Source organism: Amblyomma mixtum, chromosome 4 (genome assembly GCF_055824585.1).
Source record: "Amblyomma mixtum isolate Tamu chromosome 4, ASM5582458v1, whole genome shotgun sequence".
Taxonomy (NCBI): Eukaryota; Metazoa; Arthropoda; class Arachnida; order Ixodida; family Ixodidae; genus Amblyomma; species Amblyomma mixtum.
Window position 1 is genome coordinate 147987161 of NC_143015.1, and position 72089 is coordinate 148059249.

The 72089-nt window shown below is 45.6% G+C and overlaps 2 protein-coding genes across 2 annotated transcripts in view; both read right to left on the reverse strand.

Moving 5' to 3' along the window:
- The window catches only part of LOC149348693 (dermonecrotic toxin StSicTox-betaIB1i-like), a 12400-nt gene extending 7827 nt beyond the window's left edge, over window positions 1-4573 (reverse strand). Inside the window, exons 1-2 of the mRNA XM_089541826.1 lie at window positions 4505-4573; window positions 2332-2566 (exon numbers count right to left, since the gene is read on the reverse strand). Coding sequence (XP_089397952.1) covers window positions 2332-2566; window positions 4505-4573 — 304 coding nt within the window. The remainder of the gene's footprint in view (window positions 1-2331; window positions 2567-4504) is intronic.
- A 25193-nt stretch (window positions 4574-29766) lies between these two features.
- On the reverse strand, window positions 29767-57700 carry LOC149348694 (dermonecrotic toxin SPH-like). The gene is made up of 7 exons (XM_089541827.1): window positions 57657-57700; window positions 53864-53908; window positions 47696-47913; window positions 45166-45297; window positions 36541-36660; window positions 32091-32328; window positions 29767-30877 (listed from the first exon to the last, which is right to left on the reverse strand). Exons 1-7 carry the CDS (start codon window positions 57698-57700, stop codon window positions 30697-30699), a joined length of 978 nt encoding a protein of 325 aa, XP_089397953.1. The 3' UTR covers window positions 29767-30696.
- Window positions 57701-72089: the final 14389 nt, after the last annotated feature.

Consider the following 72089-nt stretch of genomic DNA (forward strand, 5'->3'; position numbering starts at 1 on the left):
TTTTTTCCCTTCTCCTCTTTTTTTCTTTCACGGCTGTTGCGCTCTGCGGTCTATTCCTCCGGCGAGTCTGCCTCCGCGCACCGCCGCCGCGAATCTGCGCGTCTTCTGGACCACGCGGTCTGTGTTCTTTAATTTTTTTCATGTTTTATAGTTTAATTTCTTTATCATTTTGTTTCTTTTCATATTTGAATTTTTTTATTTGTTTTATTTCACTCACGAAACCCGTGCGTTCACTAGATGTGCCTTTTCTCTAATATTTTTCGTGTTTTATGATGTAATTTCTTATATTTTTGTTTCTTTTCATACTCGCAATTTTTTCATTTGTTTTATTTCACTCACGAAACCCGCGCGTTCACTAGATCTGCCTTTATTCTTGCTCATACCGTGTTCGTGGCGGAATGGCAGCGACTACCCTTGAAGTGCCAAACGCCCTGGTTCGATTCCCAGTCTCAATAAAGTGTTTTTTTTTCTTCGCCGGAACTCGAACACACTTGCTAGCATTCCCTGCTCACGACAGTATAAGAGGCATTAAAGGCTTTCGCCTTAATAAAGCGATTCTGCTCGTATTTTCTTTCACAGCTGTTCTGCTCCTGGCGAGCTTCTGGGGCGGCCGGCTCGCGATTTTCGCATTGCCCTTCGAGCCATTTGTGTGGCCGGCACGTTCCTCGCGCAAAGAAGGCGACTGCGCATGTACTTAAAATGGCGTTAAAGGGCGATTCACACGACGGTCCGTTCGCCCGCGGCCCGCGCACTACCTGGTCTCTTTCCGTGATATTCTCTCGTATTACCGAGACAAACGAAGGGAATACGCACCCCCCGCTCCGTCCCTCACCATAGCGCTGCACATTGGCGACAACTACAAGCCCGGACTGCTCAATACCCAATACTGCTGCATGCCCGATACCCAGACCAATTCTCGTCATCATGCAAACTTTTGCGGCAAACCAGGCGCCCCTACGATTTACATCATTTGCAATGAACGTTTCCACCACCACCTACGTGTTCATGCGTCAGCACATTGAGAGGCGCGCTGATCAGGCCGCGGTCCAGAAGACGCGCAGATTCGCGGCGGCGGTGCGCGGAGGCAGACTCGCCGGAGGAATAGACCGAAGAGCGCAACAGCCGTGAAAGAAAAAAAGAGGTGAAGGGAGAAAAAGAAGAGGGGAGCGGAGGAGGAGGGGCGGCGCTGCGAGGATCGTTCTGGGACGCCAGCGAGGAAATTGCCGCGTTTATGCTGACATTGTCGTCATATTTACCCGTTTAATAATCACCACTATTAGCCACGCTACATGCACTGCGGAACAAGGTGCTCTTCTACTGATCTGCACTTAACTGTCATGCGCAAGCTTAGAACTCTTTATTGTCATTAAGGATGGCTTCTGAATTATGCGTCTACATTAACTAATCGCGCATGCCTACTCTGAAAACAAAACTCGCTGTATGAGCGAATATCTTTTAGGAACAATTCTACTAGGTTAATGTGCTAGGCTTTAGTGAAGTGCTTCTTATCTACGTAGTCTTTGGTCGGGCGATCGCTTCGCCTTGTAGCGGTTAATACATTTTGTTCCCACTGTTAATGTCAGCTACATTTTTCACTTTTCCATCGCACTTCTTTCACAGCACTTTGTCGCAGAGATATCTTCACTTATCATGCCTGGCCTCAGATGTTTCCTTCAACACATCTTAACTCTAATCACTGTCACTGTTCCATACATTAATATACCCCATACCCCAACGCACCACCGCACCCAGATGCCGTTTAGTGGTGCCCTTTCTATTAATTGATTACTGGCTGGCAGGCTGGCAATGCCAAAGGTGCAGCTTGATGACTAGGACATTGTGCACGGTTTCCACATGTAACGCATTACGACATCGTCCTGACGGCTGCGTAAACTAATGTTTTCCTGTAACGCTTATTATCTTGACTACAAGAAGTGAGAAAAGATAGTTTCAAAAACCTCTATAAGTTATTCTCCTCTTCAAGTGCCGTGCCGGCTTTGAATTGCTCAGACAAGAAAAGAGACACAAATAAAGTGTCATTACATTACGCATTTTCACTACATGAGCGATATTGTCACCTCGGTGGCTCAGGAACCACAATTCAGCCCCTGCTGTCCTTTCTTGTCGCACACAACAGTTTATTCGTGGTTACCATATGTGTTGACATTCATCATTCCTCGAACAATGCAGGTTTCCCATCTGTTCAACAAGACTTCAGGAAGTGATGCGCCTCTCTTGATGGTTGTGTAGCATAAGTCGCGGAGCGACCAGGACAGGCATTTCCGTTACGCGCAAATAACTAAGAATGTGACAGCTGCTCCTTATCCTTACTGGTGTGCTGCCGGACGTACTCTAGAAATTTCGACACCCGTTCCTGGTTCTCGCACTTCCTGAAGCAGTCGCAGGGCACTCCGTGGAAGAACTTGGTCGCGACGCCATTTCGGCTGAACGTGACGTCACACTCGACGGAGTTGGCTCCCTGTTTCATGGCATGGTCCAGCTCATGGATGGAATTCACCATGTGTCCGATGATGTAGACAGGTCTCCGCAGGTCGACGGCGCTTATCTTCGGTAGCAGTATATGGGGAAAGAGAAGACGATGCAATGTAGAAGGCGGATATCAATATTATAGGAAAAAGAAAGAGAAAAGGCAAGCTTTGGATATGACTGTTTAACTAGCACTGCTAATATGTCACCAATAACAAACCAGCAATTAGATTTCTCCCGAGTATTCTTAGTTGTAACAGTAGCACCATGCACGGCAGGGGATGAAAAAACAAGACTGATGCTACCAATTAGCTGTAGACACAAGAATACGAACATATATATAAAAAGTAGAAAACGTTAAAACCATAATAAAATGATGTGATAACTCAGAAAGGTTTATGGTTTATGGGGTGTAACATCCCAAAGCGACTCAGGCTATAAGAGACACCGTAGTGAAGAGGTCCGGAAATTTCGACCGCCTGGGGTTATTTAACGTGCACTGACAACGTAAAGTACACGGGCCTCTAGAATTTCGCCTCCATCGAAATTCTAACGCCGCGGCCGGGCTCGAACCAGCGTCTTTCGGGTCAGCAGCCGAGCGCCATAACCGCTGAGCCACCGCGGCGGCTTAACTCAGAAATCCAGACTTAGCTAGTCATAGCAAATGCAACAATGACTACTCCGTAAAAAAAGACCCCTGCATTTTTTTTTTTGCGGCCTGAAAAGCTTAGACGTCAGGCTTCCAACTAAGACGCCTCCCTTAATGTAACTATGGTAGCTAATGATGCTTTCTATTATGATGCTGATAGTGAATGATTTCAGTTTAAGACTCTAAGTTCAAAAAAATTTGTAGTGTTCAGCGGTTAGTTGAGGCAGCCTGAAATGCGAAGTACGTGAAGAATATGCCTGCACGAAAGTAAGGCGTTGTGATACGGGCCGTGAAAAAATGCGAAATTTCTTCCCCATCAAAAAAGCGGCCGGCGTTAAAGCGCTTCCTTCAGAGCTGAAGCACTTTCTTAATTTGAGTATTATACTTTGTGAATGTTGCGAGTAAAGGTTATGTGCATAAAGCCTGACGTTGCAGTTTAAAAGGCTCAAGAGCTTTTTAAGAACAAAGTATTTGAGTACAATAATAGTAACGCCTTTAGTATGGCTGAACAGCACTTAGATCAGAGAAGAAAACTACATCTTACTACTTAAGGGCTGGATCTAATTTATTGTACACTAGTTCATAAATATATTGGAAGTGAAAAAATCTTTTAGGTGCGGTTTTTCTGCCCTATTTTCGCTTGCCACATGCAGAGTAATTTTGCCACCTCTTCTAAATTCATGTTTCGAGTTGCTATGTCCGACTTATGAGATGTTTCCTTTAAAGTAAGAAAATCATTTTTAGAGAAGCAAACTGAAGATTAAGAGCAGGAGTGTTTTTTATATCGAGACTTGAAATACCACTGAGGTAGCGCTAGTTTTTAAAGAGGAAAGCATCTGTTTTTAACGACTGGGCTCTGTCTGTGAGAAACACCGCAATCAATCCATGGCAATCGTTATGGAGATGAAGACGATAATGATGTTACGTAGATCGTTATCGAACTGAAGATGAGGAGCTTTCTCAGAGAGCCTTTGAGTGGCGTGTGGTCATAAGCCTTAAGAATTTAATGAAAACGGCGACAACGGCAAGCGATAGAGTTGTAAAGTGCAGGTCTGAAATAACTTCGCAGAATGGTATTTTACCTCTTCGGCTTCGTAAGAAAATCTGCTGATTGTCATGAAGAGGGCTATTATACAGTACGGTTAGTAGTTATGCACGTGAAAACCGTACACACTAGTAAGTTGCAAGTAAGTTTTTATATGTCAGCAACAAGGATAAAGTTCCGATACGCCACCACACCAAAGTTCAAATTTTTCGCTTCACCCTTCGACGACAACCGTTCATCCTAGTGACAGCACAAAATACGGCTATTTTAGAGAGCTAGGCATAAGATAAATGGGAGGTGACCTCATATCTGAAAAGACTTACGGCAGAAGGAATGCTCAGGAGTCCGATAAGGGTAGCCAGTGCCAGTGCAGTGTTGTAGTTGGGAGGCATCACTCGAGGATTCTATGGCAGTAGATTGTCCTGGTAATGCGGCTAACTTCTGCAGCAAAAGATACTGAAAAGCAATTGATTGCAGGTTCTGAAATAGCAGCTTGAATTGCCTTGTTATGTCCGCCGCGGTGGCTCAGTGTTTATGGTGCTCGGCTGCTGACCTGAGAGACGCGGGTTTGATCCCGGCCGCGGCGGTCGAATTTCTATGAAGGCGAAATTCTAGAGGCCCGTGTACTGTGCGATGTCAGTGCATGTTAAAGAACCCCAGGTGGTCGAAATTTCCGGAGCCCTCCACTACGGCGTCCCTCATAGCCTGAGTCGCTTTTGGACGTTAAACCCCATAAACCAAACCGAATTGCCTTGTTATGAATCACACCTTGTTGCGACATACTAGGTGCTCCTGTGCGAGCCGATTATTGCAAAGATGAATAAACTGGGAAACAATTTTTGGCTGAAATTAACAGCAGTTTTCACGCTCGCCTTGGGAAGATAGTTGGGGCATTGCTTTGTTTTATTGCATACTGGACACTTTGTTAAAGCACTTTGTTAAAGACCAAAAACAGGGAGATGTTGACTGATTGGAGTAACGGAAACATTATTCAGAAATATGGCTGCTTTAAATAAAGTGCCCAAGATGCAATACCTTCGGATAATGGACCATGCATGCTGTTGCATTATTCCATCGTAGCGGAACATAATTGCCTTTAGAGAAGCCCACACAGCTCAACGTTCGACACAGTCGGTGGTCAAACTGACTGAAAATGACACTCAGCATGTGAACTGTTCATACTGAAAAACTTGCATTTAGAAACATGTGTTGCTGCGTTTAAAACCAGCAAGACTGCAATCCGTCACTTTGTGACCAGTCCGATTCTTGTTCTCGGACTGACCGCCCAGTTAATTTCAGTGGTCATAGTCAATTATTCACTTGGAAGTAGGTTCTCCGAGAAGTGTGTTTTTCTTACATGACGTATCCACTGTCGTGACATGCGCAAAGCAAAGCTTCGAAGAGGATGCCTCTGCCAGACGTGCGCATACGTTTTGTGCAGTTTTAATGAATGCACCAGCCCCACAGGAATGGCTATTGCAGTGCTGCTCCATTGATGTGTGTGGAACAATCGTGTCAAAAACGAGATCAGGCTTGTTTCTGTTTTGCTTCATGTGATTATGAACTGTAGTGGTATTCAGCTCTTAAGGAGAGTCTCAGCGGAGTGACTCCGCGACAAAAGAGCTTCTCTTGCACCACGGCACTATGCACTAAGAGAGAATTTCTGCTCCGTTGGGAATGTTTACTCTCCCGATTTACACTGGCTAAGCAGGAGTTTTTAAAAACAGGACTTAAATATAGAGCTCACAGTTTAATCTCTAGCAAATGTTAAAACTTCTATTCTTTAACGGATGCACTACCAAGCCGGCGCCAATTACTCACATGAAAGTGACCAGTACAGCCATGGTTGTAAATGTGCGGGCGACTGAACCCACCTCCATTAACGCGGCAGATTGCTAGCTCCATATGTATTTTCTTACTATTCATTACTTATTGTATGAAGTGAATATTTACCACTGAGAGACTACGATTGCTCATTCTTGTTACCAATTGCTGGTCAAGTTTGAACATTTCTCTCCTTAGTTTTGCGTTTACAATGTAGTGTATTGTGGGTTGCAGCTGTGTTTTGCAGCACATTCTGTTATCTGTTATCGTCTAATGTCCTCCACTATAACAATAAGAGAGACCGACGCAAGTATCGGGGAAAAAAAAGCCTCACTTTGCATGTCTAGGCAAACAAAAAAAAAAAACACATGCACCGCTATTCATCTTTTCAGTATTGTTTTGCACTTGACACCAACAATTTCGGCGTGCGGTTGCCGACAGAAGTATTTTTAACAGTGAAACAGAGAAAAGTCTGAACTTCATATTAGCTAGATTTATTGCCCGGAATTAAGTCAAGTACGCAGCGGGTGCAGGTAAAGGCAGAGCACAGCGTTAAATTCGTGGCCTCAAAATTATATGTCAAGAACGAAAGTTTCTTATTTAGCTTCCGAGTTCCGAATACTTGTGCGAGCACCTGTGCGGTGGTCTGCGTGTGCACTTTCTTTGATTAATTTCTTCAGAAAACGTATGTGCACATGAGAGCCACGGAGACGAGAGTATGTTATAATGGATGCAGGCCGCTTCTGTAGCGGACAACACAGCTGTTCTGACAGTACAATAGCGTAGGAGGAGTAAAAGTTTTTTCGACGTCTATGAATACTGGAAACAAAGATTGCGGTGAGCGAGGACCCAAACGCTGCAGTTAGAAGTCAGAAAGGTCACAGTAGCAATGCAAATAATTATACATTATACATGAAGCCGAGCTTTTGTATAAGTAAAAGTTGACTGCGAGGAGGGTAACTTAGCCGGAGGTTTGTTTGCGATATTAAGTTTATGATCTAGTGGCGTACAGTATGCGTCAATTGCGAGCATTTCGGTTTTCTACACTTTCAGTGGCGAAGGAATTGTGACGGAAATATGTGGATCCATAAAGTAGACCCATGACTTTAAATTATATCGTCCCAATATTGCTGTAGTGTTAACAAAAAGATTTTAAACACTTTATTAAGACCACTGGAAGGACAAAGATTGATGCGAGGATAGACATGCAGGTTAGCCTAAAGTCTAAGACTGGTACTGTCCGGAGAATGGAAAAATTGAAGAAAAGTTATGAGCTTCCAGAATTTAGTCGTTAAGATGCCTTACGTTATTAAAATCTTGAAAAACTGGTGCATATCTTCGGCTCAATATATTTGTACATATTTTAATTACCATATTAAAATTTTTCTCAACATCTGAAAGAAATCTCCGCACCCGTACGCCGTATGGCATGCATAAATAACAATGCCAGCTTGCATTGAAGCAGTACGAACATTAATGTTGCGGTTTATTTCACCTGCAAGACATTAGGTTTTGCAATGAGTAATTGTGCAGCGGCCCTTAAGCCTTTCCGGCAGATGACAGTGTGACAGTTTGTTTTGATATATATTTTGGGTAATGATGTTTCTGTAATACTGTGAAAAATTATTAAAGTATACGAGGAGTAAACAAAAACCTTACACATTTTTGGTCTTTATCATACGTGACGCGCATGGCTTTAAAAGATAAAAGAAGAAAAAAAAAAACAAGAACCGCACACATGACTGGAGTGAAAGTTGAAGTACTGATGACAGTTTCTGGGATTAAGCTAGAATTTTTTTTTTACCTCGCAGCAATTCCGAAATCAGTTCTGAATAAGGTATCAACACAATGAGATATTAGTATACAACCTTCAGTAAGCAATTCGTCGAGTGTCATAAGGAAACGGCAAATAGCGCTGTTTCATCAACCATAGGTTCATTCTGAGCATATTCTTTTACTCTGAAAGAAATGAGCGCAACTTTGGTTGGTAGAAAGATTGCGAGTGGTCATGCACGCGCCGACAATGAGTTGCAGTCACCTAAGCTGGGCTTATCTTGTGAATGATCGATAAAGTGTGATAAGCTGGCTTAACGCATATTGCGATACCGCGGAAAGATTAGTTCCAAAGGCTTAAATCTCTGTTCAGTGCAAACAACTTTATAATATATATATATACAGGGTGTCCCAGCTAACTTGGACCAAAAAAACTAAGCGTTCTTCAGAACTGATATCGCGTGGATGTTATTGAGGTTTATCTAAAATTACAGTACCATTTTTTCCCTCCTCCTATTTGAATAATTAGTCGAGATAAATAAATTAACTTTTTAAATATAGCTTGAAACGTTCAGGCGTCAATACGAAGGTTGTGGAGCTCCGCAAATATCGTCCAACCCAGGCATTTCCATCGAGATAGACCTAGCGTGGTCATTTTTATTCGGGAAAAACGAGAGCCCGCGGAATTTAAAATATACCACGTGACAGCGAGCTCTGTGCGCCCGGATGCGCCGCGATTACAGCGCTCTCATCCGTGCTTCGTAAGAAACATCACCCGCTTCGGGCCTTTTGTCCTGCCCAAGACAGGGCTTCGCGATGTGCTTGGTTCCAAGATAAGCGCCAGTGGGTACGGGCGGCGGAAGAAAGCGCGGCTCCTGTTTTTCAGCGTAATTCACACGACGTTATCAGGCTTGTTATATGCGTCTTTGCTTGTTGGGATCTTGCTCCCAAATTCAAACTCATGAGATTGTCATCGTTCTTCCGCAAGCATTCTGCTAACGTGAGTGTGCAGTTATTGCACTCAGAAACGGGAGCCACGCTTTCTTTCAACTCCCGCCCGAACCCTCTGGCGCTTATCTTGGAACCAAGCACATCGCGAAGCCCTGTCTCGGGCAGCACGAAAGGGCCGAAGCGGGTGATGTTTCTTACAAAGCACTGATGAGAGCGCTGTAATCGCGGCGCATCCGGGCGCACGGGGCGCTCTGTCACGTGGTATTTTTTAAACTCCGCGGGCTTTAATTTTTCCTGAATAAAAACGGCCACGCTGAGTCTATCTCGTTGGAAGTGCCTGGGTTGGTCGATATTTGTGGAGCTCCACAACCTTCCTATTGACGCCTGAACGTTTCAAGCTATATTTAAAAAGTTAATTTATTTATCTCGACTAATTATTCAAATAGGAGAACCGAAAAAATGGTACTGTAACTTTAGATAAACATCAACAACATCCACGCGATTTCAGTTCTGAAGAACGCTTAGTTTTTTTTTATAAACCTTGGTCCAAGTTAGCTGGGACACCCTGTATATATAGTTACCCAGAAGATATCTATTGCAGATTTTCTTTTCGACAGAATTTGGAATTCATTTTGCTTTAGACTTTAAGCCTGACTGCCGTTAAGCGTAAGTCCCGGCCCCTTGGAAAAAACAGCAGCCGCCAAAGCAGCCCGTGTCAAAACACCGCACACAAAACTGACAAGAGTCAGATTAGCATGCTTTGCGGACAAGATACAAGCACAACAAGGGAACAGCGTTTTTTTGGCGTGCAATGTGTAGTCGCAGCAACGCTAAAACGTAATGCAGTTCCGGTTTCAGTATTAATGCGTGCAACTTACAGCAGTGGTCCGAGTCACAGGAACGCTCAAGCCTTGCAATTGAAAGAACAAGCGGTGCTTGCATGAAGGAATTCTGCGTTCATAATGCACAGACCACCTCCCTGCGTGAGTCATAGTCGTTGCGTGAATCAGAGTAGTCGGCCACTACCCTATGGGATGCGGCCCAAGTATTTTTCAGTGCACGCAATTGCCTACCTAGAGCGAACGAGGATGTTTCTTTAAAGCGTTTCAAAGTATTTTTCTTGAATAAATTATGGACCCTCAAAAAGGCGCCCGCGGTTGCGTAAGAGCCGAATGCGAAGTGACGCGCATACATACGTAAATCGGTCTCGAAAAGGAGTGCGTTCAGGTACATAAAAAAAAAAAAAACTGTGAACAATAGGCGATCAGTGGCAGGTGAAAAACGTCGGAAAACAAGCTCCGACAGGAACACCGCTGGCTCTTAAGGAATGTTCATAGTGCTCGCGTAACACAATAACTCCTCTACGCACTTACTAGCTGTGCGCGCCGCGTAAAGAATTTGCATGCAGTAGGATGGAGGCCACGCCATGCGTGCTGTATGACACATGCAGTGCGCGAGTAGATACAATTCGCCTCGCCTCCATACAGTGCTGTGTAAAAGAGCTATTTGTTATTGTATTGCAGTGTTCGCGGTTGATACTTGCATATGGGCTCAAAGACCCCACCTTTTTACGTCTGTGGTGACGTTTCTGTTGCTCACCGAAGACAAGAAGACAATATCTTAGATCTGTGGTAAGCCTGCAGTTTTCTTGCCCAGGCTATTGACTATCGAACTCGGCCACAATCCAACCTTTTTGAATGTACAGTCGGGGACAAAAGTCTCCGAACCACGTGTTCCTCAAACGAAGCTTATAGCTCTACTATCAGACAGCGGCTGGAGACCGCACTTGTGGAGATGAAAGAACGAAAATTTAACTTTTACCTCCAGAAGTGTGGTCTCCAGCCGCCGGCTAATAGCAGAGCTATCGGCTTCGTTAGAGGAACACGTGGTCCGGAGACTTTTGTCCCCGACTGTACCTATTCGACAAACGCCGACTCGATTGCTGTTTCTTCGACTTTGGCGGGAGAAAACGAAACAGTGACGACGCCGTGGTGGCACATGCTGCACTGATACCTTGGACTATTGGCTCTGGGCTATCTTAGTCACAGGCGCTTTGCGTTGTATTAGCGAACTAAGCTTCATGGAGATCTGCATAAACTGGCCATACTGAAAAAAAAAAATGATTTTCATATTGATGGCGCGCTGCTTCCCGAATTATGATTTAGGAGCACTCCACAGTCGCTAGGCTTGAGAGGTTCTTGAATAACACCATCTGCCGGGCTAGTTCGTTGTGATCCATATGTATCAGCAGCGCGAACACAAAACAGGAAGGAGAAGACAATACTGAGCGCTGGGGCGCTATGCCGGAAGGCCCGAGTTTGGCGCTCGCCCGAGTTTCATCCGAGTTTGCGATGACGGCAGTCAGTGAACGAAGATAGCGCGGAACGTGCGCAGGCAGCGGACAATAAAATGTAGAGATAAAACCACGTAAAGGCGATACAAGCGCACCCTGCGCGCCTGTTTCACACTTCAAACACAATACACTGCGCAATACCAGGCCGCAGCGCTGCCTGAAGTTATCAGCGCCATATCAGCAATCGTGAAACCGTGACTTCTCTGCTGTCTATCTGCACACTCGCCGCTAGCTGTCTGACACGCCTTTTCGGGCGCGTCGAAGGCGTGTCTTCTCTTTCAGGCTCTGTCTGTCTCTCCATTTCCGAAGACGAACAGTGCGCACTAGTTGCACTCTTATATCAACCCTTTCTTTTTTCTCGAATACGTTATAAGGCAACAGATAATATTATGAACGTTTTATTCATTTCCAAATTAATTTTCAAATCTGAATCCAATGAAGCGTTGTTGAAAAACACAGCTTTAGGCAATTAACAAAGATTTGACACTTTCTGCCGCTAGTGGCGATAGTGAGGCCATAGCATGGAGGAAGGAAAGTTTTCCTTCCTCCATGGGCCATAGCTTGCAGCGTGGCTTGCATACGAACTAGAGCGGCTGCCCACCGTGCCGAAAAAGAGAGAGCTCCTGCGCTGACACGCCGCCGGTAGCGCTGCCTTCGACTGGAAAGACTAGGCAACTACTACACGATGAATCTGTCTTATTTTTCGGCCATTGTGATAATATTTTTTATTGTGTCGTATATCAAAATATAACAGCCATGCATCTTCTGGCTTGCATAATACACAAAAGCAAAAAATTGAAATGCACTGCACCCCCGCGTCACTGCTGCTCTCTGCAGCGACCTCAGGTGGAGTTCTCCACTGCTACGGCCGCTGCCGCACCCCGCTATGGCCAACCATAGCTTTTAGTACGCTCTTGGCGAGTCTCAGCGGTAGAAATTGGCCGTGCGAGCGGATGTAATGCGGTGTGAGAAAAGAATTGCTGTTTGGCTGTATTCAATGATTCATTACGTATGCCTGTTGTTTGTGACGCCTCTTTAGGGCACTGCGGATGCGAAGAGCGTGCTACCCAGCGACACAACTCATTCTATGTCATCAGACGCTGACTAAAAGCTGTGAAGGTGGTGGCGCGCGTATCTGCGTAGTATTTGTTTACGTCGCGCACTTCAAGGTTTTGCGGACTGGTTTTGTCACTAACGTCGATCGCCGTTGTATACCGCAGTGACATCGCAATAATATCGTTCGGGCAGATGTAGGATCCTGTTTGTAATGATGGAATCGGACTTAAAACAGAGAAAGGTGTTACGGTTGTGAAATACGCAGTGCTTGCGTGCTGGAAATTTCAAACTCTTTATTGCACTGGGTCTAGAGCAGCGACCGTTTGTCGATCCCGGATGTGTTTGACACATTAACGCTGAGCTTTATCACCGATGAAAGGACGGCCAAGCACCGTTTCGTCCAACGTTTTTAGATCCCTTTCAGTTTGCAAGCTCCCCCGCGCCGCGCCCGAGAAAGCGGCCCCCGTCCGCTTCCACTCACCACGCGGCGCTGCTGTCGCTGTCGGCCCGGAGGCGCCGGAGCGCTCGCGCTTGGCAGTTGCTGTGACAGCCTGTTCTCAGCCGCGATAACATTGGGAGCGAACACGTCGAACTCAAATTTGCTGTACTTTTGGAGCTGTCACGGTGAAACTTCGGTCTCATGGTTAAAGAACTGTTTCGCCTGACTAGTAAGGGCGAGATAAAGAGCAGGCTGTTGCCAGTTCGCAAAAAACCAATCGTTTGCATTGCGCTTTATCGCATCACGTTTGCGACGTTTAGCGCTGATGATATGCGTATGTTGGAGTAGAACTATCAATATTTCTTCGGGATAATGCACGAAATATTAATGAAAGGATAAAACTAGCGATGTTCCGCTTCTAGATCAGTCACGAAATTCCGCGCTATATTATCAACGAAGCACCGCACATGCGAGCAGCATTTTGCACGTTCTTTAGAATTCCAATTTCAGTGAACACAAGTATAAATGCAGACACACTTAGCTGGATGCAGGGAGGGAATAACTATAGAAGAGCTTTTTATTTGCAATGATAGCACAGACAGGAGCAGCGTCCTGCACTTTCATTTTTAGAATGTTAATTTCATTGAACACAGACAAGCATTAAATGCAGACACACTAAGTCCGAAGCACGGAGGGAATGGCTACTTGAAGGCGAGCTTTTTTATTTGCAATGACAACATTTTCTCTGTTCTCTAGCCGACGGTTCACGTCTTTCGCAGAGAAGTGCATGCGTGTCACTGTGACAAAATGCAGCACTTGGCATGTAAAAGTGGCCATATGCTCTGCACATCCAAGCCGAGCAAGGTTTTGCAATTCAAGCTCGTCTAGCACCTCGCAAAAAAGTCCCTTTAAAAACGGGACCTTCCTTCAAAGAAATCGGGATTGCTTTGTTTACAATGTTGGTAAACTCTAGCATCTTTTTGGTGGGATGCTTTAAGCACCCTTGCTTGAAGCTTTTGTATACTGTAAGATAAGCGTCGCTGCCAACAACTGGCACAGGACAGCTGATATCTTCTATGCTGATATCTGCTGGCTGCTCCAAATCAGGCGGCGGCGACGATGGCGCACACGCGAAGGGCCACGCTGGTCGGGCAAACAGCGTGGCGAGCGCCACCGCGCGGAAGGAAACGGAAAGGCGACAATCCGCGCACCGCAGCTTTCAAACTGGAAGGGATCTAAAAACGTTGGTTTCGTCATCGTGCTCCGTGTTTGAAAGCAGATTTAACGCGCCGTCAGCGTTGTGCTGTGTCTTACGTGGTTGCAACGGGCTATAGTGTTGTGCAATCTTGGTATGCGAGCGAAGAAATCGGCGGCTGTCGCCACGTTTCGTGTCCTTCGCAGGGGTGCTTAGATTAATCAGCGATGACGTCCGTTCTGCCGGTTATATTTCGATGGTCAACATCGTCGATGTCTGCCAGCAATCAGCACAGCCGCGCAGCATACCTGTAGCCGGCAGGGATGTTGGGAGTGGCCCACCCATAGCGCGTACGCCTATAATTTATGTACGGCACGCCGGGGGCGTGACCGATGGTTTTGATTGACAGGTGAACTCGGAGCTAAACTCGTGAACGGTGAAGTGCCCCGAATTCATCTCGGGACTGTCATGGCGGCAGCAGCAGCAGCCTGGGTCATCGCTTCCTCTGACGGCAAATGTCAGTACGGCCGACTGGACCCGTTTACTGCCATGGCCGACGACGAATTCCAGCGATATTTTCGCCTCTCCAAAACATCGGTACGATGCTTTTGTAAAGAGTTAGGCGACGACCCACGCTTGCGGAGAGTGCGTGCCGGGCCTCACTCGCTTTCGGTCGAAGAGCAAGTCGTCTGCGTCCTCCGGTTCTTCGTGACCGGGAGCTTCCAGGGGAGCGTCGCCGCAGACCGCTTTATTGGACGCCACCGAACCACTGTGAGCCGCTGTGTTAGGGACGTCTCCGACGCGCTTATTGACGCGGCTGGGCGTAAGTGGTGGCTCGCTTTCCCCATGACTGCGGCCGAGCGTGCCTTTGTTAAGGAGCGTTTTCATCTGCGCGGCGGCATCACAGAGAACAAGGTGAATGCGTCTACTAGCTGGCAATTAAGAGAGCAGTGAGTTGTGATTGACCGACTCTCAAATCTTGCGCACTCGTTTCATACAAAACCCCCATGACATGCCTGATATTGAGTGCTGCAATGAGACTGCTTGGGTGTTCGACTGGTGGTGGTGGTGGTGAAAAACTTTAATCAAAGAGAGCTTGAGGGTTAAAGAAAAAAAAAAAACCCTCCTGCATGGTCGGTATCCTTAGTCCGGGACACCGCATGACGAGGCCCCGTCTCGCGCCCGCTTGACCAGAGCCCTTTGGGACTCCAGTGTGGAGCAGTTGAGGAGGGCAGTCTCCCATGCCTCTCGGGTGGGGGTGGGGGAGGGGGGAAGGTGAGGATACTCTTCCTGTCTGCAGGCGCCGCAGAGTTCGCTCCTCCGCCTTACTCAGCCCCTTGGCAGGTGCCGGGTAGAGACGGTGGCTGTCGCAATAATAAATTAGGATTTCGCGGAACCGCAGAAGCGGTTTATGAGCTTCTGAGCCATGAGAGCTAGGATGAGGAGCCCGGTGTGTGAGCGCTCGGGCGGCCGCATCAGCGGCCTCATTGCCTCGTAGACCCTGGTGGCCAGGAGCCCAGATCACTTTTGTGCGAGTTGGATCGGCGAGAGCGCGTCTTAGAATTTGCGAGGCCAGAGGTTATATTTCGCCTGCAAGATAATGTTCACAGGCCCGGCGAGAGTCTGTGATAACCGTTTTCGATTTTGGATCGGCGGCAGCGAGAGCTATTGCGACTTCCTCCGCTCGTGTTGAATTTGGGGCCCGAAAAGATAGCCCATCGACATTCATTCCCCGGTGGACTACGGCAGCCGTGAAGAATCCCGCGGGCGACGGCCCTGTGATGTCCACGTAATAGACGCCCTCTTTATAGCCATATTGCCTCTCAAGCGTGCGAACCCGCGCTTGTCGTCTGCCTTCATGTGAAGCCATGTCCATGTTACGCGGGAGCGGAGCGACCAAGAGCATGTGGCGCCACAGCACCGGGATGTTCTCCGTCCCCTCTGGTATGCATGTGTGTTGGATGTGTAAGCGGTTTAGCAGGCGGCGCCCAGGCACCGTCTGCGATAGCCGCGTATATTGGTTCACGAGGTGGGCCTCCCGCAACTCCTGATAGGAGTTTACCACTACCAACGCCTTCAGTTTGGCGTTGGAGGTAGCCACCGGGAGGTCCAGTGCTCGCTTTGTTGCCTTCCTGATGATGCCCTACTACAAATTACACATGACGTGCTTGATGACACGATCCCCCACCTCACTAAAGCTATTCTGGCGGTTGACCTCACAAAGGCATTTGACAGGATTCGACACGATGCCATTTTGCGAGAACTACAGGCACTACAGGTAGGCTCAAATACCTACACCTACGTTCGCGCCTTTCTCTCGGGCCGCACTGCCTCCCTGCACATAGCTGAGCTGAGCAAACCACCTTATACAATCGGCGAGCTTGGAACACCCCAAGGCGCGGTCCTCTCCCCCCTTCTATTTAATATTGCTCTCATCCCCCTAGCTCATAAACTCGCTCTCATCCCACACCTAAGGCATACCTTGTACGCTGATGATATTACGGCATGGACCACTCACGGATCTGATGGAGAAATTGAGGAAACTCTTCAATTAGCAGCTGACACCATCTCCGCTCATGCGTCATCTATTGGGCTCGAATGCTCCCCCTCTAAATCCGCGCTTCTCCTCATAAGACCGAAATCTGCAGCTAATTCGCCCATTCAAATCACTTTACAAGGAACCCCTATCCCCGTCACCCCCACCCTCCGTATCCTTGGCCTTTACTTGCAGGATTCCGGACGCAATGATCATACCCTTAAAACACTCAAGGCCTCCACGCAATCCGTGTTGCAACTTCTACGCCGCGTATCCTCCCTGCACAAAGGTTTAGACGAAGCGGACATGAAAGCAGTGCATGCTTTTACACTTAGCCGCATTTTATACGCCACCCCATATCTTAAGCTGAACCGCATAGAAACAGAGCGAGTGAACGCCATGATTCGTCTAGCAACCAAGGCAGCCTTAAACCTACCCCGCAGCACTAGCACAGCCAAGCTCCTTGAATTAGGCATGCATAACACCATTCAGGAACTAGTAGACGCGCACCTTCAGACACAGTATCTAAGACTTGCCGCGAGCGCAACTGGCAGGCATATCCTCGCTTCCCTTCGCATCAACATTCCCGTTAATCAGACATCCCTTATAGCCATTCCTCGACACATTCATACCCCCCTCGTTGTGAAACCCCTTCCCCGGAACATTCATCCCCAGTACCACATCCCTCGCCGCATGGCTCGCGCTACGGCCCTACACAAGTATTACGGACAAGCCCAGGACGCCATTTGGGTAGACGCCGCGTGCACAACTCATGAAGCTGTAGCAGTTGGTTACAATCCAGCCCTAGCACAGCCCCTCACACACCGCCTTCCCTCGGGCTGTACGTCTGAGGAGGCAGAGGAAACCGCCATCGCCCTAGCCCTTGTACATTCCAATGCAAACTACATCTTTAGCGACTCCAAAACGGCTCTGTTCAACTTCGCGAGAGGCAGGATTCACTCCCCTGCTTGGAAGTTGTTGAACACCCCCTCCAAAAACTTACCACGCAGGGTAGAGCTCCAGTGGGTGCCGGCTTACTCTGGGAATCCAGGAAACGAGGCTGCCGATAAATTGGCCCGAGGTTTGATTTGCCGGGCTCAGGACGGCCTCGGTCCAGGTTTCTCGAGAGAGCGGGCGCACACCTTTGCAGAGCTCACGCAAATGCCCCGCTTGGACCGTCGGACTTACCCTCCTCCACACCCCTCCCTTACCCATTCCCAACAGATCCTCTGGAGACGCCTCCAGACCCGCTCTCTCTCATCCCCTCAGCTGCTATCTCTCTACTGTGGCACCTCCCCTGCATGCACCCTGTGCGGCGACCCTCACGCCACACTCTCCCACATCCTTTTCGGCTGCCCTGCTGATCCTCCCCCGCAGGGACAGCCCGCGTTATCAAGTTGGGAGGACTGGGAGGTCGTGCTCTCGTCTCCGGACCCGCCATCGCAGCTTGCTGCGGTGCTTCGGGGTGCCGACGTCATGGACAAACACCGCATGAACGTTACGACGTAGAGTGGGACCGTGCGGTGGTCCAGGGACCCAAGGGGGGTCTAAACACACTTGCCATGATAAAGTTTTTCTCTCTCTCTCTCTCCTGATGATAGCGTCAATGCGCTCGTCTTGTTGTTTGGTGGTGCGTAGGTACGGCACGGCGTAGAGGATCCGGCTGGTCACGAAGGCATAGGCGAGCCGTAGCGCGTCCCTGCCAAATCAGAGCTTCTACACGTCAGGACAAACCACAAGGACAACACGTCTCTACACATATCTCTGTCGGGCGGTCCCATCAGAGAAGTGGCGGAGCTCCGGATCCTGGGTCTGTTCATCAATAACAAACTTAGGCCGGATTCTACTATAGCGAAACTCAAGAGCATAGGTGAACAGGTAGGGCGCATGATCCGCCGTGTTTCCAACAAGCGGGGTGGTCTGGTGTTAGACTGGCTGGTCGAGGGCTGTGGCTCCTGCAAAACATTGTGAAAAGAAGTGTGTAAGACGAATAAAGAAAAGCAAATGTAGCAATCTGTTTAAAGTGTATTAAAGCGCTTATTTGATCATACTTTTCTGTTGAGTGCAAGCTGTGCAGCGATGCGTTAATTGCTTTCTCATCCCTACATATGCCATTTTGTAGGTGAGTGAAAATGTAAGAGTTTATGCTCTCTATGCACTCTGCCTGCATGGTGAATTTACACATATGTAACCATTAGGTGGCGACACAACTTCAGCTGAAGCCTGCGTGATGGAAAGCGTTCTTGTTTCAGGAAAGACAACAATGACAGAAAGGGCAAGGACAAGTGGCAACAGCCGATGATTAATTTGCATGCTGTCCTCATCATGCTTTCAAGCATTGCACTGCTGCCCTCACACTGGTGCTGTCACATCATAACCATCACGCCGTCCTCGTCAAGCCATTTTCATTACGTTGTAATCACGACTTAGCGTCAGTCTCATCCTTGTAGATTGATCGAATTTAGTGCAATGCCTGGCCCAAATAATGCGGTTGAACAGGATAGGGGCCAAATAAATGGGCAAACCCAAAGAGGAGATACAAAAAACCTCATGTGTGCGTGATGGGCACACACACCATGCTAAAGGTGCCTTATTGAATGCCATCAAGTAGAACCTCAAATATGCAGCAAGGCTTCCCAGCATTTGATACAAAATAGCTTCTCAAGATGCATGTTGACTACCTTTTAATTTCATTCGGGCAGAACTGGTCTACGCTGATATTCAAAAGTTGGATTTCTCTTTACTGGCTGCTTCATGAAAGTGCCTAGATGCCTGGCAAAGAAAACCACTGTGCACTCGGCAAGAACACTTCCCATTAAAATTGCTGCACGCACTGTTCTGCACTCACCAGTGTAGGGTCCTTCAAGAGCAGTGAAGGCCCGCAACCCACCACACAGTCAAGGTCAACTGTTACCTGGTAGCGGCAAGCACCCTTTCCCCAATATTGGGCAGCTTTCCACCACCCGTTTCACTGAAATTGAGAACAAAACGCGTATGAGTGGACGTCATTCAAAAGCAATCGCCAGATGAAAAGTTACCCGCGCAAAATTATTACACAACCACCACTGCTACTGTTCCTTCCTATCTACCTACCCATTTACTCCAGTGCGTTTAAAGTAAACAAAAGTTGCTAAAAATAAAAGTGATAGCGCGGCCTCGCGACTGTATGCTGGCACAGTTAAGGAGTACAACGAATGAAGTGAATTTCATTGCGCACATAACGCAGAATGGCAAAGGAACTGTCGTTTTTTGTTTACAAATAACAACAGCAGTCTAACTTACCTGGTAGCGGCCGACACGACGCTCACGTCTTTCTTAGTTTGTGCGACGAGTTGTGATCAAAATCGTCGCCAACCTGCTGCATCTTTTACTGCGGGCCCCAATTCATTGAGCAGCTCTGCAACTTCTCGCCACAACCGCACTCTTTCGCACCCCGTAAAAGATGATAAGTCGCTGCTCGGTCTTGCTAAACGGGGATGCTGCTCAAGAAAGTCAAGCAGCTGTAATTTCTAGCGAACGGAAGCATGCCGTCCCGACCTAGCCTTTTTCGCCGGAGGTGGTGTGGAGCTGCTTCCTGCCATGCTACTACAACAGCAATTTCCCATGATGGAGGCGTGGGTTTGCTTCTAAGCACGAACTAACGCGTTTAAATTTTCGCGGTCTATTTCAAATTTTCGCGGGCTCACTTGAGACATGTGTCTATAAACGCCTTCTCAAAGACCGTCATTACGAATCTCACCTTAAAAACTTAAGAACCCGAGGAAAAGTGGCGACCTTTGGTTTCATGTCTAAGTAATGCAGTGACTGTTTGTTGACGCCCTACGCCGCGCCGTTTACGCTATCTACCTCGTCGCCATTGGCAGTCAGCTGATGAAGGGACCGTAGCGTTGGTAGCGTTCCCTCGCGGTACAAAGCGAAAATTAATAATGCATGAATTACTCTAAAGCGCTTTAAATCCAAATCTTGCACACTATAAAATGCTTATAAAAGTGTATTAAGTGCATTATAAAATTCAACTAACCTCGTTTGTCTAATTGCACACGCAATACACTTGGTGGAGCGACAGACAAATGAAAAGTGCACCGGCGGTTGGCTCACGTGACCCGTTCTTTGTAGACCGCCCAAGAAGCCCAAGAGGTGGCGACGATGTGATGATAAAGCACGGAATATATACAGGTAATCCAATGAAGTTGGAGGCGTGACGAGGGTGGGATTTTGTCTTGCTACCATTAGTTCACTCATCTGAGGGCGTCGCCAGAGCTCGGGAAGATTCCGAGTTTCAGCAAACTCGGGCCTTCCAGCATAGCGCCCCTGATTCGTTGGATCTTTCCAAGTTAGGAAAGGAATCCGCACCTCGGTACCTTTTATCGGTGTAAAAAAATAAAATCTCCATATGCATGATGGAAGGAGGGCATAGTAGCTTCAAGTACGTCAAACTGGTGCCCTACAAGAATTTTCCCTTTATTAAGCAGCTTACGCACTAAGCAAGGGCAACATTGCTAAGACGCTTCCTATTAGTGCCAAGTGCTTGCCAACGTTCTTTGAATTCGCAAAAGGCGTTCCTACAAATGCGAGAGTACAAGAAGTAACTATTGAAGCAAACCAATTTACTTAGTGCTTTTATTGTCAAGCAGGGAAAGAAAAAGACGATTACATCTGTTGTAATTGGGCCTTGCACGTTCCGTTGTTAATACCTGAAAAATATCGGCCGGTATTCTTCGGAGTTCATTACTTGAGAAAGAGCGTTATTATTTATTTATTATAACCACAGGGTACAGTGTTGTTGGGTGGTTGCACGGTGGAAACGAGAAAATGGGTGATTATAGCCGGAAAATAATCCTAAATTTAAGGAAACGGGTGATAGCCCCAAAGAGCATCACTTTTTTTTTACCTCATTCATACAGATGCTACGCGCACTTGGTCGTTGTAGTAGGCGAATTAACCTCGCTGACTTGATTATTTTAGCCTGAATGTAATGGTAGCCCTCAACTTTAAAATGCTCGTTCGACAATGAGGATCTCACTTTCCAGAAGAAAACTGAGATGCAATTATCCTGTGTGTCCCTTTTAACCTGGCGCATGGGTTAGAAATGCATACAAAGCGCTACAAAAACATGGACGACAGTATGCGTTGTTTTTATTGGCTTGATGAGCCTAATGGCTCCACTGAAGGGGTAATGCAGTACTGACTCCTTCATATGTAAGGTACGAGTGTTCTATAAGGAGATAATTTTTTGCTTTTCTCATGCACCCATGCGAAAAAAATTGTCGCAGTAAGCAGCCAACGTATCCGGATACCATGAGAAAGTTCAACTGTTCAGCTCGCGATTTGCTCCACCCTAGCCGAAGTGGCCGAATATTCTGAAGAAGCGAAAATGCGAGAAACGTTTACCGTTTTTAGAAAAAGGCATTGCTCAACTTCTGTCAGTTGTCATAGTGTATTACACCTAGGCCTTGTAGACCGAAGAAACTCTTGAAGGTAGCTGTTACTGTGAATGCACGGACGCCTCGGATGAGTCACTACGCACAGATGTGCGCTGACATTTTAAACGCAATAGCATTTGTCGCGAAAAACCTGAGCGCAGGTGCAATGACCTCTATTGTACTCTTTTCTTTTCTTACAGAACGAAGGGAAGACGGTTGCAATAAGAGCAAGGACCTCTCACGAATGCCGACAGCTTTCGCTGTCGACCATGCAGCAGTTCTGACAGCACAATAGTCCAAGCCGGACGAATAACAGGCGTTGTCTAAAATGCAGGCAGCTCTAGCATGTGTTTCTTGGTGTGAATATAGTCTTAAAAAATGGCCGTGGAAATATCCCCACAGAAATATTTAAAACATATACAAGACGCAGGCTTATAAGATGACATAAACGTATATATTAGCCAAAATTCGATAGATTTTGGTGCAACTGTAGCACGTTAGTTAGCGAATGGTTACTGCAGTAAGTTCACGATGCAACAACACCCGGCACACTTCGTTGGCGGTATTTTAATTCACAAATGACTGAGTGAATCTGGAGCACGTATGTGAAACCACACATTTCAGTATTGTGGACGTAGGTTCGTCAAATAGTAATGAAATATAATTACTATTCGTTCCCGCAATACAGCTAGGGACAATCAATACACATACAGATTGTACCAAGAAAAACGGAGGAAAAGATGAAAGAAGAAATAAAAGGAAAACTTAGAGTGGCGAGACAGAAACCTGATCAATTTAGCTGGCGGTTCCCTGCACCAAATAAGAAATTGTTTGTTTCGGGAGGTATTTAAATAATTAGGCCTGAAAAGCGAAGTTTTCAGACAATAAGACAAACAATGCGGGTATCTTCAACGATGAACTCACTGCAGTGACTAGAAAATCAAAGATCGCTCTCCTTTTATGAACTACTGGATAAGTACGTGGAACCTTGACAAAGTGGGAGATCGCGGCTTCACGTTCGAGCTATGAAAGCACGTTTTAGTTCAAATATGAGACAATAATGACAGTAATTAAAGAAGGAAAGGACAATCAACTGTTCCACTCTAGATGAACATCTCAACTGACCGGTGATGAAAAGGAGGAAGCTGGTAGTGGAAGAATGGAGGGAGAAAGAGTCACTGCAGTTGAGGGATGGGGTTTTTTAACGTGCTCTGAGATAGGACAGCATACGGCCATGCTTAGAGTGTCGGCTTCATCGAGATGCGTCCTACATGGCCAGGATTCTAGCGCGTGACTTCATGGACAGCCTCCGATTACCTTGGCCACTGAGCCATGCGGGCCGTTAACATTATGGCTGGCTAAACTATGGCGCGCCATGTGAAGGTCTGATTAGTTTAGTGCGCAAAGTTTTCTTACTGGATATTTTTTGCTTGTTTTTTGGTTTTAACGCCTCAGCTACACGCCACTCTACACGCTTCGTTCCGCTAAGAGTTAACGTCAGCCACTACGTCGCGGTAAATGCTGATGTGGACGTGATACTTCACCTATGCATCGACTCACCTAAGCTCTCAATAGTCAAGGCAAAATAAAATTACACGTATGCAGTCGCTTTGCTTGACGTAACCAACTCTGAACAACGCCAACTTCTTGCCAATTCACCATGTATTCAGAAAATTTTTTTCTCTTCAACTTGTCAGGTCACTTTAGGTGAAATACCTTGTACCAGAGAAAAAAGCGCGCAGGGCGGAAACCACGCGTCAAAAAGCATGAAAAAATGAACGGCAGAGAGAGAAACACTTTAATGAGAAAGCAGAGAATTTAGCCGGCGTTTAAAAATCGCTGGCATGCTAATCCGCGCGGAGAAATTAATTTGGGAGATGATGACGGAAGGACAGCGATGCGGAAAAGATAAAAAGAAAGAAAAAAGAGAAGATAAATTGCGACCATGAAATGCGTACTAAGATGCATCGGCGAGAAATAATGTAACATATGAAATGATGAAGTGCATAGTCCCAAAAAGGCTAACAAAGTTCACAGAGTGACGAATGCATGAGGGTAACGTTCAATGTGAAATCAGAGCTTGTCCAGATTTCAAGTGTCCTTTAAATACGTGAACAAAAGTTATTGCATGTCTCTGTTGCCTAGGGCAGGCTAAGGAGCCTTAAACACTGTCCATTGTTAGAAGCACTGGGGAGAGCCTCTCTATGCAATGGCAATGTACATAGTGTGCACGCTCGTCAGCATATGCATCGCACTCAAGCAGGATGTGCTCCACACTCGGTGGCTCAGTGGTTATGGTGCTCGGCTGCTGACCCGAAAGACGTGGATTCGATCCCGGCCGCGACGGTTGAATTTTTTTGGAGAAGAAATTCTAGAGGCCCGTGTACTGTGCGATGTCAGCGCACGTTAAAGAACCCCAGGTGGTCGAAATTTCCGGAGCCCTCCACTACGGCGTCTCTCATAGCCTTAGTCGCTTTGGGACGTTAAACCCCATAAACCAACCAACCAAACCAGCCACTTTTGATCGAGCCGCATTTGTCACAAAGCGCACTGTCTATTTGACGGAAACGGTACCGCAAGCCGTGTGTAAATGCAACGTTCAGGTGAAGTCGGTGTAAAGTGTTTCCAGATGGCGAGGAATTCTGGGTGGGAGTCTTGATATGATATGTGGGTCGACTGAGTAAAGAAATTTGTAGTGATGTGTAGACAAGCTCTAAAGACGATGCGTTTCGTCTGAAGCAAATATTTTAGTCATTTTGGGCGTATCAGATTTCGTGAAGAAAGTCCGAGTGTATCTCCGATGTTGGTGGCCTTTACGGGCCACTTCATCTGCTTTATCATTGGGCAGAATGCTACAGTGTGCTGGTATCCACTGAAATGTTATGCAGTGGCGTGCGGGAATAGCCAAATGATGTAGACCTCAATGTCAAGGGAAACGAGCTGATGATTGGCTTCCTTCAGCAGGTTGAACAGGATATGCAGAGATGCTTTTGAGCCGGTAAAGATAACCCATAGGTCGGGGTTTTTCGGAGCAGGATACAGGAAACAGCTTCTTTAACGCCGTGAACCTCAGCTGTCCTAGAGGATGTCCTCCGCTGCGGCAGGTAAGGAAGGACATGGCTTGTTCAGGGTACATAAATGCCACAGGAGAGGTTTCTGGAGTACTTGAAGTGTCGCTGAAGATGTGGGTATGCTGCGTATATTCCTCAGTTAAGTAGGCGATAGTAGGTTGTAGAAGCGCTGTCTGTGGCATGTGGCTCTTTGCATGTATGTGCACCTGGAACAAACTTCTTCATGTTTATAGGCGAGTGTGTCCAAGGGGGAAAGGTCGGAGGTAGTAGTTTCTGTGGTTGATTATTAGTAGGGAGGGGCAGGAGCTGCTCAGCTTTGCCGAAGCCAGAGTTACAGTGGGTTAGGTGAACACGGTATTGGAAGTGTTTCTTCCCTTGGAGGAAAAGGCGGAGATGGGTACGCATAGTCTCCTGGGAGGCAATCACTTCTAGCGGGAGACAGCCTGTTTCCGCTACTGTTCCTTATGCAGAAGAACCCCTTAGGAGGCGAAGGGATATCCGCAGGCAGTTGTTCCGCGCAGCCTCGAGAATATTCTTACTTGTTGGAGATAATCTTTGAAGCATCGGTAGACAAAAGCGCACGGTTCCCTCAACGTAGGCTTTTCCCACCAGAACCATTGACCGGCAGTTGCTGCCCGATCGTGTTCCTGCCATGAATCTGAAAACATGCAATGCTGCAGTGATCCTCTCGCGTAGTTTTTTTTTTATCTGAGGTGACTTCGGGAGATTACTGTCTATCACAGCATCTAGGAATCGCTGAGATCGTTCATAAAGTAGTGACCGTCCACCTGGGCAGGGGGGGGGGGGGGGGGTATCGAGTAATTGTTTTTCTTGTAAAAGCCATGAAGATATCCAGTAATGCTCTCTGAAGAGGTTGCTGGGTAATATAGTGCGAACGCTGCACACTCTAGATGCTGCATAATGGTCCATCAGCAACTCGAAGAAATGGCGCAATGAAGAAAGACCACAGGAAAAATACTTCTCGTCGAAACAGTAAGCATAAAACTCAAAACGGCAGAGAATTTGTATTCTGTCTTGCTTTGGCTCTTAAGTACTCTGCATAGACAGCTGTAGTTTTTTTCATTTGCGCACGCTACTTGCGCTTGTCAAATTAGCAGAAACGCTCCAGACAGAAGCGACGATGTTTGCAACGACCTGTGCATAAAGTGGTCGCTTTAATCAATGTTGTCCGTAATTGCTCGCAGTGCAGCAGACGGCTATGGTGCGGTGCGCTCACCTAAATCTGAACATAACGAGCTTCACAAAAAAAAAATGAAGAATTGCTGATCATTGTACGGAACGTCGAGGGCGGGTAAGAAGTTACCGTGAGCGGAATGAAGCGCCAGTCCATGAGCACGTTTCTTTTAAAACAAAAAAGCACGCTCGCAGCAATACAACTTCGAAAAAACAACCTGGAACAGTGGCGTTTCATGAGTGCTGAAAGCACTGCGAAGAAGTCGGTCCGAAAGTATCATCCTTTGTGTTTTAGGAGCGACCATCTGTCATTCGCCACACAATGGCTCCTGTGGATATGCCACCCTGCTGCCTAGAAGCCAGACCTCCTTCATGCTACCTGTTGCAAAACTCCGCTCGAAAAATTGACCGTTGTCCGTGGCCACTTTGTGGAAATTAACAGACGCTGGCATCGCCTATAAGTTTGGAAGCCAGATATCGGTGGGTCCATGAAAACTTTATTGCTCTACTATCTTCGTATTTAAGCAGCCCAGAGGAATTCGTCTCAACTACGCAGGCGGCGCGACAATTGGTTAAGCCCTCCGAAATTTGGTCCAATCAGAACGTTAGATCTCGGAACACGGATCCCATGCTTCGAAACTGATGCATCAAAGAAATCTGCTTGAAAAAATTTCGCGCATGGCGTTTGAGGCTGAAATTCGAAGCACGCTTTACGGCACTTACCTTGTACGGCGGAGGGAATACTTGCTGCTCTCATGAGGTGTAGAATGAGGGCTCAGTTCGTTATACTGCCGCAATCCGCGCTGTAGAAATCTCTATTCGGGCTCAAAGACTCTGGTTGTTTAAAAACTTCTGTTGCTTTCCAACTGAACAAAGCCGTTCCTTGTGTCTGCGTCGCGCCTGCAGTTTTGCAAAATTACAGTGACCAATGACCGTCGAAGTTGGCATAAAATAAAACGATAAAACTTTGCTGCGTGAATGAGTTCAGCGACAAGTGACTTCAATGTAGTCTTCTCTGTTAAGACTGGCGATAATATGCAAAGCAGCGCGGCGGACAAGTGCGGAACCACTGGTGTTGCGAGTTCTCGACCGAATTCTTGTACCAGGCACCTACCGCTCCTCTAACTCCTCTAACTTGCTGCGCCACCTAACTCCAGCGTAGCATAGGCCAGTAATTCCCTATTAACCTCAGCAGAAAGGATTGGGAACACCTCGGTCCAGAGGATGACAACAGAAGCTTTCCAGGTCGCAGGGGCCCATTTGTATGACGATGACGAACATCTTGACTTAAACTCTTACTGGAAATCAACGGATGACACCTGTAGTAATTAAGTATCTGTGGAGTAGAATAGTGAGGGTCTGTTTTGTTCGGGACTGTGTAGATAATTTATTTTATTTATTTATTTATTTATACATACTGCAGCCCTATTGGGCTATTGCAGGGGTGGGTGGGAAGAAAACAATGTAGAAAAACATGGAGCACAACAATGGCAAACATCCGAAACAGTATGAGTGAAATGCAAGAAAAACGGCAAAACTATTCAATAGGCGCTAGCAGCTAGCCGCTAGCAGTAGCTAACTAGCAGCTTGCTAAAGGGCCCAGATGCTTTTATCACCCTTTTTGTATAACCCTCATTCAGAGTGAATAAACTGAAAATGAAAAACAGCTCTAAAGGGAGAGAGAAAATGAAAAACAGCTCTAAAGGGAGAGAGCGAATAGAACCGGGTAAAGGACTCCAACATTCGATTACACGCGGAAAGAAACTGTATTTAAAAGTGTCCGTGCGGGCAAAATAAGACGCACTGTTTAGGCTGTGGTGACTTCTAGTTTTAGATGGTATATAGCAGGGATTAGGTAATCATTTCCAGAGATCCGGCAAGAGGAGTAGATCCGTAACCGCAACGTTTCTAAAGTCGGCCAATGTCCAGATCGGAAAAGTGGTTCTTCTGGTTTCATTTCATTTTTCTTGCAATGCTAGCAAAATTGTGCGGCCCATTGTATTTTACTCAAGTCGTCCAATGTACCTATCGTGCTTTGCACTTGCTGTTCTCTGTGCTCAGCAGCGTTCTGCTCATTATCCTCAGCTCTGCTTTCGGATGCTGATGGGGCAAATATTTGGCACCGAATCATAATCAGTGTGCACTCCAGCATATCGCGTGTTGCATAAATCTGAGAAAATCGAAAAACAAATTCTCTAAAGCACGTTTGTTTGGGCTCAAACTTCACACAAAGGTTGCATTTGACGGTCAATTTTGTTTTATACCACATTTAGGTGGGGTACTTGCCTGATTCGGTCAGAATTATTTGGAAATCCCCATCGTCTGCGGCGACGGGGAACCAAAACCGAAAGACTTTTCAGCAGTGGTACTCGTAGCGCCATCTCGTACCAACCGCAGAAACCCACGTGTGCTAAATTCGTGAGCAAATCATCTTTGCTTGGTGCTGTCTGCTGTGAAGCAGCGCAAGACATTACCGAAAATGCGGTCGTACAGCGATCAAGAAAAGGCCATGGCCGTGACTTGGATGCGAGCACAAGTCCTCCTACGCCGCCCTCCCCGGTAGAGGACTCGTTTCTCCGGTAAGTGCGAGATGGCGCCACGGGTACCAGTGCTGCGAAGCCTTTCTGTTTTGGTTTGTTGTTGCCGCAGACGATGGAGATTTCCAAATAATTCTGACCGAATCAGGCAAGTACCCCACCTAAATGTGCTATAAAACAAAACTGACCGCCAAATGCAACCTCTGTGCGAAATTTGAGCCCGAACAAACGTGCGGTTTGGCCGGGAGAATTTTTTTTCGATTTTGTCTGATTTACGAAACAGTCGGTAAAAAGGCTGCCCATTACAGGGTAATTACCTTTGCTGCAAGTCTGCATATACCCAACAATTCTCAACAGAAGCATTTTTGTGCAGGATAAACTTAGTTTTTTTTTCATATAATGTAAGATTTCACTATAACAATCAATATATTCAGAGAACACCCGACGGCAGTCTTGCATTTTCTTCGCTATTGGCGTTTTTGGTACCGTCGAAAGCGTTCCCCAATGGTTTTCAATGGCAGCCTTAAATGCTTCATGCGATCGATGGAAACCCTATAAGAGAAAGATTTTGTTACATATCCAGAAGAATGAACCATTACCTTCAATATTTTCGTAAGAGCATCTCAAAATTTTTCAATATTCAAAATTTTTATCCGAGAATGTTGGGCATGCTAAGAATTCCGGCCAACGCAATTCCAAAGATCACATCTGTTGCCGTACAGACTAATACACGCTAGGCGATGGGATAGCTAGCACGAAGAAAAGGTTTATGTGTAGTCCCAAAACCAGTGGACCTTGCAAAGCGTTTTTTGGCGATCCTATAATTCTAGCCTGAGTAGAAAATTCTTTTTGCCGCAGATATTGTCATTATAAATATTTCTCACCGATTGGCTGTTTCTAGCAAAAAAGACAGCCTGACGGAATTGTATTGCACTCCACCTACATGGTTGTTTTCAAAATTATCTCGCAAATTTTCGGAATGTAATTTGCCCTACATGATAGCGCCTATTGCAACTGCTAAGCAGTTTCCTAGGCATCGCCTATATAAAAACAGAGTATTTGAAGCTTAACGAAATAGAACCAAGGACTGCTAATACAAAGAAAAACGAAAAAAAAAATGGTTAGTGAATTATGAATAACATTGCTCACAGAGCGACACGATATTTAAAAATGAAGTTTATTGCTGCAATGAAAACCGCGTGAACACTGAAAAATCCTTCTCACAACCGTTTTAAAACACTGTTCAATGAATTGAATTACTGCTATAGATAGAAAGGTTTACTTAATGCGCGCAGAACTACCGTATCAGGCTTCAAAGCGTCAAATATTGTGCTCTCTTCAATAGTGCTTTGCTTGTAATGATTGATTTAATAGGCCAGTTTGTCGCCCAAGAAGCAGTAAATAAGCTCTCGGTGTCACCATGCACCTAGACATATGCATCGCTGCTAGTTTGCACATGATTACTCTAGCTACTTTATAGATGCGAGAGGCTGAGTAAGCTTGAGGCTCCCTGAAATCGCCATTTTCGCCCTAAAGCTACGAACATAGACGACCTTCCACCTAAGTATACTGCCGCTGGCTTCTCAATATCGAACTCCCAGGGGGATGATATTTACTCGCTACGGGATAATGTTTACGAAAGGTGGAGAGAACACATTCATCTGAACACGGCTATATATTTTATTTTTAAAATTTCCTAATAGGCCTTCCACCTTTCATCGACACATTCAATAAGTACGGTAATCGCATGCTGACTCAGAATTTCTTATTTGTAATTATAGTGACGCTGTACTGCAGATTACGAGCTGACGCTGCGTCGAGCATACAGGCTAATAAATATTGTGTGCTTGTTAAAGAAACCAGTGGTTAAAGGACCATGGCTTAGTGAATATGTTGCTGGCACTTGGCAGCAAACCTGAACCCGACATTCCCTTTTTCACTGTTAGTCAACCTCCTTGCTTCTTATTACTCTAGGTTATGCAGACCTTTACTACGGCTTTAAGCGCCTTGTGTGCTGCTACTCCATGCGGAATGCTTCTGATGTGTTCATTGAAATAAATATATTAAAGCTACTCCACGCCTGTCACTTCGAATTTACCGTTTTTGCCATATTTGCTTAAATAATTGGCTCAGGAATTTATGTTAAGCCGGTGCGAAGTTGTGCTAATCTCCAAGAATGTCCATCTCTACGGAGCCGGACCTTGAAGAAGAAAATCGTCCACGAATATAGGTCCATGGGTTGTCACGAATGTTGGCGGGCCGAAGTTTGCGTCTGAACTCTTTTTCCATCATGATGCCAGCCATACGTCGCGGTCTGTTCGTAATGATGCCGTCGACGCCTCCCCTGCACCAGAGCGAAGTATTAAAAAGTAAAGAAAAAAATTAGAGATCACTGCGGTAACCCGCATTGGGAGAATGCGAAAGCTTTCCCGCCTCCTCGGCACTCGTCGCCTCTCTTTGCCTCCATTTATCTTCCCTTTTTGTTTGTTAATTAATTTAACAACTGAATAAGTACAATTATATTATGCTTTAATTAAACATAGATTTATTTACTCTTATTATAAGTTCTTTTATCTCAATAAACCATTTTGGTTTTTCAAGTTTGGCGCCGTGGTTGCTTTTCCGTCCACTTACTACATCCCCGTCCAGCCTATTCAACCGTCCTAGTGATTTTGCTGATAATTAACTAACTAATATATGTAAACGAAACATTTTGTTCAATTGAGTATCACTCATCAAGTACATTTCAATTCATTTCAACTTTATTTTCACTTTTTTGCTATGTTTCAATTATTTTGCCGTCCACAGCTGTTTTCCCGTCTGTTCGCTTTATTGACGTTTTAAACATTCTTGGCTGTAATTAATTAACTATGGACATAATTTTTTTTGCGCAGCATCCTCACATTGTCCTCTTTCGATTACAACCGCTCGTTTGATGCTACCTCTTCTGAGAACGTCACAACTGCTGCGGATACGTTTTGTGGACACGTATTGGTGAGACGACTCCGCCGACATAGACTAGAAACGCCTTCACTTTAATAAATGCTGATAACGCCAGTAGTAAAGTAGACAGCCAGAACTGGTAGGTCCATCTTATGCTTTTGCGATTTTTACATTTGCTTTCAATTCTACTGCCACGCATTGTATGCTGGCTGTGTTCCTGTTCTTGGCGAGTCACAAGAGCTTCATGCTCTAGGAAATGTGTTAGGAAGACTTGAACGCGTTGTCTTACCGCTCGTTTGCGGGGTGCACGCACAGCTAGCGAAACAAATCGGCCATTGCAAGTTGAATTATAGCGTTTATTCTCCCGTGAGTTATACTGAAACTTTGCGTCATTATCACACAATGTGGGATCAAATTAGGAACATCAGAGGCATGTGTGAAGCATGAAAACAGTCGGTGGGAGAAACAGTGGTGTGTGTGTTTCTCGTGTGCGCTCGTGTGTGTGTTTCTCCCTGCGTCTTGTGTTAATCTGCGCAAACTCTTCTTGAATGTGTCGCTACACCAACTGGCCCAACGTTCTGCTCTACTATGAGAACAGTACTCATACTACGCACCTCAGTGACCGTCGTAGCTGTTCGGGATTATCGATTGTCCAATGGTAAGCCTTGTCGACGTAATGTTTGGCTCCTCTCGAGTCCCTGTTAGCGATGATGGCCCGCATCCTGCCAGCCGGCCGCAGGAACGAGACACAGTTCGAGGCGCCGTCCCCTTGCCATCGGTGCCCGGATATGTCGAGCTCCCGATAAAGTTTTCGGATGTAATCCAGCCGGGCATTGTTGCTGACATCAAATCCTGACACGGACAGCATAAGGTGGCGGTTAAATTTGATACCACCCGCAAAAGAACAGAAATACTTCATATTTGGTTTATTCGCAATAACCTTAAACACCCACCCAGCGGTGTTAGGTAAAGGAAGCTTGAAAACGATTTGACGCGCTCAGGGAGAAGTAATGTCTGATGCGTGTGCTTCGCGTCCGTCTGCTTGTTGGTCGTTGTTCTAGCAGCGGCAGACAATTATACGGGCCGCATAAGTCGGTTGTTACAGTCATCCAAAGACGGGCAGTCGAAAGTAAAGAGGGATCGATCCCGGATCAAGAGGATGGCGCGGGCAATGCTTGGCGCAGTTTGTCAGGACGGAAGCAGGGGCGCTAACAGCCGAGAGCCCATAAATATGTTCCTGTACAAGCGAGACACTCAGCGAGGATGAGTAGCATGACGTAATAGGAAGTCTTAGTATTCTGGGAAGTGCTCTACGTGCCGATGCGTGACGTTAACAATACATGCAGGAACTAATCAATACCTATATTCCAACCGTAACCATTAGCGAGCGTAGTTCCTCCCGTTGGTTTAATTCTGCACTCAAGCGTCTTAAAAACAAGAAGAATAGCCTATTCCGAGCAGCCCAATTTACTAGGAGTCCAGAGGCGTGGCAGAAATACCGCACCGGGTCCAAATTATATAACTCAGCGATTACTAAATCTAAACGTTCCTTTTATGAAACCACCCTGCCTAACTTACTTCGAACTAACCCAAAACAATTCTGGAAAGCAATTAATCCCAAAGAGAATGAAAAATTAGTTCCGTTAATGAATCAGGCAGGTAAGCCTATCCCCAGTGACGAGGTGGCGGAAATACTCAATCTAACCTTCTCTTCTATTTTTACAAGAGAACCAGATGATAACCTCCCATATATTTCCTCGTATAACCATGCATCCCATCATGCCAGATATTACATTTTCACCCCAAGGAATCTTGAAACTAATCGAATCTTTAAAATTGACTTCATCAGCTGGCGTCGACGGCATCAATGCCAAAGTGCTCAAAAGCACCAAGGAAATCACCAGTGTTATTTTGTCCCACATTTTTCAGCAGTCAGTATCATCCGGCATCGTCCCTCATGACTGGAAAGTGGGTAAGATTGTTCCAGCTCCTAAGCCAGGTTCTACTAACTACCGGCCCATATCCTTAACCAGCGTCTGTTCCAAAATTATGGAGCACATTATTTATTCGCAAGTCACAAATTTCCTTAGATCTGTTAAGTTCTTTAACCCTAACCAGCACGGATTTCAAAAAAGACTTTCATGTGACACTCAACTTGCGCTATTTCTTCACGACATAAGTACTAATTTAGACCTTAATATGCCTGTTGACGCTCTCTTCATCGACTTCGAGAAGGCTTTCGGCAAAGTCCCTCATAAGCACCTACTACTAAAGCTTTCACAACTAAATCTTGACCCGCTCGTCTTCAACTGGATACAGGACTTCCTCACTAACCGTCAGCAATTTGTAGAAGCCAACAACAAATCTTCTTCACTCTCTAACGTACTCTCTGGTGTGCCGCAAGGCGCAGTTATTGGCCCTCTCCTTTTCTTAATTTACATCAATGACTTGCCTAATCATATTTCATCAAACATCCGCTTATTTGCCGACGAGTGTGTCATTTACCGTCCAATTAATAGTGCAGCAGATAATAATGCCCTTCAATGTGATCTATTAAGACTGGAAGAGTGGTGTCGCAGATGGCTAATGGTCTTAAATACTAACAAAACTGCGCTTGTTTCCTTCCACAGACTCCAAAATTACCCGACCCCAAATTATCTTCTGAACCGTTCTAGTGTCTTACCCCGCAATTCCATTAAGTATCTTGGTGTTGACATCTCGAGTACCCTTAACTGGTCTATCCATATAACGCGGATAATTAACAATGCTCACAGAACTCTCGGCTACCTTCGTTGTAATTTACGTCTAGCTTCAGCAGTAGTTAAATTACTAGCTTATAAAACATTAACTCGGCCAAAGTTAGAATACGCATCTGCCGTCTGGGACCCCGCTCAACTTAACCTAACTAACTGTATTGAACATGCCCAAAATCGCACCGTTCGATTCATCTACTCAAACTACTCATACTCCACCAGTGTTACTTCCCTCAAAAATAATGCATGCCTACCTAACCTCAAGCAACATCGCACAGTTGCAAGGCTGTGCTTGTACCACAAAATGTATCATAACTTTTCTTACAACTGTCCTATTCAGCCTGCTCATCGTTCTTCAGCCCGCACAAGCCACCAAAATGCCGTTTGCCCACCTCCTGCTCGCACCGTGACCCATCTTCATTCCTTCTTCATCCAAACAGCGCGTGACTGGAACAGTCTTCCCACAAGTACCATCCTTCATACAAACCCGGACCATTTCAAGAAAGCCATCAAAAAAATCTGTTATTAACACCAGGTTGCTAGCCCCTCCTCACGTAAAGCCCTCACCCGAGGGCCGTTGAGGTATTTGTAATAAATAAAAGTAATAAATCAAGAGCCTAAGAGCACGACCGGGAACGCTTCACGGAAGAAACACCTCTCTTGTATTTATCGGTGCCTTTCAGACGAGGCAAAAAAGGGAGAATCAAGTCGTTTCCTTCCCTTCTAGCTCCCCTTCCCCTCTCATTAGGTTTTATGCTTCTCCCCGCTCAGGCAGGTCAGGGGAACCCCTTCAAAATGCTCCGCTAGGGGAATGACCGGTGACCAAGGTGTCCGCACTGCTGCCATTGTAAAGCGCCTGATCTGACCGGGATTCAAAATACACGAGGCGGTCGACAAGCGCACAGGCGTCTTTCAGCGCAATAACAAATCAAATCCCGGTTCTCGTCCAAACAGAGAAGACCAGAAGGTGTCTCCAGCGAAGCGTTTTTCGTTCACTGGAATAGGAACTTTACTTTAGAGTCCTACACGAATACACCTATACGGGAGTATAAAGGGGAGTAAAGTTGTCCTCTTTGTCCTTTTTAAAGGGTGTGCGCCAGAGGACAGCTTTACTCCCTTTATAGTCCCTTATGTCTAGAGTGTACATTTGAAGGAGACAAATGATTATCGGCATGCCGCACGAACGACGAATTTCGCCGCTCACATCATGGCACGCGTGGATATTCCTTCACACCAGAGTAACGAAAGGTGTTCTCGCCTTATCTCACACATACATACGCAGTAAAACCGACTATGTGACCAACGAAACTGTAGATCACCTGACCCTGTGGATGACCAGTGGTACGATTCGGGGGCAGTCATTAAAATCCTCATAGTCTTACAGCTACAACTGTTAAAGCAACGTTTCCCCTTCTTCTCGCGGCATCGTAACAATACAGGTACGGTTTACTTCCATACGTGTACTGCAAATAATTGAGAGAATTTACGACATTCCTCCTTGATGCTACTGTTTGTTTTCTTCCATGCCCTGGTAGCGTATTAGAAGCTACAGAGGGATATCCACTGATGACATACCGTATTTAATCGCATATAGGTCAACCATGAATATAGGTCGACACCTATACATTGGGCTCACCGAGAAATAAAAAAAAAATTGTTTGAATATAAGGCGACCCATATCTTTTGAAAAACATGCACATACGATGTAGGACAAGTACAGACTTCATCTGACTTTAATCTCTGAAAATCGAGCAAATATACAGAAACCTAGGCATGCGCAGAAAGAAACCTGATGTGCAATCAACAGAACCGTTCAAGATATTAAATAAGCTTTAAAAAGGTTCACAGATGTATCGCTGACACACCTTTTTCCTCTTTTTCTTATGTGGTACGCCTCCAAAACCTCCTGTGCACTACTATCACCGCTCCTGCTCAGAATTCCAAAATATACTGTTTTCTAAGCTGTCTACCACGATAAGAGCACAAAAATAAGCGAAAGAGCAATGCGGGTACACAGCCATTCACTCTGTGCACCCGCATGATGATGATGTAGACCTGCGTCACGAATATAGGTCGATAACTAAATATGGGCGACATTTCTGAAAAAAAAAGGTCGACCTATATGCGAGTAAATACGGTAAGTAATCCCGATGCTCGTCTGCGCCATGTTGATGGCGAGACATTTGGTGACGGAAGTAGGCCGTCCGAGGTTTAAAGGACCCCGTGAAATATCTGGTATGCAAGCATGGGCATGCGTTTAGTTAGAGCGTTAGATAATACAAAAACAAAATCTCCATAGATGGGCGTTTACCTATATATTCGAGCATGGCAGGTGCGTGACGCTTGATGGCTTTCATCGCTCCCTGGAACACTTTCTTGTCTTCGACACTCGGAACTGACAACAGGACATTCATCGCCTCTCTGGGTGGGACTGCAACCAGAGCTTAGTGTTGTGGTGGAATATAGCAGGTATCAAGGTACGGGGCGGTTCAGAGGAGGCAATGACACGGAGCCAACAATTCTGAGTCAATCGTTTGCAAACTCCCAACATCATGTTTAGAGGCGCACAGCTGCATAGAAGCTGCCGGGCAGTGTAATTCACAGCAAACTGCATGGTAGCTAAGAGCACTGAGAAGGCACCGGCATGTTAAAAAAAGTGATACATTTTTGATGATTCTATGCCCGAAAAGAGCAACATTTCGTACTAGGCTTGAGCATGACGGTCACTTTGCATGCATGCTTTTGTGCGAAACATGCATTTAGTCCCTAAACCATTGTAGTTTGAACTTCTGTGATTACGCTAACTGGATATTCAAAAATGCGACCTCTAAGGTGATTTCATTGCCCGAAATGCGCCCCAGACAACAGCTGCGAATACCAGTGTAACGAAGCTATTAAAGTTATTTGGAGAAGCTCTGGCTTAGATATCCCCTTGTACTTCAACACATTTCTTGTTTTGTGTTGTATTAACGAGCCAGGGCATCAAAAAGTGCATTTGCTTGCTCTCCCGATATTTTGATTTTTGTTTTCATGCAAGAAATCCATTACACGTTCATATTTTCGCTTCGGCTTTTCCGGCATCCCGGTATAGGGTTCCCCGTGTTCGGTCATTTTTATCCGTCCCTTGGTACAGACAGGTGCACAGGTGCACCTGTGCAGAGGTCAATGTATCCTTGCTGGGAATCTTTGCTGACGTCCAACGTGGTAAAACAGGCCAACTTCTTCTTTCAGGGACCGCGCTAATAGATGGAGTTTCGGGGGAGTACACCCCACCTATACAGGTGTAAGCCCACCTGGATGACCGATGAGACATCAATATAGTATTGAAGAAGCGTAGCTTGTTGGGTCAGTTTCTACGTGACATCAATACATTTGCAAGCGTAGATGATATATGGGCCTCTATGCGAGCTTCGTTAAAAGAACAGGAGCTTGAAAGTGCGTACTGCATAACTAGATGACCTACTACATTTTACGCATTCGGGTAATCCAAAACCTATCACCCATTATCCTGGAAAGTTTTTAAAACACTGAAACTTCTAGGGCATATATATGCGCCGGTTACAGGCCGTTCCAGGAAAAGGAAAGAATCTATGGTTCTAGTATTTTCTGAGATAATTTAAAAAAAGGTCATTACTAATGCTTTAGGGAAGAAATCGTAAACAACTTGGTATTTGCAGAACACAATGCAGATTCAAGAGTCGCCGCCCAAAGCAGAGCTGGGTTCATTATATATACAAAGCTTTCAGCACTTAAATGTGCTGTCCAGACATGATGATTAGGAAAAGGGCGTTGGCAACGGCATCTGTATCCAAACGCAAATTGCTGAAGTTAAGAAACCGCGGTACTTTCTAACTAAAAAAATTATGTAGAGTTCGCGGTCCATGCGAACATCTGTGGGCCTCCCGTGTAGCCTCCACATGTTATTTAGGCGGTCTGTACCGAGTGCATATCAAGTCCACATTACTATATTAGATATAATAATGCCGAATACGCGAAGGCTTCACCACTGAAAGAAAAGAAAGCAACGCGTGATCGACAAGTGCCTACAACTGCTCACCATGCAATTTATAGTGCTACAACCGATCACAACATAGAAAATAAAAAGTTCATTGCTTGTTCCTGGTAGACTGGTTAAAAAGAATCATCCTCAAAACTGCTTAAAAGCATTGCATTAGGCGCTTTTTTTTTCAGCGTCGCGTACAAAGAACCGAGTTCATAGAACCAAAGCGCATTCAGTGATAAAAATTACCGAATTCATGCCGTCATACGAAGCCAGCCTAATCATTGCGCTCGGTTTTGTGACAGTGCGATGCTCACCAGTTCGGTGAGAAATTTTTGTTCGTTGAACGGTTGATTTAGTTTATTAAGACACCTGGCTTGACGCAAACGAAAACTAAGGAAGGAAAGATCTGCATGGAGAACTATTAATTTTTGGCAATTAAGATAGTATTTCTTCATGTTCAAAGGCAAACGGATATAAATGATTAGTTTGATGAGCAGTTCCTTGCTAAAGCGACCAAACCAGTGAATTTTTTCTATTTGTAGTTTAGGGAATGCCAGTCCTGCCAGCGATAACTGCCATTGTCTCACCCCTCTTCTTGCATTATATCCTTCAGAGTCATCCCTTATACCGGTTTCTCGACCGTCTCTTTCAAGACCCACATGCATTTTCCCAAATTGTAAAAATAACTCCAATACCTACCGTTACAAATATCTGCGACTATGCTAAAAGTATGGACAAAATTCTCAAGGACGCGCTAGCAGGAACCAAAGCGATCATCTTTGTTATCAGCCAGTGCTTCCACTCCGCACTTGCAGGAGTAAGCGATACTTCGCTTTTCTCATGTGTCGGAGTGAAGTCAGGCGACGGCTAGAAATGAAACTGATAGGGGCTTAACGCAGTTAATCCGAGTAGACCTGAGAAAGCAGGTGCTCATTCTTCAATTGGAGGGGACACTGAAACTCCACCTTAGGGGTGTGGCACGATATCTGTAGTGGGTTAATGCCCATGTATGCTTAGTTTTTTTTTTTTTTTTCTTTATTGTGTCACGGATTCTCTCCGTGTAGGGGGCAGAGGTAAAGGCAAAATGCCTGACAGAGCCTCTGCGCCCCCACAGTTCAAGGCAGCATAACGTGTCATTTACAATCATATTTGCTAAACATTTTTAGCACACAACAGAAAGCAAAAAAAAAACCAGTTATTTAGATCACATGACTTCACAGCATTAGTTTTTCTTCAATATGGTATATTTTAAAGAGGAAGAAAAGGCATATGCAATAGTTATTATGTAATAACAAAATTGGCTTGCACCAGAAGCCAATCAAAGAAAAGAAAAACCACAATTCATTGGTCCGAAAAATAAATCGCATATGCAGTAAATAGATCAGTACACACAAGCATTTCCGGAAAAAACAAGGTTTGGACTGATGTGTGGGGTACATGCTGAAACAATGGCAAATATATTGTACAACCGAACAGAGAAATAACATAACATAATATAACATAAATAATAGAAATAACATAACATAATGGAACGTATCTGAGGTTACATGTGTTATCAGGGATGAGCGCAAGTTAACAAAAAGAGAATGCAATGTCACTGCCCACTAATAGCTTTTTACAGTTCTTTTTGAAGTTGTGGAAGGATTGTGTGTATTGTACATTAAAGTGATCACTGTTTAATATGTTAATTGTTTGATAATTCAATTTTTGCCTTCCGTAATTAGTTCTTGTGGCGGGCTTGAGATGGTGTGGTCTACGTATTGGGTATGAAGTGCAACTGTCTACGGGTATTGTGTGCAGCCTATTTTTATAAATCCACTGAAGTAGTTTGAAATAATAAACTTGATCTGCTTTAAGCATGCTGTGTTTAATGAAGAGCGGTTTTGTTCGGAGTCCTCGTTTGTCACCAATATAGTTTTCACACATTCTCAATATTTTCTTTTGTATCATGATTAGTTTGTTGTAGTTTGAAGCTGTCGTAGTTCCCCATACTAGAATGCCGTAACTGAGTTTTGAATAAAAAAGTGAATAGTATAATGCTTGCTTCAACCAGGTGGGTAGTATATTTTGTATTTTATACATGCAACCAGTAACTCGAGATAGCTCACTTTTTAATTTGTTAACGTGAGTATTCCATGTAAGGTCCTCTGTAAACCATACGCCCAAGAACTTTTGCTCTGTGACTTCTTCCAGTAGCGTGTCCTCAAATTTCAGATGAACACAGTAGGGGTCTCTTTTATTTGCTGGCTTAAAAATTATGTATTTGGTTTTGCATGTGTTTAAACTCAGCCGGTTGCTTTTAAGCCATCTGGAAAGATGCAGGAGGTAACTGTTAGCTGATGATTCTATGCACTCTTTTGTGGTGCCAGTGAAGAAGATATTTGTGTCGTCAGCATACATTATTATTTCAGGGGAGTTTGGTATTGACGTTATATCATTTATGTATACAAGAAATAAGAGGGGTCCTAAGATTGATCCTTGAGGGACGCCATATTCGACTTTCAATTTTTGTGACACCAGACTGTCGACGCATACATACTGATACCGATTTGAGAGATATGATGTAATTAAATTCTTCGCTACACCTCGGACACCGTACACAGCAAGCTTCTTAAGAAGGATATCGTGTTGCACAGTATCGAATGCCTTTTTCAAGTCCAAGAAGATTCCCAGAGTAAGCAGTTTGTTTTCGATGTTTTCAATTATTTTGTCCTTTATGTTTATCAAAGCTTGTTCTGCAGACTTACCCTTTTGAAAGCCATACTGCGACTTGGTAATTACATCGTGTTTATGAAAAAAAGACGAGAGCCTATCATTGATAACACGCTCAAATATCTTGGAAAATACCGGCAGAACAGATATCGGCCTGTAGTTGGTAAGCTTTTTCTCATCTCCACCTTTATAAACAGGGGTGACCTTAGCTATTTTTAATTCATCTGGGAACACACCACGTGTAAGCATCTCGTTTATTATATGAGTTAATACAGGACTAATAAGATGAGCGACATGCTTGACAGGTAAGGTCTTTATTTCGTCTTCCCCGCCTGCAGCTTTGTTTTCTAGCGCCATGATAATTCTTTCAATTTCAGCAGGGGTCGCTGGTGCAAGCATAATGGAATCAACCTGCCCTCCAGTCATAAAACTATCCACTTCTGAGTTTTGTCCACTATATACCCCTGTGCTAATAAAGTGTCGATTCATTTCATTCACAAGCTCTTTCCCAACTACGCTGGCATTGTCGATTACAATTTCATTCACGGTATGTGTTTTTCGCCCTCGGCCAGTTAAATCGTTCACAGTATTCCACAGTCTGCGTTGATCGTTCTGAATGTCGTGAAATTTTCTTTCGTAATAATCATCTCTTGCCTTTTTCAGATCGAAGTTTAATTTGTTTCTGAATCTTTTAAACTCTGTCAATATGTCGCAATTTCGAGAGCTAATGAAACTGTGGTACAATTTATTCTTTTTACGTATTCTTTTGTATAAGTCCGCAGTTATCCATGGTTTTCTAACTTTTTTATTTCTTTTTTCTGCTTTCGCAGAGGGAAGGCTGTATTGTAGCACTGTTTGAATTTGTGTAAAAAGATCTTGTACGCAGTTGCGGGGTTATGCTCATCGTAGACTGCCTGCCAGCTTTCTTGGTTGATAAGGCAGCTGAACATGTTTAACGCAGTTTCGTTTATCGTGCGGAGCAAGAGGTTTCCTTCATCATTATGTTGTTCCTTGTAGGATGCGTTTACTAGACAGAACACAGGCAGGTGATCGCTGATGTCATTCAAGATTACACCAGCGGAAAGACCTTCGCGATCTATGTTTGTGACACAGATGTCAAGGGATGTGGCCGTGTGAACGGTCACCCTAGTGGGCAGTGTTATCACATTGTTGCACGCGTACTGGTGAACAACGTCTTGAAATGTGTTGGCGTGTAAGTTATCGGATATTGTGTCAATATTTATATCTCCAAGGATCATAAACGGCGCGTTCTCCGAGCTAAAAGAACAAAGTGAAGGTTCAAGAAACTGCATGAATTCAGATACGCAGCCAGAAGGTGGCCTGTACACGGCGCAGACAGTGGTGTTAAGCACTTTCACCGATAAGCTCTCGACATTTTCATCCATTCTGCACAAGCTACCTAATACCTTGTACGGTAACTTATCTTTCAGGTAAATGGCTATCCCGCCACCTCTTTTGTTTTTTCTACTTATGCTTTCCCATTTGTAATCCTGGAGGTAAGGGGGTTCGTTTTCTTCTGTCAGCCAAGTTTCTGTAAGTACTATAACGGTAAATTTTAAGCTAAGTGAATGCAGAAACATTTCAAGATCTTGAACCTTATTTTTAAGGCTTCTCATGTTTAGATGAATTGCTGAAAACTTTCCTACACCGTTTTTGTATTTTTCATTGAAATGATCACATTCATAATAGTGGCATTCCTGTGGTATGTCTTCCATGATAGCTGTTTTGCACTGTACAGCTTGTACAGCTTTTCTAGACAATTATCTGCTCAATGTCAGCCACGCTGCCAATTCTGTGACTTGTGGTTCGCTCGTCCTTGCGGGCAAAAATTTTCCCGCCAGCCACCCACACGAACTTCCATCCAGCTACTTTTTTCTGAGCGATCGCAGCACCCAGAATTATCTTGTTTGAGCGGGTCAGGTGCTCATTCACATAGATGGGTGTGCCGTCTCCGCCATAATCAAGATCTTTTGTGGTCATCCTCTGCGTTCTCGCTTTTTGCAGAATTTTGTCCCGTTTTGTGCGTTGTACAAAGCGGACAACAATGTTCTTTTTGGAAGAGTTTGATGTGGGCACACGATGGCAGATGTCAATGTCCGAATCAGCAATCGGCTCATTCAGAGTACTCCCGATCCTCCTTACAACATCGACGACGTCGCCTTCCTCGGGCACTCCCTTTATTTCCAAGTTATTCATCCTCTGATACTGCTCTAGTTGATCTATCCTTTCACTCAATCTGCAGTTTTCAGCTTCCAGCTCCGCGTTTTTCTGTGAAAGACTTTGGACTTCCTTTCTAAGTTCTTTCATTTCACTTATGATCTCATTGACACCATCACAGGTATCGTTGCAGTTTTTGACACTTTCTTTCAATGACCTGAGATCTGTCCTTAGTTCACGCCTCAGGTCCTCAAGTGCCTTGGCAAGATCTTTCACGTCCTTACTCATTTGCGTTTCAAGTATGGCAAGTGCCTTACAGAACTACCCAACAAAATCAAAGGCAGTGTCAAATACAATGTTTGCTGTGTTCGGCAGCAGTGCACAGTCAAGATTTCAGGCTTTATACAATAGAAAAGAATATTGCTCACCTGCCGAAGATACAGAAATTAGGTGTTGCTCTGTGGTGCACCGCTGCCGAACTGAAGACTCAGCTGAGGCGTCGCTCCTAATACAGGCAAATTCGTCCACCGGGGGCGTCCTTGTGAATCCGCTGTTTCACCACGAAGCTTGTAATGCTTGCAGTTATCCGCTGACGGCCGCTGATAGCACCGGACCAACGACGAAGCGATGCCCTGCCGAAGATACAGAAATTAGGTGTTGCTCTGTGGTGCACCGCTGCCGAACTGAAGACTCAGCTGAGGCGTCGCTCCTAATACAGGCAAATTCGTCCACCGGGGGCGTCCTTGTGAATCCGCTGTTTCACCACGAAGCTTGTAATGCTTGCAGTTATCCGCTGACGGCCGCTGATAGCACCGGACCAACGACGAAGCGATGCCCTGCCGAAGATACAGAAATTAGGTGTTGCTCTGTGGTGCACCGCTGCCGAACCATTGATAATTCCTACTTCAGATTCCTAGATGGTGGCGAGTCCTCATATACCACTGCCAGCGCAGTGGCACAGCGGTTAAGCGATGCGCCACTGCACTGGCAGGTGGCTGTTTCTATCCCAGCCACCCGTCGGGATTTCGCGACCCATGTTGCTCTTCCCGAGCAACCTCTCGCGCAGATGGCACGACGCTCGTCCGAACTTACCCGAGCTTACCCGAGTTACTACCCGAGTTTACCCGAGTAACTCGTGTAAGCTCGGGTGGTAATTCGGGTTGCTAGGCAACGGCACAAGATCGTACGGGCCGTTTTTGCCAATACGCTTGTGGTGTTAGCTTGTGGTTAAGCGTTTGGTTTAGCTCAAGCCGGCTCCCTGGCCGGCACGACGCCGTCATGTGCTGTGAATCCCAGCGCCTGTGCGAGGGTGTGGCCCTCTGGCTGTGTAGGCGGAAGTGGTGCGGCGCCATCTTTTGGAGCGCAGATGAAGCGGTTGCTAGGCAACGGTGACTCAAGGTCGTTTGGTAGCCTCACCGCCACGAGCATACGCGACGAGCCGAGCTGGGCTCCAGTAGTGTTGCTTTCGCAACAACAACAACAACAAAACTCTACGGCATAACTGGTTGGATCGCTTGAATGCGTAAGCATCCAAATATATTCTTTTGGAGTCTTCCTCGAATCTTTTTCTTCCACGAGCGAAACTAGATTCTTGAGGCGTTCCATTTCCTGACACATGTGGAAGGCACAGTGATAGGTCCCCTGTAGGAATAGGAAATTACCGGCAACACAGCATCAACACGGCTAGGGAGTGAGGAAGAGAGGCCTTGTCTCGTAGGCAACGTTTCGACAAGAGGACTTGTCTTCCACAGCGTTCCAAGTGGACACATGGTAATCGCTTTTTCGAGAACGTTTGCCACCTTTTTAAGCGAGACTTGTTTACACTCCTTCTAGCTTTATCTCCCTTTCTCATTATGGTCAATGGAAAACATCTCGAATAAAAAAATAGTTCCTTCTGCCGAAACGTTGTATAAAAGAATAATGACTTCTCGTTTGTAGGCAAACTAACGCCGGCTGAAACACTGTCGTGCTGCTACTGTCTTTGAGAAAAGTATAGCTGACTCAACTGGTCTCTGCAATGTACGGGTACCAAACTTGTCTTACCTCCTTGCCACAGGTTCCGCATAAGCTTCATGGCGTTGTCCGTGCCTGCCCAATACTTCTTATTTTTGTCCAGAGTCTGAACCTTGAGATCGAGAAAGAGGAACAAAAGCTGTTTCCTGTATTTGCCTTTGTCTGGAACACAGGAACTGCACTTTAGAAGCATGTTCAGTCGAACAGAAAGTTCTTCAGTTTCAAACTTTTAGGGCAGTAAATACGCATGTGCAATCTGTGTTTTTCGCGTCTATAGCAGGATACAAATTAAAAAAAAAACAGCAGTTGATAACACTGCGCCACGGTCCGCGGTGTCCGGTTTTAGTCTGCAGGCCAATTACAACTTTTTTAATGTTTACTTTTATTGTTCGATTATAATATATAAGCCAAGCATAACAATTCAAGAACTTATAAATTTTTCCCTGCGATTAACTTCTTATTTGGTAACAAGAAAAATTTTAACGGAGAATTTTTTGTCGTCGAGGAATTCTGAGCTGCGGTTCTGAATGTGGCTGGAGCTTCGCTGCAGGCTTGCGATATGTACGACGATAAGATGCAGGGTACCTTGGGACAAGAACATTACGTGCAGTCTGTTTTCCTGTGCTTTAAGTGTATCCTCCTAACCAATATGAATCATAATAATTAGTAAAGCTAGATGCACTGTAGAGAAAGAGTACCGAGGCCTCTACTACTTCAAAAATTAATTACACCTATATCAATAAGCGTTTCCTAAACATCCTACCTGTTCACAAGGGAATACGTTTAGTAGGTTTCAAGGTAAGGAACAATCACCATTTTCATGCTATGGAAACAACCATAGGGAGTGTCTTTCGAGACGCATGGCTGCATATATTTGTCTTTATTGAGGAATATTTCTTCGCTAATGAACTGTTGTTGTAGCACTGACACTGTGACTAAATTAAGCTCGAAAATGCGTTAGGAGACTAGATTGCCCTATATGAATTTAAAATGTAGACAGCCAAAGCAGAGGGTACGTTCATTACCCCAACGCGTTCGATACGGAGCCGCCGCGATGGCTCAGTGGTTACGGCACTCGGCTGCTGACCCGAAAGACGCGGGTTTGATCCCGGCCGCGGAGGTGGAATTTCAATGGAGGCGGAATTCTAGAGGCCCGTGTACTGTGCGATGTACTAGAGGCCCGTGTACTCTGCGATGTCAGCTCACGTTAAAGAACCCCAGATGGTCGAAATTTCCGAAGCCCTTCACTACGGCATCCTTCATAGCCTGAGTCGCTTCGGGACGTTAAAACCCCATAAAGCGAAAAACGAAAAAAAAAAACGTAAACGTACGTTATGCAATAAAATATTATGCAAAAGATCGCAAACATAATTAGTGATTTTCAAATCCGCTTCATCTGGAATATTTCTTTAAAATAGCTTCGGCAAACGGCTCGCTACCATATGCGAGTTATCGCTCAGAACGAACAACACAGGCACTGCCCATAGATCATAGCCTCCAACAGAATATTTCATCACGTGGGACATGTTAAGGGGCAAGCTGGCTGAGGGCCGGAATGCACAGCATCTTGTCAGCGTACTGTAAGGTGCTACTCTGCTTTGAGTTCTGTTTAAATTTTTCCAGGATGCTTTGACGTCTCTGGCTGCGTCGAGAAATGTAAATGCTAAATGTATTTAATTGAGGTGTTCACTATACACCAAGTGTCCTTTGACGGGAAAAACTGAAATAAAAATCTACAGAGAATTTTTGCCTAAATTACATAAACGTGCGAACGTAAAATTACATGCACGTTGGCTTGTCTCGTTACTTTAGTGTAGGCTTTGTAATGCTGGCTTGTCACGATGTTTTTAATGTCGTAAATGGCAAGGTTTTAACGCAGTTAAGCCGAGTAGGAAGAATGAAAGCAACTGAGGCGACACCGTCTCAAAGGCAACCGCATGAAAATACGCACGGCACCTGTGATACATGGCCTGTGATTCCGATGGGCGTAAGGAGCGGGGACGGCGGAGCGCGCCGGCGGCGCGGTGTGAGCGGGAGTACCGGCAAAGGGGGGCGCTAGGAGCGTAAACGATGTTGTGAGATGGCAGCACCGTCGGCAGTGATGGCACGAACCAACAACGCGAGATCTTGATAGCAGAAACCCACAAACATCGCAAGATCTTGCTCGGGGCTTACCCACTGAAATAGTACTTTCGCAGTAATAAACGGAATTAGTAGCAGAATAATTTACTTTATGTTTGACTTACCCTACTGATTTAGTTCATGAAGCTAAGGCGTGACCCAGCCGTAATAAGGTTTATTGGGTAATATTCAGCAGTACGAGTCAGGTAAGCTAGTGAGTTCTAACCACATTTCTCTAGCGCATGAGCAGCACCGTAAATAGGATTTCATATACTAATTATCCGCCACACAGCAGTCGATGTGCCCTAACTGCTGACAATAACGGCTGTGAGTAATGCACCGTTGGAGTAACTTCACTTGTAGCAGGTGAATAACGTTCTTTCGATAAATTCTCGCTTTCATCAAGCACCTAAGCAGGAATAGCAGCTCTGCTACTTACAGCGATTAGTGGACTTACTGACGTACTGTAAGAAAGCTGGCACTGGTTCGCGAATCTTGCACTTCCTGAAGCAATCGCATGGCGCGCCGTGGAAGAACTTCGTAGCATTGCCGTTTTGGTCGAACGTGACGTCCGACTCGACGGAGTTGGCTTCTTCTCTCATGGCATGGTCAAGCTCGCTGATCGAGTTTACGATGTGGGCGATGATGTAAGTGGGTCTGAGACCAGAGGCGTAAACATTGGAAGATAAGACAGCCGGACGGGGATAAGGTGTACATTTCTATGCTATCAGCAAAAAGCGCAGAAAGAGAGGAAATGTGTTGACGTACACTACGCCTTGTACTATTCAGAAATAAACGCTCCTAAACTTACTTAGGGTGTTTCACCTAAGAAGATACACAATTTTTAAAAATAGGCTTTTTGGTTAGAAGCGAAATTTTTTCAGCATAACATTATCAGCGGAGTAGTACATCACAATACAGCTAGGACATGCTAACTAGCAGGCTGGTTAGTTAATATTAAATAGTTAACTTTTAAGTATTACTGTTAGGCTCCTTAATTTTTGAGAGGCGTATGGCCCACCGTAAGTAATAGCCATATCAGTTTTTACAATTTCGAAAACGCGGTTGCCCTCAGAGCTGTTGCGCAACAAATTTTGGCTGTTTTCATGAGTTACCTGCTCTGGACAGGCTTCTTTGCCTGCAGGCGTCTCGAAAGTGCATGTATTTTGGTGCGATATAACCAAAATTTGTTGGGCCACAGTGCCAAGGGTAATAAGGGAGTAATTAGTCATTAACACCCACCCTAGCACGGCCATACGCGTCTACAAAGGAAAGCTATACAGCTTTCTCAGAAACTTCGTAGTTAAAGAAAAATTCGTCCTGCAGTGTCTGGGGTTCGAACCCGGGACCACCGCTTCACCGGAGTAGCCGGTCTACCAACTTAGCTAACCGGAACGGCAAGCTTAGTCGCGGCAAGGTTATTCGCGTTTTCGAAATTGTAAAACTGATATGGATACTTCTTACAGTGGGCTACACTCCTCTGAATAAATAAGGAGCCTAACAGTAATAGTTAAAAAGTTAATTATTGAATATTAGTTAATTAGCCTGCTAGTTAGCACGTCTTAGATGTATTTTGCTGTACTGCGCACTGAAAATCCTTTGTCGAAAACGGTGCCCCTGCAACTCAATATATCTAATTTTAAAAAAATTGCGCAAAATCCTAGGTGAAACACTCTGGATAAATCAACGTACGCACCTCACGGTGTTAGCAGATAAATCGCACAAAATTCAGTTGGTTTACAAAAGTCAATAAAGGTGAAAAGCAGGAGCGAGCTGTAACAGGAAAAAGGACTTACAGTAAAAGGAATCTTGGGAAGTGCTGTGAGCGTAGCCAGGAGCAGAGCAGCTTTGCGGAACAGCAACATGACTCAAGAATTTTGCTGTTTCACTTCTCGTTGCAGATCTGCAAACTTCCTGAACAAAGCCGGTTAGAAACTCGAGGATCGGGGGAGGGGGACGTAAGGTGAAAGTATTTTTAAATCATTGCCTTTGTTGCGAAGAAACAGAACAGAAAGTAGAGTTATCCAAATATTTTGTTGTACCTGCTAAAAGATTTTAAGAACAAAAAATAGGTAGCCAATAGATTTCCAGCACTGGCACGGCCTTAACGTCTCTCGAACTGGGTCCACCGAAAGCGGCCTCGGCATGAAATATCCTTTCCCTTCGCGTTGCTTGGAGCTGCCGCGCGCCAAGGTTTCCTTTCGGCATTGCGACGGCCTGTCTTTGTTCCTAAGAAATTTATATCAACATTTGTTTCGAACGCCGAAAGGAAAGTTTCGCAAGTGTTCGTACGCGACGCAATGTAGGAGTTTTTTATCAAGGTAACGCTTGGGCAAGAATACCGTTTTCGATACGTTTCGCCACGAGCAATACGCTCTGAACGTCAATGTAGAGAAAATGTAGAAAGTGCCGTGAACGCGCAAGAATATAGCCCAAAATAGCTGACGCAAAAATTGGCAGGGGCACCTAAGGAACTTGCATGCGATTAATGTGAAAGCATTGCAGTTCTGTTGCAATTCTATTGAATTCATACTTTCCAATTGTCACCGTAACTCCAATGTTACCGCTATGAAAACTACTTTATCATTGCAACCGCTTTCACTCCGTAGAAGAATTTCTCGCTTATGCCTATTTCATAAGATCTATTACTACAATCCTGTCCTTAAGTACCGTCTACTAACTGCCCCTACCTATGTTTCAGGCCGCATTGATCATCTTCACAAAGTAGGTGTTCCTTCATGTCATACCAAACACGCTTTCTATTCGTTTGTCCCTAACACTTCTGACAGTTCGAACCACCTTCCCAGGCTCATTGTCGATATTACTGATCCAAATGTCTTTAAGACAGCCGTATGCAATCTCTATTTATAGATTTTAGTAAGTTTTCTTTGCGTTGGTTCTCGCTGTCATATTGCTGTCTGCCGGAAATGTTCTTTCTTTTTGCCTCACTTGTTCTTTTTTTCCCCTTTTATTATTTGTCTTATTTTTTCCTCTCGCTTTTCGCCGCGTTATAATTTCTTCTCTTTTGTTTTCCTGCTGCACTGCACCTTATACAATGTATATCTTTCCTACTCCCCTCTTTAATGCCTTCGGGCCCTGAGGGTATTCAAATAAATAAATATGCCAACTTCATCAACTTCTATTTTAATTTTATATCAGTTCTGTTCAAATTGTATTCTAATTCTGTTGCAATTCTGTTGTACTTCTATTCTTTTCCTTTGTAGTTCTTGCAGTTGTAAGTGCTAGTATTGATTGTAAAACATTTTATTCGCCGAAAAGAGCTTGGTGCTAAGAGGTGGCGTTAAGTGGTCGAGAGTGCATAGCCCTCAACGACTTTGTCAGCCCACTTCACCGCCAAAACTTGCGTTCTGGGGCCAGAGCTAGCCAGCACGGTCTCCCACTTCTCGATAGAAGGGGCGGTAACTAGATCACTCGGAGGTAGCTCTATTTTGCAGTCCCACAGGATGTGATCGTAGTTGGCTCGTTGGCCACAGCGTTTACAGTCTGGGTTGTATAAATCCGGATTAATGTGCGCGAGGAGTGATGGGGTGCGTATCGATTTGGTCCGTAGAAGACGCCACGTAACCTCTTGTTCTAGTACCGACTATAACTAGTTAACATTTCGTATTTTCCTGCCTTTAATGGCGTCACACCATTTCGACCAATCGCGAGTTTTGTAGCGCCGTCAGCTTTTGGCCGACGCTGGGTTTTCGTGTCAGTGAGCCATTTAACGCTTTCCCTTTGAAACAGAATGGTCCTTACAAGAAAAGAACGAAGTATGAGAATGTGTGTTTATGCTTCCAGAGGCTATCGCATAAATGCTATCATATTAATAATTATGGCAGCGGACATAAGTTACGGATGGGCGGAAAAGAAATATATTGCAGCGTGGTCATTCACAACAAGTGAATGAAATGCATAGAACCACGAGGATACAAATTTTTCATCTACTAAAAAATGCTATCTGACTGTCTAGCGAGGCAACGTAGAAAAAAAATTCAGAGGGCACTTAAGGCTGATTCCGTGCTGTGAAGGGGAAATAATTAGTGTGTCATCGATAGCGTTCAACTTCGACGCAGGTTGCGCACTGAGAAATGAAGCGGAGATCCCCTCCGCACTCTGATTGATATCATTTTACCCCGGCCGAGAATATCTAGTTCGTTTCATTTGGGAATGCGACGTTTTTTTTTTTTCTGATATCAAAGAAGCCGCGCCTTATTTTCCTTTAGTTCTCCATGGAAGCCTTTCGTAGTTGCTCGTTGGCATTCCTTATTCGCTCATTCCATTGGCTTCGGAGCTTCCTTATTCCCTTCCAGCCGTAGGCCACTTTTGCCTACGTTATTTTTGTTTGAAATGAACCGCTCTATTTTTGTTTGAAAAGTCACTCTAATCCTTCATAAGACAGAGTGACAAAGAATGCCCTCTAACGGCCACGCAGAGAAGACCTATGCGCCTCCTCAATTTGCAGCCGCAAGCTTAGAATATGTAGAATTTCCTCTTCTTTTTGTTTCCGCAGTTACTTTCCTCAGCACGCACGCACGCACGCACGCACGCACGCACGCACGCACGCACGCACGCACGCACGCACGCACGCACGCACGCACGCACACACACACACACACACACACACACACACACACACACACACACACACACACACACACACACACACACACACACACACACACACATATTTATATACTTCATGTACTTCTTTTACAAGAACTTCATGCTCTCGCAATCTCTATATATCTATTATAACGACGAAGACGTTCCTGTTCAGGCGAAGACGACAACGAACTTCTGACCGCTGTGTTGAGCGGCATTGCCATCGCTTTGTGTGTGTGCTCTCGGTGCGCCACGGATTGCTTGCTCTTCGAGCTGGTCGCAGAGCAGGTGCCGACGCTTGCACAGGAACGTGCATTGTAGGATAGGACGACGGCGGGGGCTGTACTAGAATGTCGGCGTAAGTCCGAGGACCGGCTACAGGTCTTGGGGCGACGTCGGCGCAAGGCATGGGACTGGTGACAGACCTTGGAGCAGCATCGGCGTAAATGAAGGGTGCGGCGACAGGTGGCGGAGGATGGAAGGATGGAAGCGCCTCAGTAACCTGGTCTTGTATGGCCTGTCGAAGAGCCGGGGCCAAATAAGGCGGCGCCTGTTGAGGGCTAGGCAGAAGAGAAAGTTGCCGAGCTACCTCTTCACGGACCAAATCTTTGATTTGCTGCAGCATAGAGGTGTTGTCAGCTGCAGGCGCCAGTCCAGAAAGCGATTCAACCGGGGCTTGGTGTTGCCGCGTCAATAACCGCTGTTTGCGCAGCTCCTCGAAGCTCTGGCAGAGCGTGAACACATCCTTAACGGTGCGCAAGTCGCGGGCTAATAGCATCTGAAAGGCATCATCGTCGATACCTTTCAAGATGTGTTTTATCTTGTCGGCTTCGGACATGTTCGCATTGACACGTTTGCATAAGTCAATGACTTCTTCTATATAGCTGGTGAAGCTCTCGCCGACGTGCTGCGAGCGTTCGCGCAAACGCTGCTCAGCCCGAAGTTTCCGGACAGTGGGGCGACCAAGGACTTCAACAAGCTTCGTTTTGAAGGCTGTCCATGTTCGGATGTCTCCCTCATGGTTCCGGTACCAGAGGTTAACGACCCCCGTTAGATAAAAAATTGCGTTGTTCAGCTTCGTATCGTCGTCCCATCTATTGTACAGGCTCACCCGTTCGTTTGACGCGAGCCAGTCTTCCACGTCATTCTCATCGGCTCCGCTGAAGATTGCCGGATCTCGCTGGCGAAGGGAGCCAGAGCAGATGAGAGCTGGTCCCATTTGCACAGATTGATTTTGGGCGTCTTCTGGCATTTCAAGCGTGGGGAGAGTGCGGCTACGCAGCTCCACGATGGAGATTTCTACTCAGCACCTCCACCAAATGTAAGATGGGTACTGGGATGGTTAGAGGTGCTGGGCGCCGGCGGTAGACACAGAGGTCGAGCACCGACAGCACACACACAAAGCGATGGCAATACCGCTCAACACAACGGTCAGAAGTTCGTTGTCGTCTTCGCCTGAACAGGAACTTCTTCGTCGTTACAATATATATATATATATATATATATATATATATATATATATATATATATATATATATATATATATATATATATATATATATATATATATATATATATATATATATATATATATATATATATATATATAAGCGTTCGAGGTTGATGTACAATGATGTCGGCTTACTGCACAGTGCACAATGCAGCAGTACCGACATAACAATAGCGCAACAGTAGTATTAGCTTTTTTTTAGCTATATTTCTGGATAACAATACCAGGCTTTCCCTTTGCCCAGGAACAAGTGCATTCACAAGGGTCACAATAGAAAACTGGAGCACATAATCATAGTTTCCTTCGTTTGTGGGTAAAACCCGATGAATACGTTTCTCGGGTTGCGCAAAAAAATTAGTAAAATGCTGGCTAAACCCAGTTTCTAACCTAAAATGCCTCTCTAAAGAACACGCAAGAGCAGGGAAATTAACGGCTTGTTATGATATACAGTTGAACCTCGTTATAACGAAGTTGAAGGGGGCCGGCGACTGCTTCGTTATAGCCGCAGCTTCGTTATAGCCAGAGTTGAGCGTGCTTCCAAGGGGAACCTTCAGTCCTTCGTTATACCCATTAGTTCGTTATAAACCGTTTAGTTATAACGAAGCTCGGCTGCATTTATAAATGAGCCCAGGGAATGACCGCTTTCCTTAAGAAAGCTGAACGCACCACGCCAATATTAGCGGACATCCTGCGCTTATTCGCGGTGTGTTAAGAATACTGAGGTGGGCACAGAAGGGAGCCGTCGAAATAAAGGCACACGAAGACCACTGGACGGGATGTACACCTACAACACGGCTTTATTCGCCCATGCCTGTCCATTTACTATACAGCCGAGCCATACCAAAGAACATCCACCCTCATTACCGGCAGTGTCTGTTGCCGCTGAGCACGGTGCCACTTCGCCCACCGATCCCACCTTCAGGGAAGAAAATGACTGCGAGGACCGGATCCCGCCCCCAAGCTTTCGCCGCACACAGACTGTCACTGATGTTAAAGGTGCACTGAAGAGGAATCTGAACTTGTCTTTTTGCCGCGGGAACTCGATCCGTTCCCAGCATTCTTAGAAATTGCGATTTATTGCCCTGTGTGGCCGATTTCCCTAATTAAATCGAGTTAACGTCCGGCTCCCGCCTTTTTTTTTAATTCTCCCCGTACGGTGGGCGGAGTCGACCAACGCATGGCGTGCCTTTCACCCAGTCGCGTGGCGGCTTACCGCTCTGCCATCGGCGGAGTAATACGTAGTAATCCGTAGAAGTAAATATTCCGCGCGTATTTTTATTTCTGCGGGCTTGTTTTGCGGCTATATTATCTGCGAATGAAATATTTATTCACGGAAACCTAAAAAACAAAATAAAGCGAAAGCAAAGCCTCCACGGAGCTGGCTGAAAGGCACTCCACGCGTTGGTCGACTCCGCCCACCGTATGGGAGAATTCAAAAATTAAAGCCGGGAGCCGGACGTTAATGCGATTTAATTAAGGAAATCGGCTACACAGGGCCATACGTCGAACTTTCTAAGAATGCTCGGTACGTGTAGATCGAGTTCCCTCGGCAAAAAGACGAGTCAGTGAACCTTTAAGTTTTCGCCGAATTTGGACACCGCCAAACTCGAAGTTCGGCAACTGTGCCAAGAGTTCATGGAAATTTCCTCCATTCTCCTCGGTAAGAGAGAGCCTGTGGAATGCTTTCTCGAGTTAGTCTCGGAAAAGACAGTGCAGGTACCTCAGTGTCCTATTCCACTAGCTCTACGTGAAAGTTTTGAGCACGAAGTTCAGGAAATGTTCCGCCTTGGCATTATTGAGGAGTTGACATCCCCGTACTAATGCACCAACTGTTGTTGTCAAGAAACTTTACATACACCACTTGGCTGTGCATGGATTTTCGTGAGCTCAGTACGATTCTCAACTTTCGCTGCGAGCCTATTCCACGAATAGACGTTGCCCACGCACTCGCCGGACAGAAAACTTATTCTCTATATTTTCTACATATAGACATATTTTTCTACATATTCTACTTCACGAAAGGTTGCTGGTAGGTTCCCGTGGCTCCTGGAAGCCACGGAAAACCAGCATTCTTCAGGATGTCGAGATTTTATCACTTCAGATATATGCCCTTTGAGATCAAAACTGCCCCAACCGTAATACAGCAACTAATGAGTGCGGTACTGGGCGGCCTTAAGGATGTTCGCCAGGACGGGTGGCATACGGTAGGGCGAGAGCGAATTGAACCCCGACCAGGACGATTTTTTCTAATCATCCTATCGACATATTTTTTTTTTTTTTTGCGCAGCATCCTCACACCGTCCTCTATTGATCACAACCCTTCATTTGGTGCTATCGCTTCTGAGAACGTCACAACTGCTGCGGACACAATTTGTAGACACGTTTTGGTGAGACGACTCCGCCGACATAGCCTATGCTTTCGCATTGAAATGCTCGACAGCCTCGGAAGGAAACAACAGTTTGCGATTGACAGCCAGACGCAGGAAGTGGTAAGAGAATTCGTCAACTTAGGGCAGGTAGTGAAAGGGAAACTAGGGCGGCTAGTGCCAAACATTTCAACTTACCAGTGTGTCGTAATAGTTACGGGCAAAGACTAATAGAGTTCAGTGGAGTTTTGATTTGGAATGGTATACCTGCCGATATTAAACTGCAAAGAAACCTTGCGCAATCTTTCAAAACGTGCCTGATGAATATGTGAAGTTATGGTGTATTGTTTTTCTTTTCGTGAGGATGTGTGTATTGTGTACGATTGCTTTTGTTTATCTCTAAAGTGTTGAGAATGTGACTTTACTTTATGAACGCAATGTGTCGTCTTCGCGTGCCGCATTTAAAATGTACTATATTGTGATGGACACGAAACTAGCCTCTGGCTATGGGTCCTAGAGCATTGTGCGTATTGTACCCTTGTAAATGGATTTTCGTTTGAAATAAAAAAAATTAGGAGTACGAGAGTGAAAAAACTAGGTGAATAAGAATAGGGTGGAAGGCATTTAACATGCACTCTCAAGTTATTAATGGCACAGTTTACCAATATTTCTAAGGAGAAAAAAAAGTACCAGCTGTATCTTTCCGATGCTCACCTATGAGGCGGAGACGTGGACACTAAGAAAGAGGGTCCATCTAAAATTGAGAACAGCGCAGGGAGCCAAAAAAGGAAAATGTTAGGTGTAACGTTAAGAGACAAGAAGTAAGCAGAGTGCGTCAGGGTACCGATGCGAGTTATCGTCATCTGCGTGGAAATCAAGAAGAGAAAATTGGCCTGAGCAGGACGTGTATTTCGAAGGCAAGATAACCGACGGCCGTCAAAGGTATCGCACTGCATTCCAAGGGAAGACAAGCGTAGCCGGAGCGGCAGACAGTTAGTTCAGCGGATAAGATTAAGAATTTTGCGAGATAAGATGGCCGAAGCTGGCACAGGCCGGGTTAGTTAATACCCCATTCCGGGTTACTACCCCCATAATACTACCCCGATGGTTAATACCCCCATGGTTAATACCACCCATAATTAATACCCCAGGGCGTGTTAGTAATACCCCATTCCTGGGGCATTCGAGGTATTGACAATAATTAAATAAATAAATAGTTGTGGAGATTTTGTAGAGGCCTTTGCCCTGCATTAGGCTTAGTTAAGCTAACGATGGTAATGATGGTTAATTGGGGTTTAACGTTCCGAAGCAACTCAGGCTATGACAGACGCCGTAGTGTAGGGCTCCGGAAATTTCGACCACCTGTGGGGTCCTTTAACGTGCACTGACATTGCACAGCACACGGGCCTCTAGAATTTCGCCTTCATCGAAATTCGGCCGCCGCGGCCGGGATCGAACCCGCGTTTTCGGGTCAGCAGATCGTGATGAGGAATGCTAACTAGGTGTTCCTCTGACTTTTTTCCACTGATGTGCTGCTCTACCCTAGCCATAGATCAACACCTAGCCTGCACCATATATTAGTGACTTGTAAAAGGCTTGCCGGGCTAATTACCATACAACTCGGTTCACAATGCAGCGATTGCAACGGACGTATTGAACGATGGGCGATTAGAAGGTCTCATCACAGCCCTCCTGGAGTGCCTATAGCTGTCGACGGCGGAGCTACAATGAAAATTATTCGGCTTGGCCTGCGCAGTTCAACAAAATTGATAATGCGATATCATAGGACGACATGAAGTTAAAAGCTGTCCAGTGTCGGCGTTGACGTCTCTGCCTCGGTTGAGAGGTGGAGGCCTCAGAAGTATCTGCCTACCAACCGTGGCAGCTGGTGTTTAGGAAGATTTTATTCTGCCCACTTGTCAGCTTCCACCTGCATGCCATTCTCCTTTCCCTTCTCCATTGTTAGGGTGAGGATGAGGACGCCGGACTAAGAATGTCTGAGCGAAAATTAAAATAACAGAGAAGAAAAGAACGACGCGTAGCAGAATGCTCCTTTTGAAGTTTGTCCTCCGCTCATACTAAGTAGTTACGACTGCCGTAGAAAACCAAAGGGGTGTTTTTTTAACAATGAACAGCTGAAGACCGCAAGCGCCCTGATGGGGATCTTCGAACATATTTACTGTTGTTGTGTAGTCTTGCGATATGCGAAAATTAGCGTTCGTAAACAACTTTCGATAGAAAAACGCGCTTTTCCAAAATTTCTGAGTACGAATATAGATAGTTCGGAAGAGAAAGCAGCCAGATGCTTTCAGTGGCCCAAAACGAAAACCAAAATCACCAAAAGCAACAAGGCGAAGGAATCGTGCTCTCCAGCTGGAATCTCGAGACCGACAGATGGCGACGACAGCTCTTGCCGTGAAACAGCCAAGAAGACTGCGCGCTGCCCAGCTTGAAGAACGGACGCGGTTGAAGGTGTTGGCGAGTCGAGCAGCCTAGGGTCCGGGCTGAGGCCCATTGATATACTGCGGCTGCCACTATACAGGGTGTTTCACCTAAGACTGTGCACAGTTTTTAGAAACAGACTGTTTGAGTTAGAAAAGCACTGTTTTTTCGGCATAGCATTGTCAGCGGTGAAGTACGCCAGAATACAGCTATGCTGCGCTAGATAGCAGCCTGGCTAATATTTAATAGTTAACTTTTTAACTGTTTCTGTTAGGCTCCTTAATCATCGAAATGCATGTAGCCCTCCGTAAGTAATGCCTATATCAGTTTTTAGAATTTCGAAAACGCGATTGCCCTTGGCGCTACGGCACAGCAAATTTCTGAGTTACGTGCACTGGACAGGTTGCTTTGCCTGCAAGCTTCTCAAAATGACGTCTATTTTGGTACGATGTAGCCACTATATGTAGGGCCAGAGTGCCGAGGGTAATCGCGTTATCGAAATTGCAAAAACTGCTATGAATATTGCTTACAGTGGGCTACACGCCTCTCAGTATATTATCAGGGAGCCTAAACCACAAAATAAATAAATTAATTAAAAATCCCCTGTGCCCCTTGGTTTCTGTGGCTGTTGGCTTCTGTCATAGTTAAAATGTTAAGTATTCAGTATTAGTTAACCGTCCTGCTAGTTAGCACGTCTTAGCTGTATTCTGATGTAGGACACCACTGACAATGCTATGGCGAGAAAAAGCGGTCCTCTAACTCATAAAACCTATTTTTAAAGATTGCGTAAAATCTTAGGTGCAACACCCTGTATATGAGGCGCCCCAGAATGTGCTGCGGAGGTTATGGAATGCATTTCGCACTTATACCTGCACTCAGTGATGAGACTGAGAGCAAATCTCCAGGAGTGACTTTGCGAGAATACGAACCTCAGCGGCACGCACAGGAGCCGGAAACTATGGTGTTCATCCTGTGGCTGTAGCGATTGTTCGAGGGGAACCAGTAGTGGACGTTCTCTAGCTGTTCCACCTGGTGCTGCGATGCTTCTTGTCCTCGAAGTGGGCGCTGCCTGGCGTCAGCTGCCGCGGAGACATAACAAAGGCTTTGTACAGCTGTCGCTGCCGTCGCTTTGCCCCAAAAGAAAGTAAAGATTGCGGGTGTCTTTATTATTCCTTAAATGGCAGTTGAAACGGTCCCTTTCGGTGTCTTGTAATGGTTTGGTTTGGTGTATGGGGTTTAACGTCCCAAAGCGACTAAGGCTATGAGAGACGCCGTAGTGGAGGGCTCCGGAAATTTCGACCACCTGGGGTTCTTTAACGTGCACTGACATCGCGCAGTACACGGGCCTCTAGAATTTCTCCTCCAAAGAAATTCAACCGCCGCGGCCGGGATGGAACCCGCGTCTTTCGGGCCAGCAGCCGAGCACCATAGCCACTGAGCCACCGCGGCGGCTGTGTCTTGTAATGGACAAAACATTAGCGGTAAGGAGTCAAACAACAGACAGATGACGGCGTGTCGTCATTGCGCGAAACGTGGTGCCGAAGTTGTGGGCCGTAAACTAGGAGATACAGGACTCCATCCGTCATTCCTGCTGTGCCAATATATATTATATTAGACGAGACAACAGCCACAGAAATCAAGGAACACAGGGGATTTTTTAAACATTTATTTCTTTTGGGGGCTGATAACGATCCCTTCAAATCCCCTCCCTTTGTCTGCTTATATATATATATATATATATATATATATATATACACACACGCTTCGTTAAAGGAAACATACTTACTTGACTCCACGTTTCGATCGGAAGACTGATCTCTTGAAAAAGATTGGTCCTCCGGTCGAAACGTCGAGTCAGACAAATATGTTTCCTTTAACGAAGCGTATACTTCGCTATATACTCGTGTAAGCAGTCAAGTGCTTCATGCTCTCACAAACTCTATATATATATATATATATATATATATATATATATATATATATATATATATATATATATATATATATATATATATATAAGATGCGAAATTGAGAAACGCTTCGTTTATTGGGAGTCGACGTTTCGGACAGAGCCTGTCCTTTTTCAAGACTGAGGTTACATGGTTCTTGCTTCTCTTCTTAAAGGGTCTCCATCTGTACACGTGTTCGACACCTGAGCCAAAACAAGCCGACGCTGCAGATGGAAGAACGGCTCAGGGAAGAGAAAAAAAAGAAAAAATTAACAAAAAATACACAAACGGGACAGGGGGTGGGGAGGGTAAATGTCGTCGCCCGCCACCCACGTATGCGGTCGCGGGGAGAAAAGAAAAAAGGAAAAAAGGGGAGGAAAAAAAAAAGGAAGAGCGGGAGGGGAATATGGACAGAGAACTGAGTCCTAACACAGCGGACAGCTAGCAAAGTGTATAGAGACAAACAGTGGCCGACGCACAGCATAGATTTGAGATGCACTCAAATGTTGTCCACTTAAACGAGTAAACAAGATACAATGGAGCAAAAGGGCGGGGAAAAAAAAAAAAAGACTTCCGCCATGTGCAACTTCTTTGGCAGGATGAGTCAAGGCGGGCAGAGTGGAATTTAACGAGACACACGTGGAGTGTACCTGCACACACCCACACAGGCAACAAAAAAAGGAAAAGAAAAGGCCGGAAACGGAGGCGACTTTGGGGAAGAATCGTCGCGTGGGGCCACTATGAATGGCGGGGGTGCTTAAGTTCTTTGACGGCGCCGCTCTCGTCAAGATGGTCGAACGGGGGAAGGTAAGAACGCTGTGGGCGATGAGGCCATCGGTGTAAGCGTATGGGAGAAAGCTTGCGAGGCCTGTTAGGCCGGAACTCCTAGGTCAGTACTGGATTTGAGGGGGCGTATTGAAGACAAAGCGCCCAGGTTCTCATTAATGCCTTGGGCAATTGTTCCAAACTTATAAATAAAGTACGACTCGCGTTGCTCCCGCTCCCGGGTGTTGTTGAACCCACCCTGTAAGACTGTTAATTTAAGTGCTTCAAATGGGTGTTTTTTGTCATTAATGTGTTTTGACAAGGGGAGGTTAGGTAGAGATAGGGCATGAGCGCGGTGGTTATTAAAGCGAAATCGTAGAGGGTTAACCGTCTGCCCAATGTACTGCATACTGCACACACCACATTCTAGGAGGTAGATAACGTTGGAGGAGTCACAATTAAAGTCGCCATTGATTTTCCATTTAAAGCCTGAGGCTGTGCTTATCGCACAGCTGGTTGTTTGCATATGTTTGCAGACGTGGCATCTACTTTTGGCGCAGGGTCGGCAACCCAACCCAAGGTGGTTATGTGTTTTTGAGTGTACGAGAATGTTTTGAATGTTTTTCGGTCGTCTGTAGACTACGTGAGGGGGAGTAGTGAAAATTTTTGCGAGGCGCTCGCTTTGTTCGAGAATGTTGAAATGTTTTTTAAGGATTTTGTTTACGTTGGGGGGATTACCTGTGTAGGTGAGTACCAAGTTTGCCCGGTGATCTGTTTCTTCGCTGCGTCGACGTCCATCTAGTATTTCATCTCGGTTGAGTTTAGATGCCCTTTCAATTGCATCGTCGACAATGGCGGGGGGATATCTTTGCTTGGTGAGGACCTCTCGCATGCGATTGGAATTTCTCTCGAAGTCTTGATCTTGTGAACAGATTCTTTTAAATCGGTGTGCCTGAGAGTATGGAATACTTGTTTTGGAGTGGCGAGGATGACAACTTTGAAAGTGTAAGTATTGTTGACGGTCCGTCGGTTTTCTATATACGCTGGTGTTAAAGGGCCACGGACCACCCCAGCTCAGCAGACACTCTCTACCTCTCTTTCAGCGAGCCTCCTCTCCTTCCATTCCCTCCTCGAAATTCTTCTCTCCCGCTCCTCGTCGAGTAGGCTCGGCAAGGCAAAATCACCCCTTCCTTCTCCGACGTAAGCCGGAGGCGTGGTGTCTGTGGAGTGCGTCACAGGGTACGTCATGGCCCCGCCTTCAATAGAATTCTTTTCTTGGTTTTTGCTGCTGGGGCTGAAACAGCGTCGTCGCATTTTCTCCGCACACTGAACGATCGAGAGGCGCGATCGGCTCGACCACCTAGACTTGTTAGCGAGCGCACCCTTTCATACATCTGTTTGTCATTCCCAGTTAGCGAGCCACCTTTTCATTTTTTTTTTAGGCCTCCCCACCGTTTCACGAGCGGATGGGCGGAAGTCGTTTCTGTTCGAAACACACGGCGAAGTGCGGACCCGGCAACCGCCCGTTTGCTTTTCTTCATGTGTGTTTGTGTTCTGTGTGTTTGTGTCTTTTCTCCGCTCCGAAGCCCATGTCGTTCATTGGAGTCAGGGCGTACGCAAGATGCATGGAGGATAAGCGGTGTCTATGCGGAGCGCTCAAGTGGACGAGCGAGGGAAAGGCTCTGCTGCACTACTAATTAAAACCTTGTTTTGGGGGGCTCGCATAGAAGAAAAGAAACTGAGAAGGGAGCGCGCACGCAGAGCTTCTCGTGACGTGATCACGGCGGGGGGGGGAGGGGGGGGGCGAACCAACTCCCTCAGTTTTACTATTTTTTACTTTTTATGGCAAGGGTTCAAGGCTGTCGCCGCACGCTCCCTCAGCAGTTTTTTTTTTGTTTCCTTCATGCGGGTTTGGAGGCATGAGCCAGAACAGAAGGCGCTGCGGAAAGCCTTGTGCAGACGACGCGACGCCAAGGCTACGCCCAACCTTCTCCCGTCAGTCAGAACGATGCACCAATGGAGTGCCTTTAGCGAAAGTAGCCACCCTTGACGTCAGCGGGGTGCAGAGTAGTGGGCGGGGCCCGTTTTTGAAGGAAGGAAAGAACGAACGGGCTTTGATTTGAATTTTCGCAGCTTTTCGGGGCGCGCATGGCTCTAGCATTTTGCAGAGGTTATCTTCGATGCCTCATCTATGCAGTGGGCTTGTTTTTCAAAAATGTCCGGACCCTGGTCAGTGGCCCTTTAAGTGAGCCTTCCGTTACCGAAATCTCGACATCTAGGAAGTTAATTGAGGTGTGGGAGTACGCGTGAGTGAATGATATGTTGGGGTGGACAAGGTTGAATTGTTCAATAAAATGTAGGAGTTCTTGCTCTGTGTCAGTCCAAATTAGAAAAATGTCATCCAAATAGCGTTTGTATAGGATGGGCTTGATGAGAGAATCTTGCAAGAATTTAGATTCAATACTATGCATGAAGATGTTGGCGTAGGCGGGGGCCATCCTTGTACCCATGGCTGTGCCATTAATTTGTAAGTAGTGTTGATCGTTGAATTCAAAGTTGTTGTATTCGAGTACGATTTTCGCAAGTATTTCTAGAACACGTGTGGCAGGAGACTCCTCTTTTCTATCTTGTCTGTACGCTTCGGTCAGAGATCTGATGCCATCGGAATGAGGAATATTAGTGTAGAGTGAGATTACATCTAATGTTACCAGAAAGGCACCTTCCGGAAGTTTAAGGCCCTCTATTTCGCGAAGGAAATGGTTTGTGTCTCGTATGTAGGATGGGTGTGTTGTTGGAATATGCCTGATTAGTGTGTCAATGTAACTGGAAATTGGTTCTGTAATCGTGCCAATGCCAGATACTATAGGGCGGCCAGGATTATCCTTTTTGTGGATTTTCGGTAGTAAGTAAAATCGACCTGGCGACGGGTGTGGTGCGAGGAGGGCTTTAGATAACCTTAGGGTTATGTCCCCTTTTTGCGCAAGCTGATCCAGAGTCTCTGCTATATATTGTTGGTATTGTGGAGTTGGGTCTTTTTCAAGAAGCTGGTAGAAGCAAGTGTTAGAGAGTTGTCTCAAGCCTTCCTCAATGTATGCTTCACTATCCATTACTACTATACCGCCTCCTTTATCTGCTGGCTTTATGGTTATATCTGTCCGTCTGCTGAGAGCCTTCAATGCATCCCGTTCTTTTTTGGACAGGTTCGGTCTCCCTGGAGTGTGGCTTTTGTACGCGTGAATTATGTCGTTCTGGACCGCATTAATATACATATCCAAGTGTTTGTCTCTTCCCATGGTAGGAGTCCAGTGTTGGTTTGTAACGCAGAATTCTCTGCTGTCTGCACTAAGTTGGGGCCTGTCACAAAAGTATTCTTTCAGTCGCAACATTCGTGCAAAATTGTCCAAATCTTTTAAAACTGAGAATTCACTGTATTTACTTGTGGTGGGGCAGAACGTAAGACCTCGAGAAAGAACTGATTTCTCGTCAATTGTTAGGGCGCTGGATGATAGATTAATAATGCTATCCTGGAAACCGGACCCAGAGCTTGTAGCAACGGGTTTATCATTAGTGGCTGCTCCCGTTCCAGAGCGTTCTGCTTGTGTTGTCGGTATTAATGTCGTTTGTGTCGTTGCGTTGAATTTGTTGTTGGGGCTTGCCGTAACAATGGGGTGATTATTAGTAGCTACCTCCGTTTCGGATTCTTCGCGTTCAGCTGGGTTTGTCCACGCGAGGTGTGGAATCCCGTCCCTAATGAATTTTTTGCGTTTTATCTCGCGTACCTCGCGGGTTCTCTTTTCCTCAAAGAGCGTAAGTTCGGTGGCCTCAGGCGCGGTTAGGGGAATGTGTTGACGAGCACGACTCTCTTCTTTTTTCAGAGCCCCCAAGACCCTCTCAAAATGGCCAATCGTAACTCCAAGCAAATCCAAAGAGGCAGATTCTAGTACACGATTCCAATTATCCTTTTCCTCATCACACAGGTTACCCATTGATGGTGTTGGTGAAATTTGTAAACCTTTTGGTGCGATTTTGGATTGCATATAGATCTTTAGGCTATGGATATGGAGTTCGTGCCTTATTCGTTTATCCACGATTTTTCTCAACTTTCCAAATTTTTAAAGTTGAGAAAAATCGTGGATAAACGAATAAGGCACGAACTCCATATCCATAGCCTAAAGATCTATATGCAATCCAAAATCGCACCAAAAGGTTTACAAATTTCACTAACACCATCAATGGGTAACCTGTGTGATGAGGAAAAGGATAATTGGAATCGTGTACTAGAATCTGCCTCTTTGGATTTGCTTGGAGTTACGATTGGCCATTTTGAGAGGGTCTTGGGGGCTCTGAAAAAAGAAGAGAGTCGTGCTCGTCAACACATTCCCCTAACCGCGCCTGAGGCCACCGAACTTACGCTCTTTGAGGAAAAGAGAACCCGCGAGGTACGCGAGATAAAACGCAAAAAATTCATTAGGGACGGGATTCCACACCTCGCGTGGACAAACCCAGCTGAACGCGAAGAATCCGAAACGGAGGTAGCTACTAATAATCACCCCATTGTTACGGCAAGCCCCAACAACAAATTCAACGCAACGACACAAACGACATTAATACCGACAACACAAGCAGAACGCTCTGGAACGGGAGCAGCCACTAATGATAAACCCGTTGCTACAAGCTCTGGGTCCGGTTTCCAGGATAGCATTATTAATCTATCATCCAGCGCCCTAACAATTGACGAGAAATCAGTTCTTTCTCGAGGTCTTACGTTCTGCCCCACCACAAGTAAATACAATGAATTCTCAGTTTTAAAAGATTTGGACAATTTTGCACGAATGTTGCGACTGAAAGAATACTTTTGTGACAGGCCCCAACTTAGTGCAGACAGCAGAGAATTCTGCGTTACAAACCAACACTGGACTCCTACCATGGGAAGAGACAAACACTTGGATATGTATATTAATGCGGTCCAGAACGACATAATTCACGCTTACAAAAGCCACACTCCAGGGAGACCGAACCTGTCCAAAAAAGAACGGGATGCATTGAAGGCTCTCAGCAGACGGACAGATATAACCATAAAGCCAGCAGATAAAGGAGGCGGTATAGTAGTAATGGATAGTGAAGCATACATTGAGGAAGGCTTGAGACAACTCTCTAACACTTGCTTCTACCAGCTTCTTGAAAAAGACCCAACTCCACAATACCAACAATATATAGCAGAGACTCTGGATCAGCTTGCGCAAAAAGGGGACATAACCCTAAGGTTATCTAAAGCCCTCCTCGCACCACACCCGTCGCCAGGTCGATTTTACTTACTACCGAAAATCCACAAAAAGGATAATCCTGGCCGCCCTATAGTATCTGGCATTGGCACGATTACAGAACCAATTTCCAGTTACATTGACACACTAATCAGGCATATTCCAACAACACACCCATCCTACATACGAGACACAAACCATTTCCTTCGCGAAATAGAGGGCCTTAAACTTCCGGAAGGTGCCTTTCTGGTAACATTAGATGTAATCTCACTCTACACTAATATTCCTCATTCCGATGGCATCAGATCTCTGACCGAAGCGTACAGACAAGATAGAAAAGAGGAGTCTCCTGCCACACGTGTTCTAGAAATACTTGCGAAAATCGTACTCGAATACAACAACTTTGAATTCAACGATCAACACTACTTACAAATTAATGGCACAGCCATGGGTACAAGGATGGCCCCCGCCTACGCCAACATCTTCATGCATAGTATTGAATCTAAATTCTTGCAAGATTCTCTCATCAAGCCCATCCTATACAAACGCTATTTGGATGACATTTTTCTAATTTGGACTGACACAGAGCAAGAACTCCTACATTTTATTGAACAATTCAACCTTGTCCACCCCAACATATCATTCACTCACGCGTACTCCCACACCTCAATTAACTTCCTAGATGTCGAGATTTCGGTAACGGAAGGCTCACTTAACACCAGCGTATATATAGAAAACCGACGGACCGTCAACAATACTTACACTTTCAAAGTTGTCATCCTCGCCACTCCAAAACAAGTATTCCATACTCTCAGGCACACCGATTTAAAAGAATCTGTTCACAAGATCAAGACTTCGAGAGAAATTCCAATCGCATGCGAGAGGTCCTCACCAAGCAAAGATATCCCCCCGCCATTGTCGACGATGCAATTGAAAGGGCATCTAAACTCAACCGAGATGAAATACTAGATGGACGTCGACGCAGCGAAGAAACAGATCACCGGGCAAACTTGGTACTCACCTACACAGGTAATCCCCCCAACGTAAACAAAATCCTTAAAAAACATTTCAACATTCTCGAACAAAGCGAGCGCCTCGCAAAAATTTTCACTACTCCCCCTCACGTAGTCTACAGACGACCGAAAAACATTCAAAACATTCTCGTACACTCAAAAACACATAACCACCTTGGGTTGGGTTGCCGACCCTGCGCCAAAAGTAGATGCCACGTCTGCAAACATATGCAAACAACCAGCTGTGCGATAAGCACAGCCTCAGGCTTTAAATGAAAAATCAATGGCGACTTTAATTGTGACTCCTCCAACGTTATCTACCTCCTAGAATGTGGTGTGTGCAGTATGCAGTACATTGGGCAGACGGTTAACCCTCTACGATTTCGCTTTAATAACCACCGCGCTCATGCCCTATCTCTACCTAACCTCCCCTTGTCAAAACACATTAATGACAAAAAACACCCATTTGAAGCACTTAAATTAACAGTCTTACAGGGTGGGTTCAACAACACCCGGGAGCGGGAGCAACGCGAGTCGTACTTTATTTATAAGTTTGGAACAATTGCCCAAGGCATTAATGAGAACCTGGGCGCTTTGTCTTCAATACGCCCCCTCAAATCCAGTACTGACCTAGGAGTTCCGGCCTGACAGGCCTCGCAAGCTTTCTCCCATACGCTTACACCGATGGCCTCATCGCCCACAGCGTTCTTACCTTCCCCCGTTCGACCATCTTGACGAGAGCGGCGCCGTCAAAGAACTTAAGCACCCCCGCCATTCATAGTGGCCCCACGCGACGATTCTTCCCCAAAGTCGCCTCCGTTTCCGGCCTTTTCTTTTCCTTTTTTTGTTGCCTGTGTGGGTGTGTGCAGGTACACTCCACGTGTGTCTCGTTAAATTCCACTCTGCCCGCCTTGACTCATCCTGCCAAAGAAGTTGCACATGGCGGAAGTCTTTTTTTTTTTTCCCCGCCCTTTTGCTCCATTGTATCTTGTTTACTCGTTTAAGTGGACAACATTTGAGTGCATCTCAAATCTATGCTGTGCGTCGGCCACTGTTTGTCTCTATACACTTTGCTAGCTGTCCGCTGTGTTAGGACTCAGTTCTCTGTCCATATTCCCCTCCCGCTCTTCCTTTTTTTTTTCCTCCCCTTTTTTCCTTTTTTCTTTTCTCCCCGCGACCGCATACGTGGGTGGCGGGCGACGACATTTACCCTCCCCACCCCCTGTCCCGTTTGTGTATTTTTTGTTAATTTTTTCTTTTTTTTTCTCTTCCCTGAGCCGTTCTCCCATCTGCAGCGTCGGCTTGTTTTGGCTCAGGTGTCGAACACGTGTACAGATGGAGACCCTTTAAGAAGAGAAGCAAGAACCATGTAACCTCAGTCTTGAAAAAGGACAGGCTCTGTCCGAAACGTCGACTCCCAATAAACGAAGCGTTTCTCAATTTCGCATCTTATTTTAAACTAGCAACCAAGTACGTTTACCTTATTGTGCTATATATATATATATATATATATATATATATATATATATATATATATATATATATATATATATATATATATATATATATTTGTATTGTTTCCTCAAAGGAGAGCGTCTTTCCCTCTCCATCTGTGTGCGGTGCCGTGCATCGTCTTTGTTCACAAACAACCTTACCCTGATGAAGGACGGTCCACCGTCCGAAACCGTCGGTAAATAAATGTTTCTCTAAGAAGTGTACTTCAACTCTTTCCTTATATATATATATATATATATATATATATATATATATATATATATATATATATATATTTGAACATATAGCACATATAGTTGCGCTGAGAGGAACACTTTCGATTGTACAGTTTCTTCTACTTCAATTGCATTCTAAACGATATACCTCTAGCACTGCCCCCAGCGGTCACTTTGATTAGACCGAGATCTGGGGGAGTAAAAGCGCTAGCTAGTCCCCGCCACCCTGGCTTCAGCACCGGCTAATTAATTGCGCCTCTTTCCCGTGGTGGCGCAAGGAGGAAGACATTATCCCTATCTCTATCCAGTTTGAATTTGCCGGTGCTACCACCGTTCGTAGTCTTCGCTTGTTACAAGGGGCTTCGTCGGCCGTGTTGCCTCGGGCGTTTTTGTCCGTGCTGCGATGCCGGTCACTTTTACGTCGTGTCACTTCACGTGTAAGTGACGTCAGTGCAACGACAGCTACGATACTTTGGTTTTGCACTCGTGGCCTTCGAATTTACGAAAGATTGCATCGAGATCCGCACTGATACGACGAGCACCGCTACCTGCGTACGGTCACTGCGGCGCCGTCGATCATATCATTGCCGTTGCATGACAGTGGCTTGTTTTCATGCGTTCACACAAATAATAGTAAACCGATACTTCAACTGCCTACCGTTTTAAGGTATAAAATTCCCGTATTTAAATGCGTGCACACGGTATGCACAGAGTGGTCGTGAACTTATTTCGTGAACTCAGTATGCACGAAACGATGTACCGGGAATGTCAGCTGCACCGTTCGAGCAACGTTTACCACCTGTGATATATGATCGACGCACATTTATATTGGTATTGTACGGAATGCTCTAACATGAATGGGCATGCAGTGTATTTCCTAAAGGAATATCTATTTTTCATTGAAATTTACTTTGATACGGTCGGGAAGGATGCAAAAAAAAGCATGGAAAATATGGGTTCCCCTCTTACTACATGGCCCAGCTTTGTGGTTAGCATTGTTCACCACAGCACGCGACTAAAGCAAACATGCTTTTTTTTTTGCAAGGAAAGGATGACGAAAAGCCAAGTACGGAGCGGCGCGCGGCCGCGCGCACAGCAGGCCGACAGCCATACTTGCGCCCACCAACCCTAACGGGCCCGTTTTTGGGCCAGTCCGCCACTATGTGTGCATCCCCTGCGTCCGCGTGTTTCGTTCGTCCGTTGTCATGTGTAGACTAATGCGCCGTTTGTTGCGTACCCCGTCCGCTGGGAACGCAACTGAAGGAGGAGCAGACGCTAGTGCCTGTAAAGGCCCATCTCCATGGACACATCCGAGGTGCACCAGCGCAGCGCCTACGCGTACCAGCGTACGCCGGTCTGCGCATGCGCGACGCGCAGACGCGAGCTGGCGCTGACGCTTGTCAAATATCTGTCCATGTCAGATATTCGCGCCTCGCTCGCGCCGGCGCCGGAAGTGGCTCGCTGGTTTGCGGTCGGTGTAACCAATCAGAGAACGCAGTTCTCTCGGCATCCGGTACGGCCCTTCGCGCCGTTTGCTTCGCCGAGCCGAGCTGAGCACGGTAGCAGCGACAGGCCATCGAGTTGCATATGTTTTCTGACGCTTGTCGCGGTGCGGCGCTGGGCGCGTAAGCGCTGCGCTGGTGCGCCTCGGATGTGTCCATGGAGATGGGCCTTAATACGTGGACAACGGGAGGTATAGGAGCTTTCATAGCGCGCGTATATGCTTGTGGCCGATAGTGTCAGGTGCTGTATGTTACTTAACGTCATGCCGCTGGCCCAGCATATCAGGTTATTAGGTATCGCGATAACGGTAAGAAAGTTATGTAATCAAAACAATTCAGGGGAACTTTGGCTGTCTAAAGTGGTGCAAGGCAAAAGCCTTTCCTGGCGCACTGTTTGGCGGACGCCTTGCGCCCCCTGTCGAAGCGGATGACAACAATTTTTATTAGTTGCCGTCAGCTCCGAAAGGGGGTGATAGACATCCGTGGGTTACCTCATTACTTCGAATTTGCGCACTCTGACGTCATAACCATTTCGACCAACCGAAAAGCATGACACCTCTGCTGACTACCTTCTGTCGACAACGATGTGCGCAATCAGAATGCAAGTGAAGTGCTATAGGCGTTTTGGCAAGGCTACGTACGTATGGAATTGTTATTATGGGTCATGCTATAAATCAGTGGCCTACTGGCTTGAGTATTTTGTTTGAAATAACGTATGCTAAGGTTATAGTACCTACGATCCTCTTTTGTCTCCAGCCCTTAACATCGACTGTAACGAATCTTAATCACTTTCGATAAACCGAACTGATAGGGAACAGCATTCAAGATTCTTAGCAGAATATCAAACGCACAACAAGACGTTAAAAATTTTGTTTTTCCGCAGGCCATTCGAGACTAGAATTCACTGTCTGACTATATTGTTAATTGCTGGTCCTCAACGCCTTTGCTTCGCAGTTGTCCAGTCCCGACTGAACCACAACGCTCTTCGCGCTTTTTATTTTGGTATCTTTTGCTCTGTACTTCTTGTATTCTCGTATATCTACACTGAAATATGTCCTTCGCGGCTCCTGTTTTTCTTGTTTCTTCATATTGTTTCAGAGTGCGAATTTTATGAGTTGCTGGTGCTAATACTGGCTTTTGCATGTTCCTCAGTGCCTGCTTAGTATTCGTAATGTTTTTCATACGTACATTCTGCCGTCATATTTGCGTTTTGGTTCTTGTCTTACTCGCCCAGTCTCCAACCGCCTCGTACATGAGGCTAGCAGTGTGTCCTAAATAAAATAAATAAATCTAGCGGTCATCTCATTTCACCTTGACGGGTACCGTATAACGTCCGGCAAGGCGCCGGATTAGGGGAACATTCTGATGTCCATTTCATATCCGGTTACCCGCATTCCGACTTTCTTCTCTCATTTATTCCACTTTAGTCTCCAGCAAAGAGCTTTAGCGATCATTAAAGGGGTTTCATGTTTTTAGGCCTTTAATGGCTCATACTGTCGTGCTTTAACAAAGCGTGTCACACGCATTTAACTCGGGAACTAAACAGATAGAAGAAACGAATGGTTTCTTCAGATAGAGGAGGACAAAATGAGCCTAGAAGCCAAGTTTGGTGAGTGTAAGTTAATTAGTTCATTAATTATAGGCAAAAAATCTCGAAATTGCGTCGAAATAGTGCGGACGTCGATAT

Bases quoted from the DNA above. Each gene is read 5' to 3' on its own strand.
- LOC149348694 (XM_089541827.1), bottom strand. From the start codon at position 57,700: ATGGAGAAGGGAAAGGAGAATGGCATGCAGGTGGAAGCTGACAA. The intron at 36,661-45,165 runs GTAAGACAAGTT...CTCTGGTTGCAG, and splicing joins GCGGAACCTGTGGCAAGGAG to TCCCACCCAGAGAGGCGATG. The intron at 32,329-36,540 runs GTAAACGCCCAT...TGTCCGTGTCAG, and splicing joins TGCCATGCTCGAATATATAG to GATTTGATGTCAGCAACAAT.